Genomic DNA, 72,089 nt, shown 5'->3' with positions numbered 1-72,089 from the left:
TAATGGCAAATATAAAGTTCTACGTGGTACCACAATTACTATTAGATCTCTTTAAAGTGCATCAACTGTACGGTTAAATGGAGAACAGGGTGAGCTACGACATAGAAATGGCAGCTTCTTTCCTAGCGGTACTTGTCAACGGGGAAGCGTAAACATCCCGCAAGGAAGGGGCGTGCGGGGCTCCTCGGTGTCGATAGTTCAGGACGGCAAAGAGTTTGAAGAACCGTGGCCCAGAAAGGGTGTCGAGTCATTGGCGTCTCTGTGGTCTTCGGGTGGCAGGAAACCTACCGGTGGATGATCCTTGGTGCGTCAACAGCCTGGCCTTCTCCAGCGGGATAAGGCAGGGGGCGGTATGGACGAGCGTGTCCATGAATCAAAAGTTCTTAGGCAACGGGAGCACTGCGGCTCCGGTCAGCGACAGTGGTTGTCGACAGTGGCGGACAATAGTCCAGGCTCTTCTCTTTGGGATTCCACGGCAGTCCCCGTCTCCGGTCGGCAGCCTGTCGTAGGTCTGTCTACCAGGGAGCTTTAGCAAGGATCAGCTGGTGCGCGATGGTCCCTCATAGCTCAGGAAGAGGGCACCTTACCAGGTCCTCTCTGGGTCAGTCCTTGGAGAAACAGCAGTTTTCAGATTGATGAGGAAGGGCAACAGTAATTCTTCTCTTCCAGCAGGGCTTCAAGGTCAAGCTTCAGTTTCACCCCAGTTACTATTCGTAGTTTGGACTTCAGCTTCTGAACACAAATTCTAGCAGTGAGAGGCCCCCCAGATATACTAGTTGATCTCCCATTCATTCTGCTGGGTCACACACAGGCAACCAATCAGTCAGAAGGGCATTCATGCAGGCAGGGAGCCAATCGGGGGCATAGTGCATTCAGGCCATTCACTTCTCTCCAGACACTCACAACAAGTTGTGTGTATTGGGACAAGTACCCAGCCATTCAGAACTCCACACTGCATTCATACAAATTTCGGGCATGGCTGTCTCAGTCATTGGGTCAAACAGCAGAAACTAGACATCCACAGCAAGAAGTGCATATTCGTCACACACTCCATTCACCCAAGTCCCACCCACAGGCGTAACCACAACATACGGTTCTTGGGAAGGCTCCAGCCAGTCTGGTCCGCACTTCCCCACACTACCATGTATGGAACTAACACCCAACAGACAGTCAGGTGGAAGGGACAGAGTCAGGGCTTCCCGGGACTTCGGGAAGATCAAGGTAACAGGTGATGGAAGGCAAGAGGGCACGGGCGCCATCTTGTCTCCATCAGGAATCTACCGATTCCATTGACAGGGCCTGGGCATCCCAAAATGGAGGACGCTCAGGGCACCAGTCAATTCAGAGCTGCCACCAGCCAGTACCCTGCTCTCTGGGCCACACACAGGTGCCCAAAAACATATACTAGGGGCCCAGGGATGTACCCCCACCCATGGGTGACATAAGGGTATCCCATGGGTCTGTTCACCAAAACCAAAAGAGAGAGCTGCACCGCCAGGAGTCCCACATGAACTCCTGCGTGGAAAACACAACAGAACACATGATAAAAAGCAGTAAAGGACATGGATATGGAGGCCATCTCCCTCTGATGCATTTCCAGCATCACACAGACATATAGAGTATATAATGACCCAAGAATGCTGATAAAGAGACGAAATGCCATGGATAAGTGACATTTTGGGCCTAAGGTAAAACAGGTGATTTCAAAATGAAGAAACTTATGCCATATGCACGATGAAGACATTAAGCCAGTTTAAACGTGTGCATATGCACGAAACAGCAAGAAGCAAAGACATTGTGAAGCTTGCTTATGCTTAGTAGTAAAATAGATTTTTGCAAGTGCCAACTACTCATATCTACCTCAAAAGCACTTTATAGATGAGTGCAAATCCACTACCCACATGAGCAGAATTGAATCAAGGTTACTAAAGGTCTCAAGAGGAGAGGGCCTCAGCAGACAATTCAAGAATTAAAGACGGGGAAAAACCCTGCTGAAGGTAACCATGCAAAGAAGCCAGGGTCGTGTCAGGCTGAAATAGGCTAGCAATGCCTACAGTTAAAGAGAAAAATAACAAGAGTCTCCTGTTCAGCAAGGTCGAGATAAGCCACAGATGGTAAACGACTGACAGAAGTAAATCAAATACACGAAATTGCATGAAGAAGAGGCCTGTTTCACAGTGTCCTAGTTACATGGCAAGGCAGGAAGAAAGGGATGAGACTTTCACACCTACGCATGGATCCTTGTCGTACCCATACTCCTTAACTTTCTCAGACCAAGAAGCAGGCTCAAGGCCAAACTACAAAGCAGTAATTGACACACGACCACTTTGGTGATGAATGGTTGTAACATACATTGGAGGGAATCAGGGGTGCAGACTTACTCCCTGCACCTGGCTCATTATTCTGCATGCTGCTAAGCGCAAGTGGTAAAGTATGTGTGGGCTCAATGCCAACCCAATCATAGTGGAGCATGTAATCTAGGTTCCTATAGAGAGTAGAGCCAATGGGATGTCATACTTTTTGTGATGTTTACAGTGGTCAGTTTGAAGGAAGGGCTTAGTTGCACCATCTGATATTATTATCCAATCCCCTCTACCCGTTACCATATACGGATATAGTACCTATTTTAAAGTTACCTTCCTATAACCAATCAAGTTGCATGTTAGGTTTTTAAGAGTACATGTCAATGATGACAGGTGTTTGGTACAAATGTTGTTGTTTTTCTGAAATGAATTGGAGTTTAAGCGAGAAGGAAGATCGAACGGTTTCATTGAACTCCCTATTTTCTGTACTTGTCATTAAACGGACTTCCTTTGCCAAACTATTGAGTTGTCATTATTAGTTGATGCAAATCTGCATCCACATCTATCTTGAGGGTGCTGCTACTCAGGGCTGTTTGGAGACCCCCAGTTTTATGTGCTGGCTGGGGTCCATCCAGTTCACCTGGGCTGTGGTTACACTATGGAAACAAGACCTTGATAACATCTACACCAGGAGACAGGTCAACTAGCCAAGACACCTACAACTGGAATCAGATACCATTAGCAAAAGCCTCCAATCTCACATTGCATTTCTTCAGAAAAGACTGGCAAGTAGACGAAATGTACCCACAGACTAATGAGCCAATACACAATCTGTTAAACATGTTTAAACAGGAAGAAACACCACTGCAGATCTGGCCAGTCACAAACTGATAATCAAGTTCCCAACAACCTACACATTCTTGCTTAATCTGAAGACACACCAGCCAAGGACAGTGAATAACACCTACAAGAGACTCAGAGCCAGGTGACAGGATACAATGCTACTTGGTCATTGCTCGCTCCATATCTTGTCAAAGAACATATATCCATGAGATACATTGCAATGCAAGGACAGACATGTTATTCAATACAGACACACAGTGATCATACAACTGCAAGGTAGTAAAACACACACATTGATTTCCAATAATATCTAACTCATTCAGTTCAATCAGACAGGCAAGGTTCAATAGCCAAGGTTCACAAGGTGCAACTCAAATCATGTTTTTGGAAAACACAGGCTTCCCGGATTTAGAAAGACTATTGATCCACCAACTAATGTATCCTTTCTACTCATATATAGACCAGTATCCTGCAATTCAACATTTTCAGAAAACCTCTCAAACAAGGCAATCAACCTCTTGGAAAAACATTAGCACCAAACCATATAAAACCTCTCCAGAAAGCTCATCTATTCCATGGCCAGTTTCAACCTAAAACACATTGTAGAATGAGCTAAATATACAGCAAGTCACACACTGGGTACCATTTTCTGTCAAAAGGGATTATTAACCACATCATCCACTCATGATACCTTTCAGCATCCACACACCAATGCATATACTCACTACAAAAGATAGCCACAACCAAATGAAGTTGGAGAACACTAGAACTGGAAGAATTTTAAAAACTAATGAAGGACATCAAGCCAAACCCTAACAATTATTACCTTGTGCCCACGGGAAAAATATAATGATGATACAGAAATAGATGTTAGAGAACTTGTGCAAACGTATCTAGAAGGAAGGATAGCTCAGGGACAATATGTCTATTTTGGAAGCAAGGCAACGTGGTGCAACACAGGTTTGAATCCCGATCCCGTGCTTAGAAACCAATCGCTGGTATTATTGATTGATTGATTGATTGATTGATTTGTTTATTTATAGAGTGCCTTACACCAAGGCACTGTACAATGGAACAACTCATACAGTGAACAACAATAAACATTGGGAGCAAAATTACATAATGAATCATTCGACAACAAAATAGTACAAAAAGCAATTAACTGAGGGGGAGGGGAAGTGGAGAGGGAGTAGGATTGGTGAGGGGGAACAGAGAAGGATAGAACAAGTGAAGAATAGAAGTATGGGAGAATTAAATGGGAGTGGGGAGAAAGGAGTTAGAAGAGGGAAAGAGGGGGGAGGAAGAGAGAACAGGGGAGGTCTTCAAGGAGGAGAGTGGAGGAGAAGGGATTTAAGGGAAGTGCAAAATGAGGGAAGGGTCGTGGAAGAGTGGCTAGAGAGAGGGAGTGAGTTCCAGTGAAGAGGAGCAAGGAGTTGGAAGGATGGGAACCGGGAGGAAGCACAAGGGGAAGGAGGTACAGTGAGGAGGAAATGGTCAGCAGAACGAAGAGAGCGAGAGGGGGAGTAAAAGGTGAGAAGGGAGGAGAGATAGAGAGGGTAAGCATGCTATAAATTAACAATAAAATAGATAGAAATAAATAAATAAAAATGAAATAATTTAAAATTCCCCACTTTAACATAAAAAAGAGAACCACAAGATGATTAACCCCCAATATACAGAACCTGAGAAAAGGAACCAAATACAAGAATAAAATGGATGACACATTACACCCAAAAAGACAAGGCAGCATACCAAAAAAATAGTCATCACTTCAAATTGGAATACTAAAAGCCAAGAAACTGCACTACTCTGAACACATCACTATGACCTCTTATCCAGAGGAGCACTCTACACAATCATAAATGAAATTAAAACCCTTCTTCCTGCACATCCCTACGTGAAAACCTGTGTGAGGATATTACTTATCCCTTCAAATAAAAGTGGAAAATATGGCATGCTATAAGAGTTGCCTCAGGTAGTGGAACCAACAAAGCAACACCCTAAATGAACATATTTAAAACATTATCAGAAAAAAACTGGTGACAGAAAGCAACAAAGCTGGTAACCGAGCAGAACATCAGACCCTTGATATCTAAAGAAAGATCCTCACAAAAGAAAACAAAACACAGTAAGATCGTAAAATCTTGAAATCCTAACTAGAAATAGGAATACTACCAAAATCCTTAAATACTGCTTATGTCAAACCACTACTAAAACACAGCTGGAGACCCAAAAACCTATTGATTATCTATGATCTCAAAAAATACCATGCAGAGCTAAACTGCTAGAAAGGTATACATACAGAGAAGGCCTAGAGCAAATACAATGTAATAATCTACTAGCTCACTCACTAGTCGGTTTCATACCAACCGGGCACAGAATCCACACATTTCTTCATCTGGGATGACCTAAAACTATCTGCAGATGAAAACCCCACCTATGCCATCAGTCTCCTTGACATCTCGGTGACCTTTGACACCATCTGCAATGGAACACTAATGAAAAGAGTGGAAGAAACAGGCTACCAGAAGGGAGCATCACTCTACAATTATTGAGATCCTTCCCATCAGGGCATCAGGGCGTGGGGATAACCCAGAGTGATCTAAAATGTATGTTATTTTATATTTGTCGGAAAATCCAAGAAATAATGGTTATCATTGGAACAGGTGAGTTTTCAGTAGTTTCCTGAAACTCTGATGATTCACTTCCTGCCGTAATATTATTGGCAGTTTGTTCCAGCATTGTGCTGCCTTGACTGGAAATGATTTTACATGCCCATGCACACAATTAGCTCTAGGGATATTCAGATTGGCCTTGTCAACTGATGACCTAAGGCATCTTTGAGGCGTGCACAAGGAGAATTGTGTCTTTAAATACCTCGGGGCCTCTCCATACAAACATATATGGAATATGGTTATGGCCTTGAAATGTACTCTCTCCTCCACACTTGACCAGTGTAAGGCTCTTCACCCCGTTGTTACATACTCCCTTTTTTTGATACAAAAAAGCATGATGAAAAAGCGTCATTTTCCATGACTTCGCACTTTTTTATTTCCCTCTTCGTGGCTCCTACTAGTAAGGCATTGCCATAGTCAAGGCGCGACAATATGATGGCTCTGGCTATGGTTGCTGCATTCACTTTGTTAATGAATGGTTTTATGGCTCTCATGAGACACATATAATAAACATTGTTTTTCTGCAAGTAAACCTGAGCTTCACAACCCACAGATGCTTCCACAATCATCCATAGGGGTATCAAAAGCATCAAGTTTCTCTGCTTGCTCTTCAACATCTACATGGCCCCCCTTAAGAAAATACTAACAGCTTACAGACTCACATGTTACAACTTTGCTGATAATACTAAAGTCATTTTTGAAATGACCTGGGAAGAAAACAATAATGGGATCATCAGCAACTACTTCAAATAAGTGAGCCTTTAGATGATGGGCAACACTCTGAACCTCAACTGGGAGAACAATGAAATAAATACAGTCTCACCTAATGTATCCATGAGACTCCAATTCCATGACCACTGGAAATTGCAACTGCCCTGCACATCTAGGTGATCAGGGATCTCGCTATAAAAATGGAGAATGGCTTCATGCTAAAAGAAAAAAAAAGTCAATGTGATAGTCAAAAAAGATTTCTATCACCTGTGCTTATTCAGACACGTTATGCCCTTACTCAAATGCCCACACAGAACACGGGCAAGCATATGCCTAGTTCTATTGAGGATCGATTATGCCAACATTTACATGGTTATGCCAGAAAAACTCACAATGGAGTTACATTGCATTGAAAACACAGCATCTATACGACAACTCTGACCAGTCAAAAGAGAAAATATAAACCCAGTTACAATAACAGTGCATTGGCTACTGGTTAAGTAAGTGATCTACTGCAAAGCCCTCTGCATTGCCAAAACATCATTGAAAGGTCAAATAGCTGAATTAATCAAATCAAAAATCTCACAATTCCAACCAATCAGAGAAATACGTTTTAGTTATGAAATATGAATCAAAAGCAGGTGTCCTTCTAGACAAAGACAATTTGGCATTAGGCTCAGCCTTTTCCGCCATTATGGCCAACATTTGTAACACGCTCTATAGGGAAGTGCACACTATACGGGAATTTCGTAGGACGTGGCTATTCAATACATCATTGAAAGAGAGTCTAACCAGTCACTGGCACTCAAACTCATGCTATGGAACAAAGCCAAAGGCGATGCCAAACTGGCTCTTGAGCTCACTTGCTATAAGATGCAGGCAGAACCCCTACAGACCAGTGCCCTAAGAACCATCACCACTCCACCACACATCAACACTAAGAAAACCTTTATGACAGGGTAGGTTTTCTGAGGGAACACTACACCAGCGTCCACCACCAACCACCCCCTTCCAGGAAGACAAGGCATGGCACTCACCCACACAGGTAAGACCAACAGGCCTTACTCAAAACCTTTGACATGCAAATCAGACTCATTTTGGATCAGGTCATCTTAAGAAGAAATATTGTATTCCACAGTGCTGCAGGAGACAAACTCAAAACAAACAGGGAGAACCCTGTAACAGAAATGGGTGAGGCTGCTCCTTCAGTATTCAACAAGATTGTATTTTATATGTGGTCATATGGGAGTTCGGGGGTTGCTGGGGTGTACCCCACATACATTGAAGTGAATGTGGGGGACAATTGGACACATTCCAAAAAGCTCGAGTTGCGAAATGCAACTAAGTGGGCTTCACAATTTCGTAATTCGAGCTTTTCAGAATGTGGTTTTGTAACGTAGAACCCTGTCTGAATGTTTGCTTTAGAACTGTGACTTTGGTACCCAAAAAGAAGTGTTTCCACATTTAGAATCTTGCAGTGAGCATGTTGGAGGATCAGGTGCTAACATGATTGACATTTAATTCTTGAAAATGGGCAGTAAATAAAATGTACGTCTAAATGCATAATCAAGCTAGACTTTGATTGAATGGTATTACCCACCCCATATATGGAACATCTAGAACCACCAGTGTGGTGTTGGTCTGGGCTAAACTCCTAACTCACCTCAGCACAACATAGGCACAGTAACAAGCTTACAACTCAGTTTTATCCTTTAGGCACAGATTGCTCTTTTAAGCCGGCGAAGCCGATGATACGTTGAACAAACTCTCAATATCAAGTGATTGTTTCCCCTTGCTTGAGGTGCTACCACAAATAATGTCTTCCCCCTGCTTAAAGTGTTTTTATCATACTGAGTTTGTTTAACCCACCAGTAATGGGTAATCATGTCTCTCCACGTCTGGGTTTTTCCAAGTTGTCGAGTAGCTGCGACCAGATCCTTTACATTTTCCCCTCAATGGTTTCTGGTCTCCATACATGTTTACGATGCTGACTCTGAGTGTTCTCTTCTTCATCTTTGGCCATGGTCTCTGCCAATCTCTTTGATACAGCGCTCAACAATCTCTTTGTATTTCCTTCACATTCAATGGCTCTGGTCTTTGCCAGATATTGCCATCAGTAAACTCTTGGTTGTCTTTCATATTTCTCTGGGTCTGATCTCAGCCAGTATCTGAGATATAGCCTTCAGCAGGCTCTTGTCTTCCTCTCTTTCTCAGGCTCTGGTCTCTGACACTGATATATAGCTCTCATCAGGATCTGGGATTTCTCCATCCCAGGCCATGGCTTTTGATAGTGTTTGGCATAGTCCCGTCAGCAAGCTTTAGGCTTTTTCTCTCAAGGTTGTCTCTCGGGCTCTCATGTGCTGCTTTTTCTGACTTTCAGTTGGTAGCCCAGTCTGTGACATTCCCTTCAGAGCTCTGGGCCCACTTTTGTATGGTGGTTGATTATTTTTAATGTCCAAGCTAGCTTTGTATGTTTTCTTTCCCCCACTTACCTGAAACCTGATCCCTTATTCATCATTCGCAATGTATTGTCACTGTTTCACAGGTGATTGCCTTGATTCAATACACATGTATCCCTGGTTTTAATTTCCCATTTCCAGTTTGACAGATTGCTTAGTGGGGAATTCCGTGGTTTCAACCAAAGGGTTGAAAGCGTCCATGCTGTATTGAAAATATGCAGAAGCCGATTTGCCTGTATGCAGCTCCTCATTGGCAGCGGTGTCCTTCGGAAGTATGCAGGTGAGGTACAATGTAGTCCTGGTGTTTTTCTCCGTGGCATGGCAACTCCTGAGCTCGCTTACTCATAGACTAGAGACGGCCAAGGAATACCAACCCTTCTTCCCGAGCAGCAACACAAGAGGATGTTTGGTATCCTGCTTTTCATAGATGGCTCATTCCCACAGGAGATGGGCCATCCATGAGTCCTTATCTCGCAATAATACACACCACATGAGGGGGAGCTTTTAAGCTCTAGCAGGTAGTTAGATTTCTTTTAAAAATTGACAGGTCCAACAACACACAGAATCCCACGTTCTGCCCCATCCACTCTGCACAACCTACTCTGGCTGCCACTTGATAATAGGGTTAACTGGTATCCCATTGAGCAACCACTTGAGCAATCTCCACCTTTGCTTTCTCTTTCCCGCGGCTCTCCATGCTTCCTGATGGTTACCACCCACATAGTTTAATACTGAAAACATTTCCCTTAGTTCAATTTTGGCTGCTGCAGCTTGCTCTAAACTTTGATTATGCTAATATCTAAAGGGGCCCATTATAGTCTGTTTCCCTTGTCTATTTACTTTCTAACCTCTAAACACAATATTGTATGTCCTTTGTAGTACCTTGGCACCTCAGGGCTACAAGCCCCACTCTGCCGTGAGTGGATTTTTTCTCACTTCCCCTTTTGGGAAAGGTATCCATGCATGACTGCTTGTCCTGATATTTCCACTGTGGTGGTGATGTTCACATGTCTTTTCGCCTATGGCGGTGCACCAAATTGAATTACTTGGAGGCAGTGCATGTTGAATTTCCTTCATGGCAGTGTAATGACTAATTCAATATGTGCTAGTGTGATGATATTATTTTCCTCTGCAGTGGTGTTTTTTCTCGCTGGCCCCTGCTTTCTCTCGTCTCACCAATCATAGATGGTCCTTGTTGAGTGAGCTCCTCCTTGGTCCCTGCCCAGGTTCAACCTACCTGGGCGGGGAAACCAACGGGCACAGCACACTCTTCAGTTGCTCCCCGAGCACTATGGACAAGGTGGCCTGGGTAGGTAGGTGTGCACCCACCTCTACACTAATGGTCTGCTCACCTTCTGCATCACCCACAACATCTAGCCCTGGGGCGGGTGGAGGCCTCATAAGCCACCTTCTTCGTCAAGGCTGCTACACACACATGAGAACTGGGCCTTTTGGGATTTAAAGATCTTCACAGTCCACTATACCAGGCTGTGGCTGACTTACCCCTGCAGGCCACTGCCATCTTCAGCTCGGTCCACCCGGGACACATAGCCTGAATGCCTCTCACACCTGGGCTGCACTGGGCACAGTGGTCCCTTTTCTCCTACCAGATCATTATTTTGTGTCTGCACAGGGAGGACTTGCACATTGCCCTCTGCCTACAAATATTCAAAGGTTTTCCCACACCCCTGGTGCAGTCCACTCACATGTTACTTCTATAGTATAAAGCACAAATAAACAAAATAAACTTTAATAACAACACTTTTGTGCTATGTGCTTTTATTGCTGTTCGTCTCTGTGTATATCTTAATACATACATTTTTTTTGCCAATATAGAGTTAAAATGATCTGATTTATCACAACAAACCAATGAGTGTGGCTGTGAGGAGTGACGACCATCTCAACTCAGAGTCCTGTCTGTGGATAACCCAATGAAATCATTGTTTTAATCTCATTGTTAAACAATGTTATATAAAAAAATGACAGTGATATAAAAAAAATGTGTTCATGGGCTGAGTAATAAGAGGGAATCCCAGTTAAGGTGGTCATCACGTCACACACCCACTGAATTTCACGTGTTTTGTTGCAATACATTGGAGCATCTTAACTCTATATTAACTAGTGCTTTCTACGGAACTTCAACGATTTTGTCATTCTCTACCCCCTCTAGGGCCGTTGGCCAGTGGTAACAACAGAAAATCAGTTGATTCCCTGACCAAGTAACTCTGAAGCCACATCCAGTGCATTTAAAAAAAAAGACAGTGGCCCACTTGCCTTAGGCTTTTTACACGGCCAGTTGCCCCAATTATTAAAACGACTAAGGCCCATCCTCCATACATCCTAAATAACCAGATAACACCAGCCATGGCCTTGTATTTCTGTGTTAATTTCCGCAGTAGTTTCCCAAGGGAATGGAAAAAAGCTCAACAATGTAAAAATCTCCCCCATCCCCACTGCAACTTTCCGTGTAGCACCCTCCTCCTTTTCAGCACCCCTTTCTGTAAATCCTCACTGGTCCTCTCCTATTCCCCCTTTCAATCAGGGGTTTGTGTGATGCATTATTCTTTCCAAGCGTGTCCTGCAATATTTCCATAGAAATCACAATGAGTTTCCCGGAGGATCCCCCAAGTAAGACAAAAACAGTATTGCACTAACTGTCCTGCCTGTCCATCCCTAACTCTCCCACTTTAGATGTGGCCTTCCTTCCTGCCCCCCCTCTACTATGATGGAAATCAACCCCATTCCCTCCCCACAAATATCATTTTGAGCACTTTGTATTTGTCAATTTCCTTTGGGACTACTGTAGGAATCACTCACATTGAGGAAACATAAAAATGACAGCTTTTCATTTCATGAATGCATCACTGATGCAATGCATCATGAGAGATAGATACACATTATTTAGGACTGGGGATCACCCCCTTTTGTGTGGAATTATGTAAAAAACGACTTGACGGTTTTAAACCAAACTACAAAAGGCATCTCTACAGTGGCTTGTGTCGAGTTGTTTCTTATTTGGTGCAAATCTATCCAGAGGTCATCTCGCTACATGTCTTTATTGGAAGCACCTTTCTCCCTACTGGAAACTGAATGGACATAGGCAGAAATCAGCTTTTTAGTTTTCTTAATAACTTTTGAACTGTAGAATGAATATTCAACAAAATTACCATTTTAGATAGGCTCATGGGTGACTTTTCTTTTTCAACGAAAATCTGGCTTAAGAGTCAAAAGATGTTAGCAATTAAATGTTGGGAAAAGTCAATGCAAATTTGTTTTTTCTTAACTATTGAGCCTATTGAGCTTTGGCAGCCCCCCTTGCCCTTCTACAATATACGTTGGCCTATGAGTCCAGGAGTTACATCAAAGTATGTTGGAATTATTGAGTTTCCATGTGATTGTATTGAGTACTTCAGGCTCGGTAATGGAAAAGGCCTGTCTTTGGGTGCAGCCATGATATATATACATATATATATAATTATATCAGTGATGTCATCAATGACATTTGTGATGTCATCTTTGATGTCCTGGGTGTTAGTGTTAGCAGTGCACGGTGGCGCGAATTATGGTTGCTTATCTTACCATAACTGCCGAATTTCAGGGGTTTTTCGGTTTTACTTTGAACCATAACGCTCCTTTAACAACATTTTTTTACTGAATTTGATAGGTTTTTAGTAGCACAACTTAACCATAACGTCCCTTTTAACAAAGTTTTTTCACTCAATTTCATATGTTTTTAGTAGCGCAACTTAACCATAACGTCCCTTTAACAAAGTTTTTTTACTGAATTTCATATGTTTTTAGTAGTACAACTTAACCATAATATCCCTGACTTTATATACATGTAACATAGAACATACTGAACCCCTAGCTGGTGATTTCGATGTCCGTGGACTACCGCCATGTCCGCGGACATATCGACAGTCTGACCGTGGTGAATGTAAATTTAAATGCCCCATTTCCCCTTTGAGGTTGGCTCTGAAAAGAGCCGTTTTTTTTTTTTGCAGATGCTTGACAGACACCTGTTATTTCGTATTTTTTATTTTTTATTTTTCTTACTTTACTCCTAAAATCTTCACATAACCTTCTCCAAAGCAACCCTTACATTCCAAAACAGAATGGCATTTCCCATAAAAGATAAGGAAATGCCATCTTCTTTAAAATAAACAGCATTACTGGAATCAATATTCTCATTATTACAGAAGAACATACCAGCTCTAAGCACGAAGGCACACATGCCTCGGTTGATTACACACCTAGCATTGTTTTGCTGAGGAAAAAAAAAACGGAACTATTGTCCCATATTGCCCTAGGTACTAATCCAGAAAAAAATACTTTGGCATTTGGAAGGATGTTCATTACTGCTTGAATCAAGTTTTCCAAATCTGCCAACAAAGTAGGGGCACTGACATAGCCCAAATGGAAAGCACCATAGTGCAAAACTACCAAATGGGGACTGTTGATCCTGCCCATATCTTCACATATTTGTACAATTCCCTGTACATTGCAATCAGGCACAGTGCTCCACACCACCTCCACTCCTTTAACATCAAAATTCTTTGCAACATGCCTGCATTGAGCATACTGTTGTAAACCATGCACAAACATATCTCCAAGCACCAACACCCTGACTTTCTCCACTTCTGCCATCTTCACTACACACAGTCTCTTTGAACACAAATCCACAACCTCAACATATGATTGGCTGATCCCTACAGTCTTCTTTCCATGCTGGATTTGCTGGAAAACCCCGGATGTACCACGCCCTTTCCGCAGACCGCATAAATCTTAGACAGCCCTTCTACCATTTCCACTTCATTCTCTGTGCCATTCCCTCATTGGATACAGCTAAGCAGGCACACAATACGCAGAACATCCTCAGAACACCCCCATTTTGTTTATTTTCGAACATTTCAGGACACCGCGTGTGTTCTTAGAACACATTCAACTTGCCAGCAAACAATACGGACAACGTCCTCAGAACACCCCCATTTTCTTTATGTACGAACATTTCAGGACACCGCGAGTGTTCTTAGAACACTTTCAGCTTGACAACGAACAATACAGACAACGTCTTCAGGACACCCCCTGCGAACATTCCAGGACCCCACGAGTCTTCTTAGAACACTTTCAACTTGACACCGAATCCATTCTGTTTATTTACGAACGTTTCAGAACAGCCGTGTTGTCAGCAGAAAAATCGAACACAACAAAAGTGTCTAGCACATAAAAAACAGAACACTCCCCCACCCTCCCCAAACACTCTTACACACCAACACACTCCACTAAATACAATTTTTAATCCAAGTTTCACTGCGCTGTCCGCGGTCGTCCACGAATGCAAGATGGCGGGCGCCACAGAAAATCTGACGTGCTTCACGCACCACGCAGTCCAATCAGCGAACACGTTGCATTTCCGCGGACATCACGCAAGCCGCTCTGCCAATCAGGGCACTGTCCGCGGAGCGAACTGCGATGTCCGTCTGCGGAGCGAACGGAGATGTCACTAATTTTTTTACCTTACATTTTGGTCATTTTTAAAAAAAACTACTGGACGGATTTACACCAAATTTGCAAAAGCACGCTTTCGGGACTAAGCCCCCGCTCCTGCCGCAAATTTGGTGTAAATACGTCCAGCGGTTTGGGCTGTAGGCATGCGCAAAGTTTTTTCCCATTATGTCTATGGGAAAAAACAAAAGTTTTGGGAACCCCCCTATAACTTTGCCCCCCCTGGACCAAACCTCTCCAAACTTTGCAAAAAAAAAATCAGAGTGGGCCATATACTTTTTTTGCAAAGTTTGATGAGGATTCATCCAGAGGGAGCGAAGTTATAAGCCACCCAAAAAATGCTCTTCCTATGGAAACACCAACTTAACCATAACTACATGGACGCTACCGCGTCCATGTAATATATGGGGCAGTATAATGGTGCATATTGAGTACTTCTGGCCCGGTAATGGAAGAGGGCATGTCTTTGGGTGCAGCCATAATATATATAGGGCAGTATAGTGGTGCAAATTGTGCACTTCAGGCTCGGTAATGGAAGAGGGAATGTCTTTGGGTGCAGCCATAATGTATATAGGGCAGGATAGTGGTGCAATGCCATTACACTCCCGTTGCTTTCATAACATAGTTGGATACAAACGAGTACAAGGTAACTATTGAGTAATGTGAACAGTGATGAAGATGTGATATGTCTAGAGTGGTGATTATCAAGTAGAGGGGGTGTGCCTTCACTGCTTTTTTAGAATCTTGGAACGTCAGCTTTCCGTCTCAGCTTAGGGGACTACACAGAGTCTTCTAGGTCACCTAAGGAAGTGGTGTGCGCAAAAGAAGAGCCGCCAGAGTATGAAAGAGCAGAGCTGCCTGGAGTTAGCCAAATGCATAGATCATGAACTACACACGAAAGGCAGAGCATCTGCATCCCTTATGTATTATCTTGGCTGGGAGAATAGTTATGACATATGAAGGCTAGTACATAATAATCTTGGATTGGCTGTGGTAGGGCAAGTCACCTTGGTGTCTGATTAAGAATAGAATTTAAGTTGAACCTTCCTAATAATGTTTCACCTCCCCTCACACTAAAACAAATGCATATTTAATGCTTGTTTGTGATCCAATTCTAAATGTGTGTTATTACTTTTTACTCAAATATAATCTGTTAGCATTAAATATTCATATGATATAATTGTTCCAAGCCAAATTTCCATAACTTATCACTCTCCCAACACGCCTTGCAGCAATGTATTGCTTCCCCATGATGCACTGCAATCTCCATGTTCCCAAGTTGAATATTATATTTGACTAGTATTTTCACTGCGGTTCTTGGCAAACTAAAGCCTATGTTACAACAGCGGTCAGAGAAACCCGGATCAATTTTGCCAAGAACACCAGTGAACAAACACTGGGTAAATATATTACAACTCCTCCTACTTTTAATATTGCGATACCTCAATGCCATGTCTTTCTATTTTCTAAGCATTATTTCTTCATCTATCAGGTCTCGATTCACTATGTCCCATTTTCCTGTTTTACGTCATATGGGCGCCAGGGCAAGACTGCCCACTAAAGAAGCCATCCACAGAACAGCGAACCCTGTCAATGTCCGCTTTAGGGAAACACTACAGTGGCGTCACATATGTGTATGCAGCAGCCTGAAAGGGACACGCACGGGTGTTCTCAAAATATACTTCTCATCAGTTTAGAGTTCAAGCAGCATTGGGAGGAGGGTGGAGACATGGTGTGAGGTGTAAGGCACACAATTTTAAATAAACTAAAGTAAGGTGATAAAGTCTGTGTCACAAAATGTTATCATCGGAAAAACCTCAAGTAGTTCCAAAACAAATGCTGGACCACTCGCTAGACACAGTTTGTAAACATATAAAATATGTTCATTTTTATTGTAAATTCTCACACACAATATAATAATGTCATTCAACACTAAAAGTAATGAATACAATCACTATATAATACAAAACATGTATAGAAAAAATCATGCAGTATGAAACCAGAGTATCTCAATACACTGGATAACGCCGACGTGGATATATAGATCACAGTCTCTCATTCTGTCTAAGAACCCAACTTGTACAAGTTTCTGTCCTGTCAAAGATAATTGCTTCTGGACATTCATCAGGGGCACACATTTCACGTGTCTGTGGCGTGTATAAGTTGGCAGCAAATTTCAACCTTCTGTTTCCCTGGTCTCATTTAGAGATCTATGGGGATAAAGACACAGGGCCTCATTACACGGAAGGCGGTAATGGTTAACGGCCACCGTTAATGGTAACAGTGACCGTTAACCATTACCGCCTTACTACGAGGTCCCTTAGCGGGTTGGTGCTTTAATGCCTGCTTTTTACAGGCGTTAAAAAGCAACCCGCTAAGGGACCTCGGAGCTAATTACGGCACCGCAAAATTGCGGTGCCGTAATTAGCGCCTTCCACATTCCCATAGAGTCCTATGGGGCAGAAATGGGAATGGGGAAGGGCAATGGTGGAAGGGGGATTTACCGCCCCACCAACCTTGGAATGGGGCGGTAAATCCCCTTTCCGCCAAGGCGGTGCCGGTATTTTACCGCTAGTAGCGCCATGGCTCACCGCCTTCCGTGTAATGAGGCCCACAATCTTATCTTTCCTCAACCTCAAAAATAACCTTCCCCTCAGGTTTGAAATATAAAACTCAATAATATAACGACATGGGCTGTTGGAATTGACTTCTAAAGATCATCTGCAAAAATGTATGTTACTTTCACTGGCTTCCTTAGTCTGGATACACCAGGAAATCATCCTCTTTCTATCGTAAAAGACAAAACAACCTTGGTAGTTGTGGATTCATAAACTACCTGTCACTACTATAATCAGAGCCTGCACCCCAATCGTTCCTCTCCTGGAGTGCAGGATCAACCTCTCACAGGGTTTCACCCTTGGTAGTATTAATGGACAATTGTTATCCTCAGTGCATGCAAGGGGGAATCTGTATAGGGTGCAAAACAGAGGGGACCACTATGTTTGTCATTGTGCTGCAGATAATTAATGCTCTACTCAATATCAAACTTACTTGGATGTTAATAGCAAGATGTTGGCCTTCCAATACCATAATCTTGTTCATGGGCAATTTTCTATTCCTTAATACTACCTTCAGTGGCCGGTTTCTAACAATTAGGGATGTCCCATTTATGACAAGGAGTTTCTTTCTGTATGCCCCTTGAATAACTTTGAGTCGGATGGCTAAAGTTTTTGGGTACTATATCTTTTACCTGTGAGTGTATCGCCTACACGATCGGCACAGTGATGACATTGTTGCATTTTCAACATGGTGTCATCACATGTACATTCAAACACTGGCCATTTAGGATGTCTGTGAGATTAATGAGCGGACTGGCAGGGGTTTTGAGACTATTTAGAAGTCTGGTAAGGTAGGTTGGGGTTCCATGAGACCGTGGGTGTTTAATTACTTTGCAGCTTTACCATTTGAGGTGTATAGCAACTTAGTACACTGCAACCTGGCCATTGGTAGTCGGGATGGTACCCAGGGTTTGGCATAATTAATTAGCCCTTTTGAGAACTGATATGTCACTCTTGTCTACCTCATATGATGTGAAGTCAGGGGGCTAGTCCTAAGTATAGTCTACAGATATAGCACCCTTTGGGCTAATTGGGCATTCCATGTGTGATTTACTGGGTGTATTTGGCATAATTTGTTAATTTCTGTACACTTTCAGAACTGGATATACCTAATAACCTCTCATCCAACTTTCCACCTCCATATGATATGAAGGCAGGGGGCTATTTCTAAGAATAGCGTACTTGTATATCACCCTTGGTGCTAACCATAGTGTTATGGACATTTCACATTTGGTGTCTTGTGAGAACCTTCCAGCCTAATGAGTAGAGGCTATCCTGGAGGAATGAGATACTATTGAGGAATAGAAAATTCCCTATGACCAGATGTTGGTATTGGAAGATCAGCATCTTACAATTAACATCCAAGTAAGTTTGATATTGAGTAGTGCATTCATAATCTGCAGTATGATGATGAACGTAGTGGTCTAGTTGTCCCCTCTGTTGTGTGTGTTGCACCCTTTACAGATACCTCCTGGCATGCACTAAGGATAAGAAAGTCCATCCATACCAACAAGGGTGCCACTGTGTGAGAGGTTGATCCTGCACTCCATGAGAGTTAAGAGTGGAGTGTATGTTCCGATTATTATAGCAGTGACAGGTAGTTTAAGAATCTGCAACAACCAAAGTTGTTTTGTCTTTTATGATAGTAAGATGAAGATTTCCTGGTGTATGCAGAGTAAGGAAAGCCAGTGAAAGCAACATGTATGTTTGCAGATGGTTTTCAGAAGTGTATTCCGACAGACCATTCAGGTACACTATTGAGTTTTATACTTCAAACCTGAGGGGGGGGCTATTTTTTAGGTTGAGTTAAGACCTATTAGTGAACAAGAAAATGTGTCTTTATCCCAATAGATATTTACAGGAAGACCAGGGCAATAGAAGGTTGAAATTTTCCACCAGCTTATACACGACACACAAATGAAAATGTGTGCCCCTGATGAATGTCCAGCAGCAATTAGCTTTGATAGGACAGAAATGTGTACAAATTGGGCTCTTAGACCGCCTGAGAGAGAGTGATCTATGTATCCACGTTGGTGTTATCCAATGTATTGAGATACGCTGGATTCTTATTGCATGATTGTTCTATGCATGTGTTGTATTATATAGTGATATTTACTTTTCGTGTTTTATGACATTATTATATTGGGTGTGAGAATTTACAATAACATTGAATATATTTTTATATGTCCAGTATTTGTTTTGGAACTGCTTGAGGTTTTTCTGATGATAACATTTTGTGACACAGACTTTATTACTTTCCTTTGGTTTATTTAATGTTGAGTACCCACGTGGTAGGAAGGCAGTGATTCCCCAACAATGGGGTTAGCGGATGTGAGATTAGTGAGTATAAGGGCGGAATACTGGGGGTATGTGTGGCGCACCCACTAAAACAGAAAATGTTCAGGTGCAGGAAAAATAGAGAAGCAGCACAGAGACAGGCGAACTAGCAGAGAAAAATGAGCAGCATATAAGTAATGGATTGAGGTTTTAAGCAGCATCATGGCATAGAATCAACCTTTTTGGGGCTGTTTTCAAGTTAAGTCATTTTGTATGTTTTTTTCCAACTATAGAGCTTTGTTGCTGACAAAGCAATCCTGTTTTATCTACCATATTATGCCCTTACCAGCACCCTTTTTAAGTGTTACGGATGTTCTGAGCTAGTCTTTTACCACCATCTATTATTCTTGCTTTCCACTACTACCATGTTCACTTTTAACCACCCAGTCCTTCATTAGGGAATCGGTAATGATATTGTGCCTACTGGTCTCTGCCTTTATGGGTCCAGGCACAACCATTTCCAGATTTGACAATGTTTGCCCATTCCTTCTCTTTAACACAGCCCGTTTCTTATTTAAGTCCTGCACTACACTCACTTTATCTGTTTTCACTTAACCAACTTCTTGGCAAAGTTTCCCAGGCCTAAGCTGTGACACGAAATGTACCCAGTTTTCTTTAACCATGCCTTATCTATCAGATTTAATATCGTAAATGTGTGTGCATTTAACATGATTGTCACAGTGACAACTATAAGAGACTAATAATGTTACCCCTTACATGTCTAATCCCATACTACATTCAACATTACATTTGTGTTCCTCACTAGGCTTTATTTTATTGAGTCTGTTTGTTCAGTTACTTTTACTATTTTCACAGAGGTTATGTTCCTGTATGAACCATTTTGGCATGACAACTCCTCCTTTGAATGCCTGGTCTGCAGGCTCTCTTTATCTCCTGGCCGCTCTCTCACTGTGGCCACTATCTATAGGCTGCCTGGCCAGGTAACCCTCTTCCTCTCTGAGTGGGCTGACCTCTCCTCCTCGCTCCTTGCCTCTACCTCTAAACTTCTCCTCTTCAGAGACTTGAACATCCACCTGGATGCTACCAGCCCTTCTTCAGGACTCTTTTGAAACCTCTGTGATTCTCTCTCTCTAGCTATCTCTATTCTTCCCTCTGGCCTGACTCACTCAGCAGGGAACTCCCTGGATGTTCTGATCTCCTCAGACACCCACTGCTCTAACCCTCTCACCACTCATCTCTCTTCGAGTGATCACTTTCTCCTTCCTCCCCACCTCTCTCTCTCTTCCCTGCAGGTCAAGCCAACTCCAGCACTGTCACCTACCTTCTCGGTTATCCGACCCATGAAGCTTGTGTCAGTTGAGGCTTTTGCCGCCAATATTTTCTCTCCTCCTCCTGCACCTTTGGCTGACTCAAACCCTGACACAGCCCTCTCTAACCTTCCCATCTCTATTCCTAACCCTCTGTATGTCCTTGCCCCTTTCATGAGGGTCCGCTTGAATCCCTAATTCAAGTGCAACTCTTGGCATGATTTCAAACTCGCCACCCTTAAACGCAAGTGTAGGGCAGCGGAGAGGAAGTGGGGGGCATCGGGCGTACCCCCTGACAAACTTGTCTGCTGCCTGGTCCAAAGGCAGTACAGACTCTTTGTCCTCTCTAAGAAGAGAGCCTACATCCAAGCTTTCATGTCTGTGACATCTAACAACTCAGCCGACCTTATCATAATCTGCAAAGAGCTGGCCAATCCTGCTGCTATCTCTACCTATCCTGATCCCTCCCAGGCCCTCTGCATGGCCTTGTATTCTCATTTCACCACTAAAACCCAGAAAATTCTGTCCACCATCTCTTCCTCTACCTCGTCTTCCTCCTCCGCTACCACGCCTGGCCCATATGAGGCCATCTCTGCTCCTACATTCTCCTTCTTTATCCTGTTAACCATTGATGATGTTTCTAAGCAAGTCCAGTCTATGAATGTCTCATCAAAGCAGGTTCTACTCTGCTCATCCAGTACCATCAAGAACCACATTGACACCCTTGCTCCAACCTTGGCATTTGACACAGTCAACCATGCCATTCTGTTCAATCACCTGCGTGACAACCTTGGTATGGATCAGGCCCTGGCCTGGTTGATCTCCTTTCTCACCGACCGACCCTATCAGGTCCAACTGGGGTCTTTACTCTCTTCTACCTCTCTCTCTACTTGTGGTGTACCCCATACATCTTTCCCTGACTCTTTAACCACTACCTAGCATTCTTGCCCACCACATCGCTACTTTCTGCTCCAATTTTCAATGTAATGAGGATGACACTCAGTTCCCTTTCAGGCTCCCCTCAGCCACCTCTGCTTTTTATCTCATTCCAGACTGTCTGTTTGCAATTCAGAAATGGTGTGCCACCAATGAACTCTCCCTTAGTGCCAGTAAGGCTGAGATCCTCCTCATTGGGGCACCCCATCCCTCCTTTCCTCTCTCTCTCTGGCTGCCCACTCTGGGCCCTCTTCCAGCTTCTTCCTGTGGGGCTATGGACCTTGGTGTCATCTTCGACTCCACCCACTCCTTCTCTCCTCATATCTCTGACATCTCTAAGAAGTCAAATTGTCAGCTGCACCAGTGCATTGGTATTCTTCCTTTTCTCACTTTCCCCCAGAAGCTCACTGTCTAAAGAACTCTGGTACTTTCTAGGCTGGACCATTGCAACAGCATCTTACTAAATTTGTCTGCCTCTACTCTTTGACATTTACAATGTATCCAGAACAGGACTCGAGACTTGTCCTTCGCGTCAAGCACAGGAATCGTATCTCTCCTGCTCTGAAATCTCTTCACTGGCTCCCTGTGGCTGCAAGGATCAAGTTCAAGACCCTCTGCATCGTCCACAAGGATTTCTGGGTCTGGGACCACTCTACCTCCAACGTTCTCTTCCAAAACATCTTCCTTCTCAAGCTCTCCACTCATCCACCTCCAACTCAATGAGGGTCACACGCTTCTCCAAGCAGAAAGTTTGGGGTAGATCTATCTCCTTGGGTGTTGAATTCCTCTGGAACAGCCTCCCCCAAACTTGAGCAGAATCACCTTTGGTTCCGGAAGCAACTCAAAATCTTCCTGTCACTTCCACTTTCTCGCTTCCTCTCCCCTGCTGATGAACTCGACTGATCTACGCACAGGTCACACTCTGAACTCAGGCCCAGGTTCCTGCATTTCCAGTTGCCCTCACACTGCCTTCAGGCTCCCCAGCACCTAAGGGTCTGTATCTGAAACCCTACAGTCCCTTCTCTCCATACTTATGAGCCACCCGCTGGCTGCACTTGTGAGTTAACTGCACTCCCCCCTCGCACTTCGCCCCTTCCCCACACTTGTGTGATTTGAATGACACAAGGCCTCGCAAAATCGTTATTCTGTCTTTGCTTTGTCACCCCCTCCCTATCTTGTCACGCCTAGAATCACTTGTGTACAGGTGCGTTATAAATGCCACATCATATCATATCCTATTATATCATATCATATTCATGGGATGGCTGATCAGATCATTAGTCAAGAGCTTCCATGGTGGCCAGTGTCGAGTGTTGTGGAGCAATAATCATTAATGAACTTATGGATGTGTACTTGCCAATACAAATGTTTTCAGCAATATGGAATGGACATGCATATAATGGATTTTAGGCATGTTACGTGAATTTTCAGATGTTCTTTCCAGTGCCCTAAGGATAGATACAAGTAAAGTGTTTTTCAGGGAACCAACTTGAATGTAATGTTTACATAATGTATGTTTTTAGTGTAACTCAATTGTTTTCATGCAGAAGGTTTTTATAATAACCAAAGCACGTAATATAAAAAACTAAATTATTTAAAAATAACTCGTTGCCATTACTCTTAGGCCCATAGGGACACACATTCTGCTTTTCTAACACAAAGTGATAGACTGTGAAGTACCTAGCATGCACACCCATTAGATTTGATTGATCATGTCTGATACATCTTAATCTGATGGTATGTGTGAGTCGTGGCATGTATGTCCCAGCAGGAATTGTCCTCTGACTTCACATTGGAAAAATAATGTGACTTCACATTGGAAAAATAATGATTCCATCATTTCTTTATTTAAGACTGCCTGCAGAGACATTAACAAACCATTGCAAAACATCTCTTCTTCACAGTCAGAATACTGGTACAATATTCACTACTAAGACACTTTCAAACAGTATTGTCAGGCAATTAATGACCCATTCTCGGTGTCCCCAAGTGAGATGTATGACCTCTTCCATTTTTATGTGACTGTGACAGTGAGAGAAAACCATCTACACGGGTGTGCAGTTCCAAGCTGTCTTTTTTATTTTTGCTTTCTCTCCCAGAAAGTGAGCCATGCAACCCAGCCCACCATGCTACAACAATGTGTAGTTGTTGTGAAAACTTGTTTTCACTCTCTGAGCCTTGTTTACAGACATAACAGCCACCAAAGTCTGATTTGGAAACATTCCAGCTACAGAAGTAACATGTGCATTCCAAAACAGTCTGCTGCAACCCACATTATTCCAAAAGCCATGGACTTTCTTTAACATTGGTCACACATGATTCAAATTATACATAACTGTGTATCTCAAATGCCTGGTGGTAACACTTTGATAACAAATAAACATAAAACTAAATATGGTTTGAAATAGTGGCCTGTGAGGAGGTACAGTTATAAAAGCAATATCTCATATCATGTATTTTTTTATATATACTAGTTTCCTGTTCCTCTTGCAACTGGTAAAACAATTGGGTATTGTTATCTGGGACTGAAGGGTTTGACCCACAACCAAATGTTAGGCCCAGCACTGGAGGCCCTTTTTGTTCTCTCATGTGCAGGCTTGACACCTTCCTAGAGGATTTGGAGATATACTCAGGGTAGAGGTGGAATCTAGTGTTTCAAAGGCACTCTGCCAATACAATCGGCAGGCCACACCGTGGGATATTCACTGGAGTATTTGCTATTCTAAGCAGACAGGAGAAGCCAAGGGATTGTGTCTCTCCTTCTCTGAAATCTCTTTGCTGGCTCCCTGCAGCTGCAAGGTTCAAGTTCAAGGCCCTCTGCATCATCCACAATGCTTTCTGGGGCCAAGGATCCTACTATGGGATGCCACCTACAACTCTTGCTAAACTAAAAACAGGCCAGATATAAGTCATCAGGCTCATTTTTGGCTTTAAACATGAAGGTCATTTGAATCCAGCAAGGGCTTCCATTGTCATCTGTTAAAAGAAAGGGTCCAGTGTAAAATGTGTTGTATAGTCCACCACTAGCTTATGTGAGGGTACCAATCAAATGTCCTCTAACCTTACTACACAACATGGAGCCTGTGATTTGTATCTCTGAACCTGTTATTTACACAATATATCAGATAGTATTGCTTTGGAGGTTGATCCCTTCAAATAGAGGGGATCAACCTCTGGAACATTTCCCACTGCACATTTATGGTGAATTTGATTTCCAAAAATTCGAGAGAGCCCTGGAGAAATCTCATGTCCTCTACTTCCAGACAGCACTAGCTCCTGATGTTGTGTTTAGACTTCCCAATGCTTTGCTCAAAACATACAAGTCTGATGCCAAAGACTGGCTAACTGTAATTCTCACTAGTAACTGAAGGGATCTAAAGATGCTGAGCATGTTTTGTTCATTGTCTTCCTGGTTCCAACAGGTATTCACTGGATCCTTACTTTAGTCCATTCTAACCCAATGATTTCACATAAAAGCAAACTGGGTCAGAGAGGCCTATTTGGACGAGATGTTTCACCCAGATATGTTTTTCATCTCTTCTAATTTCAAATGTGTACACTTCCCTGGGCCATTGAACTGAGTCATTGGCACCAAAGCGACCTTGTCATCTCCTGGTGTCCTTGTGGCTAATCTCAGTAGACACTGATTCATTGTTTGTTTTGTGTGCCCCAATCTATGATGATTTACAGAAGCAATGTATGTTATTCCTCCTGAAGGAAGCAGTCATGTCCCATCTCTTGGATGCAGTGACTTGGGCCAACCGATGTCATGTTCCTTCGACGTGTTTTGCATGGTCATCTACCTAAGGGATGCTTACAAAAGGTGAGGCTGTTACCAGGGTCTGCAAGGGAACATTTACCTGGTCATTGTATGCTCCACCTTTCCGCTGCCATTACTTACTTACGATAAAGGATCATGTTGATAGAGTTACCAATCTGTGCACCAATAAAGGGTATTGCTAATTGTGAAATGTTTAGAATAGTGGCTCAATGCCACAGAAAGTCCACTGTAAAGAAATGTACTGCAAATGTATGACAACATTGGCTTGTCCTGGCAATAGGCACTTCAAGTGCTATTCAAATATTGCAAGGTTGTGCATCTGAGTTTGCAAATGCAGAACTTCACCAGTCACAACAGACTTTATTGCAAGAGTAAAGGTATGTTAGGATGAATGCTAAAACCCTGGAGGGAGGAATTAACCTCCAGAGATACGGAACTAGCAGTATATAACCAAGATATCGTAGGGATACGTCTATTTTACAATACTTTGCAACCATCTAAGAGACAAGGGCTGGATAAATGGACTGGGTTTGTTGTGGTCTTACCTTGTGCAATGTATTATTACAGCTCAGAACTAAATGAGAATTGGATTGAGCATTCATGCAACTTACAGGATATGATTGATGCACTAACATTGTGTAAGTGTTTTTATACCTTACCTCTCACTTCTGGGAGAGGGGTCTTAACCTTACATAGCTGCTAACTCTAATGCTAACTATAACTCCAACATTTCTAGTTCACATTTCAGAGCATCCTTAGAATGAATTACTGGTGAGTGGTTTGAACTGGATAATAGATAATAGATCGGTGGGTGGGGTCACTAATTTGAATTGAGTTTAAACACTAGCTAATTCCAGCTGGAGAAAGTAAACACCAACATAGCATCAATAGCTTGAAGGCTGAATGGGACACCTGCATGGTTGTGATAAGAATGCACATAGCTGTACTCGTACAATTATTAATTTGGGTTTCAAAATGATTTGCGACTTTAGTATTTTGTGTGCTACACTGAATCCACGCTTTGTATTTTGTGTAATTGACAACAATGAAATCACTTTACAAGGTATCTATAGTACAACCATTAACATGTACCTGAAGTTGATGTTGTTTGTGAATGTAGTTATGTTTTTTATTTGTTCTTTTCTTTCTGCCAATCACCCTTACCTGATATTTGCATGTATACACCAAATGTTGCAACACATTTCATTTATGATAGGTTTGATACTAATACCAGCCTTGAGAAAGACCAGGGGTCGAAACACATGTTGGCTGGACTGGGTTTATGCCAATTAAATATCACCTTTTGGTTGCCAATCAACTACATTGTGTCAAATGTATGAATCTATTTTGTAAGGTATTATCACACTAATGTATTCATAAGACATTCCGTAAGTGCAGAATGCTGGTTTAATTACATAATCCTGTATTTGTTATTGGGTCCAGGGTAAGACCCAACTTTACCAGCTCTGCAGTTTACCTCATATGTTCAACATGTTTAGCTCAAGCACAACTCATAAGCAGTTTACCCTACAATTATTTTCTTGCTTACACACACAGGACCCATATCCCCCCACGCACATTCATGCATAGGCAAGACATTTCTGCATGGAAGGCCACCAGCACCAAAAAGCTCAGGTCGCATCCCAACAGTGCTGGCTCAGTCTTTCATCGCGCTTATGAATACGGGTCCAGGCTTTAAACTCAGCAGCAGCACCTGTTGTTTAAGAACTCAGCAGACAGTCCAGCTGCCCGTATGTGCTATCTAATGTATTTGGATAAAGCTACAGAAAAGGTCCTTGTGCGACGTGCTTAGATGAAAACAAGTTCAGCTTGTCTTCATTCAACAACCCCAGAACCAATCATGATCAATCGACTGCCATTAATCACCCTATCAAAGGCCAGGCACGAGGGGTCAATCGTGGAAGCAGAGCATCATCAGTCACGCGGCGCCCAGGACATCTCCTCAGCCCATGACAAATGCGGGGCTGTCAAGAGGGCAGGGCATCGTATTGCAGATGTCCCTGACGCTCGTCAGGTTCGAACTCACTGAGCGTCCATCCTGGGAGGGCACGTAAAGGCGCAGCCCGAGAGCGTCGGGCTCTTTCTTCCCTTGCGCAGTGCCCGCAATGCCAATGAAGACTAGGCGGCTTTTCTAATGCAGTGCAGAGTGTCCGAACGAGAGATCCTTGCTACCAACACCTTTTACTACAGAACATCTGTATTGAAAAACACAGTGAATGTAGTAACTCACTGCAATTATGAATTACACTTTGGATCTGTACAATGAAGAGAAAAGACTTGTTATCGTGTATTCTATCTTTTGCCCCCTTAACTCCTGTCACATTACATAAGTCCACTTTATTTCTCGCCGTTACTGAATGCTTCCCATGGGAATGTTTCATTAATGCTATTGTAATATTTTCTGCTGTAATGTGCTCTGTGCACGAGGACTCCGTTTGCTCTACTGAACTCTGTGCTTTGCATTCAGATCTTTTCTGCTGTTTTATTCTCAGTGCCTTTGCGAAATAGTACATCCCCTGTACTGTGCTCTAGTCGTGTGCACTAAGGCTCCATTTGCCGTATTGAACTATGTGCTTTGCACACATGGGCCTTCTACTGTACTATGTACTCTGTATCTGTACTACACTCCCTTAACTGACATTTGTGCTTGTGCACAAGGGACATTGTTTTAGAGTTTAGTCTGTCCCTGTGCACCATGGCTGCATTTGCTGTATTGAACTCTCTGCTTTGCACACGGGGACCTTCTACTGTACTATGTACTCTGTGTCTGTCTCTGTCTGTCTGTACTATACTCCCTTGCTTTACTGACATCTGTGCTTGAGCACAAGGGACATTGGGCCTCATTACAACCAAGCGGTCTGGGAACTACGGTACCGGTAAGCATGCCGGTACTGCAGTTCCCGGACCGCCATTACGGGCTGTGCTCGCGAGTGCCTGACAGCCCGCCAGGTTTTTCCTGGTGGGCTGAACGGCACCTGCGAGCACAGCCCGTCGGATGCACCAGCACAACTCTGCATGTGCCCTTGCATCCGGCACCCCCATCCCCATTCAGGCCTATGGGGCAGAATGGGGATGACGAGGCCCTTGATTCTGGCATCGAAAATGGGCAAATACCGGATCCGCCTAACTCGGCATGACCCGGTTCTTGCGCATTCACGGGTGCCGGAAAAAATGCAACTCCAGCGGCAGCCATGCCGTTTTTAACAGCACGGCTACCGCCAGAGTTTAATGAGGCCCATTGTTTTAGAGTTTAGTCTATGCCTGTGCACCATGGCTAGATTTGCTGTATTGAACTCTCTGCTTTGCAGACATGGACTTTCTACTGTACTAAATGCTCTGCCCCTGTACTGTACTCCTGTCCTTCACTGGAATTCTGCTATCTTGCAGTCGGTGCCTGTGCAGTAGTGCTCCAATGCTCTACTGAACTCTGTGCATTGCTTTCACAGGTTTTCTGCTGTTGCATGTGCTGCTCCTTAGAGAAAGAGTGCATTGCACTGTAGTGGACTAGACCTGCTATTGCTGTACTGAACTCTGTGCACAGAGGCCATTCTGTTTGTTAGGGAGAATTGTCATTTCTGTGCACAAATCCTCCCACATTAGAGACCCCCCAGCTCTTTTGCTGGATTTAGGACTTGTTAATTTGAACCCTGGACTCTATCATGTGTTTTACCTGATTTGGATTTTTGTGTTTTCACTATTTTTGGAGTCTGACAAACTACATAGGTATCTGCTTTTTGTATGACGCAAAGCACCTTCAGTGCAGTGTCACAGAGAAATCCTTCTACATTTCTCTTAAGGTGTAAATACCTTTTCTTGAGTGAATTACAGTTCCCAAGAATATTAAAGTGAAATTGACTTTACTTACCTTTTCACTTTGTGGGTCCAGCACACACCATGGCGTACAGGGGGGTTACTTAATAGCCCCTTATCGTACTTTCTCATGTACCAATATATGTTACCTTCACTACTTGGCTGGTGGCAGTGGTTTAATTTTTCCTACCATTGTGCTTTTCAGCGCAGTTTGAACCCTCAGCTGCGGCACAGTACCCATTGAAGGTTGTATAGCTTGCAAATGAAAACCAATGTTAAAAAGTGCCATAGCAAGGGTTACAAAAGATTGCTGGTGGACTCAGCAAACAATTGAACCGACTTAAAACTGGAGAGCCATCCTGGGGAGGATTAGATCTTCCTGTCCCTTAGTGGGGGGTATGGGGGGTGGGAACGAGTGTTAGAGAGAATGTTCATTTCTGTGCAAAAATGGTCCCACCTTAGAGACCCCCCAGCTATTTTGCTGGATTTAGGACTTTTTAATTTTAACCATGGAGTGAGTGAGACCTTTTCATACTCTCTCATGTGTTTTACACGATTTAGAGTTTTGTGTTTTCACTGTTTGTGGAGTCTGACAAACTCCGTAGGCATCTGCTTTTTGTATGATGACACACAGCATGTTCAGTGCAGTGTCACAGAGAAATCCTTTTAGATATCTCTTAAGGTTTAAATACATTGTCTTGAGTGAACTACAGTTCCCAAGAATAGTAAAGTGAAATTGACTTTACTTACCTTTTCTGTAGTAGGTCCAGCACTCACCATCTTAGGTGGCCCCTTATCCTACTTTCTCATGTAACATCTTATGTTACTCCCACTACTTTAAATGGCTGGTGGCAGTGGTTTAAATGTTCCTACCATTGTGCTTTACACCACAGGCTGAACCCTCAGCCTCAGTAAAGCACCCATTGGTGACATTTTGTCAAAATGCCCCTGTCTTCTTTTTTTGCCATTTTCTGTTTGTGAGGTAATTCTTGGCTTTTACTCTGTGCGTTGAGACAGATTTGAGCCCTTTGTTTGTCTTACTTTTGGCAGGCTTCAGCCCTGAAGCCCATCTCTGGCTCCAGTGTGTCTAGGAGGATAGGATGTGAGGGAGGATCCCAAAACCCCCCTTTCCTTTCGTTTGTCTCAAGGAATGCCTGAATGCAACTAGTCCTGATTGGCTTGCAGGACAGCCACCCTGTTGTGTGATTGACAGCCTAGGCTGTGCATGAATGGGAGAAACTTGCTTAAAAGGTGAGGGCTTTGGGACTACAGAGTTGACCACTGGGAGAAACAGCTAACAAAGAAACCATGAACCAAGCTTGCAGCAACCTCCTGGACATTTGAAATGGCCGGTGAAGCCCTGCTGCTGTGCTGAACTCCTTTTTCACCTCGACAAAGAAGCCCTGGATGGAGCAACTTCTCCCCCTGGGTTAGTGGGACCAACTAACCCTGAGACAAACTCCACTGGACCACTGTCCCTGACTTGCTGTGCCTCTCCAGTGCTTCAGAAGCCCAATGCCAGGGGTTGAGTGTACATAGTTGAGTGCAGAATCTGTCACGATATGAAATTCAGCTAGAAACTCCAGGAGCCTCCTAAGGACACTCCAGAAGCAGTACCTCCATATCCAGAGTCCTCTCACCAGAGTGCACGACCACAGAAGTGAAGGAAGACAACCGGTATCCGTGATCCACATCAGTGCTGTTTGCTAAGCGCTGAAACAGAGGACTGCTGCTGAACCGAAAAGTGCCTTTAGCTGCCAACGACACCCGAGCACTGCCGCAGGAGCCCTCCAGACGTCCTCCCTCTTGTCAACACGACTGAGGCTCAGGAACCAGGGTCTGCACCGCTTTAGCAAGACAGAATCTAGCTGGACCACTCTTTTTCTAACCAGCGGTACTGTTTAGGATTGTGGTACTTACCTCATTGCCTTTAGCCATCCTCTCCTCACTTGGGAATTGTATTGGCTTACCTATTTTGAGTTGATTTCAACTCCCTTCTCACAGGCTTAACAGCTTGTGACCCTACAAGAGATTTTTCTGAAATTCTCTAACTTTGTGCAAGACTTTGATCCAAGAAGTGCATCAGACCCATAGACTGTGTCCCAAATTAATTTGGCTGCCCCGGCTCCCTGAATGCACTCTTCTAGTGCATTGACTTTGATGCTGATTGTCCCTATGATGGTAGCTTGTTTTATACTGATACTGCTGGGAAAGGCTTATGTAGACTTCATTGGAGGATTCAGTTGTCCTCACAGTTAAAACTTTTCTAACCTTTTTTATTTTTCTAACCTTTCCTTTCTGCAACCTCAGAATCTGTAAAGTTTACTAGTGTGATTTATAAATGCCATTACTGTTCTTGTGATTGAATTCACCTGAGGGTGTAGGAATTGTGTAATAAGCATATCCAAAGATTATCCACAAACGTATTTTGATTCTGAAAAGTAATTTTAAATAATGCTTATTTAAAAATTGATGTTAATTCAATAAATAAATATTCATAACTAAACGCTTGAGAGTAAGTGTAGCGGAGCAGTTGCATGCCTCTGAAGGAAATCCTACCCCCTACCGCCCATATGTTGGAAGCCTGAGATTGTGACATGTTTGACACCAGCAGTTGTGCCAATACGCCAGCATATATTCGAAAGAAGTGAGGCATTGTTTTGGCCAACTAGAGCTGGTTTGATGAGTTGCTCCAGTAGTTCCCAAACTGATAGTTTCCAATTGATCGTATGGTAAATCTGGCTGAATTCGGTCAGTACCATTCAGTAGTGATGGCCTTTGGTGATAGCCTTTGGTGGTAGCAGGGGTGTCCCCCGCTTCTGGAGGTTTTGAGAAAGGGACGGGAAAAAATAATAAGAAGAACGGACCCTGCAGCATTGGATCCGAACGTGTAGGAAGGACAGATCCTATGCTGCAAGGTCAGAAGATGAGCAAATGCCAAAAAGGTAAGTAAGGGGCAGGTGGGGGAATTTGACAACGGTCAATTCGGCCATGAACAATTGTGCCACGGCCAAATCGAATACATCCGTTCCTTCGCTAGTAGCTATGACAGATTTTACTGTAAAAATTCTCTTTAAAATGCAGTTTCCAATTATTGTACCAATAAAAATTCTCCTTCGGTGATACTGAATAGTCTGTCATAAAAGGAATATATTTACGACTGTGTGACACTTTTCTATTGGTTCCCAATGTAATTGTATGCCTCAGTCTGGTCCTGCCTTGCAATCTGTGCAATAGAGTTAATTTTTCTGTAGTTCGCATTTTACATTTGAACACAGCAATACTGTACCATCCTTGCTGAACGTTGAAGGATATGGTTATTTTGTTTGCAGTGAGGGACCTGGTGACAGCATGGAGTGGTGAAATATAATATTACTCAGACCTCAACGACTGCTGAATGATTTGCCGAGCTCGGCTCACCTCAGAACTCTTACTGCGTTCTGCCAGCACGTGCTATAATATTTGCATGAACCATTGTGCAATTAAATTTAGTTTCTTGTGTTTTATTTTATTGTTAACTGGCATAAGTACCTGTTCTCCCAACAGGTTCTGTAGATGGACATGATAACATTCTCATCAGTTGTTGAAAATGAATGAACCTGTAGGTCGCTGCTCCGCTTCACCATGCCATGGTGCAGTTCGTTGTGGTGCATTGTGGTGCAAATATCTCAGAAACTATGCATCCTAGGGCCTTAAAACTTCATTTTTGAAGGACATTGAGTTTTGTTCCTCGAGTTTTGTTTCCCTTCCTGGTGAACATGGTTTATGGCTTTGTTGGCAGGCACCATTTCACAAAAATCCTCTGGAAAAGTAATTTCACCTGATGCGACAAAATCTTTTGTTTCCCTTCCCGGTGAACATGGTTTACGGTTTCGTCAGTAGGCCACAAAACCACAGACAAACTTAAAATGTTGCTGAAATTCAGGGAAAGGGGTAGGGTTTCCAAATGTCATGTAGCCAGTAATGTCCGAAGGGTAACAGGTAAGTATGCAAATATTGGTGCAGAATAGTGAAATGATGTGGAATTGTTTAAGGAACAGCACTTCCTCTAGCCACAAACCACACAAACAAATTTGAACTTTTGGTGAAATCCGGGGAACGGGGTGGGGTGTCCAAATGACATGTAGCTAGTATTGTCCGGAGGCCCCTAACAAGTAACTATGTAAAATGTGTTGCAGATTGGTGAAACAGTGTGGAACACCCACCAACACATTTTGACTTGTGCTGAAGTCCGGGAAACAGGGAGAGGTGTCCAAATGTCATGTAGCCAATATTGTCTGCATGGTCCTAAAAGGAAACTAAGAACAATTTAGTGCAGATTGGTGAAACAGTGTGGAATTGTATAAGGAACAACACTTCGACAAGCCACAAACTCACAAATCCTGTCACAAATGAACAGACACATTTTGACTTTTATAAGTATAGAACACAATGCGTGACACTAAGCACATGGTAATGTTAGGTGCCTGCTTTTCCATTTTTCACATCATGCCCCTCTAGTCCTAGCACAGGAGCAGCAGAACTCCCATAAAAGGTAGGCATTTATTGAGCAATAATGTCACATTCCAAGGGCATTATCAAGTGGTAACACCCCACAGCCCAAGTTTGCTTGGGCCTTTAACGAGTGCCAATGGACATTAAAACATGCTATCGGCATGACGAGGCAGACATTATATGACTCTGCTCCTCAAGCAAAAAACAACTATTTTCTGATCTCATTCAACTTTATCTCCCCACCCTGACGAAGCCTGTGAACTCACCTATTCTGAGGCAGAGGTTGCTACTGGGCGCATTGGCTGGGATTTTAGCACAGCTTATTGCACGTTGTGCATCGAAAGAGATCCTCTCCTTCTCCTTGCTAACCTCAATCTGTATTAGCGCCACTGATAATCTTGGACCACTGAAGCTGTGTGCATCTAGAAATCATCCATCTCAGCATTGGTATAGTGATAAACTAAAATCTGTGGGACTGAAGGGAAGGAAAGCAGACAGTCAATTGTCCGGTGGACAAGGAGCTTCTGCGTCAACATACGGCTATCTATCATGCAGCGATCTGAAAGGATAAACATACTTATTTCATAACTAGTGTGGAATCTGCTATCAATCAGCGTAGGGCTCTAATCAATTTAGTTAGCTCTTTGTCCACAAATTCTTCTGTGCAAGTGGTATCACCCCTTCACATAGTCCTTGTAATTCACAATCAGAATTCTTAATTCAAAATCACTGATGTTGAAGACATGATTGCCTCCTGCAGTTTGAAGTTGTATCATTTGACACCTATAGAAGTGGCTGTCTCTTCTCATGGTCCACTTTTCCAGTTGTTCTAATGGAAGACATCATTACAGCTACTAAACAACTTAAATCGGCATTGCTTCCGATTCAACTCCTCTCTAGATTCTAAAGGAGATAATGTGAGATATTGCCGCCTAGGTAACCTGTGCTATTAATGACTTAGTTCCCTGTTGCTCTTCCTGCATGATTGTTGTTCTCTGGGCTTTTAGCGTGAAGATGCCTCCTGTGTACGTGTGCTCAATAGATACTGACATCAAAGTCATATTAGCTCTCAATGTCTTCTTCAGCTTTTGTATCGTCTGCCCTACCATCTTTTATCTGACCCTGCTAGTGTTACCTCTCGCTCTCCTTTTGATCTTCCCATCTTTGTCTCATTTAAGCTTCTACGGCTCCTTTCCTCTTTACCCTCCTCTTCTACTCTCCCCACCTTTGCCTTATCTGTCTGACCACCCCCTATACAACTGTGACTTTTCTGTTTCTCTCCAGTCTCCACACTTCTCTTTCCTCATGTTTGACTGCAATCCAGCAGTGGATGAAAACTTGCTTCTTTCATCTAACCTTTCAAAGATGGACATTTTTGTCTTTCCTTCTCCTTTGTCTGCTCTGTCACATTCTCTGTTAACCTTTTCAGATACCACCCGTAATCTGGGTGTTAACTTTCACTCTGCTCTTTTCTCACCATATTAAAATTATTGCTCACACCTGTCAGTTTCAATTACACAACATCCACAAGATTTGTCATCATGTGTCCTTTTCAGCTACTAAAATCCTTATTTATTCATTCATTTTCTCTCATCTTTTTTTACTGTTGGTCTTTGCTTCGTGGTCTTCCTGCTAACTAGCCTTCCCCACTTTGCTCCTTCTATTCATACTCCTCTTTCTCCTCCTCCACACTCATCTTTTCCCACAGCTATCCTTCCCCTTCTTGTCTCTCTCTTGAATCTTGTTTTCTTTTAATTTCGTATGCATTGCCTTCAAATCTCCTACAATCTTTCTCCAGACTACCGCTTAGTTGTCACATCTTTCTATTCTCCCTCATTCTTTTCACTCTCACTTCCTTTTTCTTCTTGCTGTGCCCAAGCCTCCCTGTGCCCCTCCCTGTTTTCAATATGTTGCCCTCCTTGCTCTGAGGTTTTGGAATTCCTTGCCTCTTTTAATTAGTTCTCCCACCCTGCCTGTTTTCTGTTTTAGACTTAAAACTTGTTTCGTCTTTCTTGACCTTCTTAATGCCATTTCATGATTTAGTGTCAATTTGCATTTTTACTCATGATTTGGCACTGCATGTTTTCTCTTGTTCAGTGCTTAGACGTAAGCGCATTATGAATAAATAAATAAATAAATAAATAAATAAATACACAATGTATCAAAATTCCACATAAAAAGGTTGGACAATATTGGGACAAGGGACTTGTACCTGCTGGTCAGTGTGTTGAACACAAATGACCCAGGGGACGAGACGAGAGAGACGACAGAGGAACTGGCTGCCACTTCACCAGAGGAATTAGTCGGGAACAGCAGCCCGACACACAAGGTTAGTTTAATTGTTTGTATTTTTTAAACAATGGCCATTGGCCATAGTTAATGTGTGCGAACATGGTGGCCAACGCTGGGTCCCGAGTTCTACAGTACACTGCAGAACTCGGGACCCGATGTTGGCCACCCCTAGTGGCACAGACCCCCGTCTCTGGAATTGCCAAAAGTCCTGCTTTTGCTCTGGGCTGTGTGAGAGGGGGTCCCACGAACAGTCTGGAGACAAATGAGGAATTTTGCAATCCTGGAGAAGGGCTCTGGCTGTCCGGCATCTTGCAGAGTAGAGTGCACTGTGCAGGATGCGTGACGTGCCAGAGATCACACTTTCATGTGAAGTTTAAACACTGGCCTGGGCAGTGCACTGCCCATAAATGCACAGTGTGCGTTTAAGTGCAGCATTAGAACACTGACCTAGGCACTGCACTGTGTATAAACGCACACTGCGCATTTAAGTGCAGTGCACTGCACCGGCAAAGTGAGGAGCTGCTTAGAGGCAGCTGGCCCGACCTGTGCAGGCTGTTCTGCACAGACGCGGGGCAAAAACGTTTTTTGACCCGTGTCTGTGCAGAGCAGCCCCTGCACTGGTTTGGCTGTTGGGATGCCTGTGTTGTTCGTTGACCTCATCCCTGCAACAGAAACAGGATGGATGGAGGGAGGTGGTCAACTACCAAGACAGCTATAAAGGCAGCCCAGCAAATGGAGACTGTCTGGGAATACCAGGTGCTGTAGGCATGTTTGTGTTCCATAATTACTAATTGTGCCACCTCTCTATTGCTTTTCAAATATGCTTATGATTCATAAGCACATTTGAAAAGCAATCGAGAAGTGGCAGTTACTAATTATGGAGCACATATGATGTCAACATAAATGTATCCCTTTTTAATGCGGAACTGTTGGACAACAACATGAGGGCTTGTCCTACTTATTTACACAGTATTAACATACAGGTAGTGTGTTCATGGGTTTTACATTTGCCCTCACAGCCAATGCAATAGAGAAGATGATGATTCCATCAAGAGGCTTAAGGGAAAGGCATGTTTGTGTTGCTTGTCGATGTTCTCCCCACCTCCCTGCAACAGAAACAGGATGGATGGAGTCAAGTTATCCTGCCAGACAAAGGAGTCCTGAATTGGCCCACAGGTCTTATATATCTTGTCTGATCAAGTGATGACCGTGGTATTAGGTTGGCAGTGGCTTTATGACTTAGCTAATTAAATGCAAATGCATAAGAGTCTTCATCCTCGCACCCATAGAGCCTGTGGCCACAGCACACTGAATATTCCTGATCTTGTGTTATCTTAAAGCTAAGCAGTGTAGGTCCTGATTATTACCTGAATGGGGGAATGCCTGGGAATGCCACGTGCTGTAGGCATTTCTTTAGTAATTGTGCCACATCTCAATTGCTTTTCAAATACGATTCATAAATAGTCTGTTGTATTATTTAAGACAGGTGTAATTATTGCAGGAAAATTGTTTAAGGGATGGCAGTCGCAAACTTTACCCAGTACTGCCTTAATGATGGAAGCATATTTGTACCCTTGTAGGAGATGGGCACATTCATGATTTACTGCTGCACAATGGCCCTGTGAAGTCTCAGCAACCTGGCAGCTCTGCTAGTAGAATATTGTGCGGGTTCTCCTCTGATAACTGCTTGTATCTTAAGTCTTTTTCTACAACTTTTATTGAAAATTGTGCTGGAAAAAGCACAATTTCCACTGCTCATTTAAAAATAATATTCCGAGAGAGCCCTCCAGATCCCCCTTTTCTAAGTCAGGCTCACTGCTGCTTCTCTGGAAAATAAATGTACACCCCACCACTTCAAAAGTTCACCAGCTGCCACTGTCCCCTTCCTTGGGAACCACACAGAAACTAGTTCTATCATGAGGTGGGCAGCCCTGAAACTGGCCCACTGGCCACTTGCTTCCCATTCTGAAAGTGTCCCCCATTCCCCAGTAATGTATTGCCCCTACCTGTTTGAGACACTGTAAATTAACTTCCCTTTGTGCCCACCTGCCATACACCCTATAACTTTCATCTTCCCTGACCTGGGAATCACCCAGACACTAGTTTTCCCGGTAATGTTCCTGGGTGTTGGCGTGCTCTAGAGGGGTGTAGCAACCACCCTATAAGTGGACAGAGGTCCTGGGCTTGTTTCTTTCTTTGGTGGCTGGCTGTGGTCTGCTGTCCGTAGGGGGGGTGAGGTAGGGCAGAGCTCAGCCCCTTCAACAGGTACAATGTCTTCACTTCTCCATCCTTCCGCTCTTTCGTCACCCAACCTGCTCTAATTTTCCACCAGTAGAGCTTCTGGCATCCCTGCCCTGCCCCCCTGCCTTTCACTCTCTCTCTGTCTCTCTGGCCTTCTCCCCCATACCCCTCTCTCTCTGTATCTGTGCTTCCCCCATGTCTCTCTGTATCTCTGTGCCCACCACTCACTCTCTACCTGTGGCTCTGTGCCTGCCCCTCTCTCTCCCGGTGTCTCTGTGCCTGACTCTCTCTCTGTCTCACTCTCTCTGTCACTCTCTGTGACTCTCTCTATGCCACTCTCTCTCTCTTTAATAAAGGTAACAAAAGGGGCAACCCTGGAACGGGCAGGACAATGGGCTGAGCGAACATATGAACAGGGGGTGGGGGGTGTCCTACCCACTAGTATTTCAATCTTTGCAATTATTTAATGCAGAAACATTTGTACCTTTGCATTAATCCAATGGGACAAGACCATCTCTGTTTCATAGGTATGCGGCCTAGAAATAAACATAGAAAACTGTTATATATGTGCAGCTCTTCATTATTAGGCTGTTACATTTTATTCTAGAGGTTTGTACATGTTCTAGATAAGTAAATCATCTGGCAGTGAGCCAGTTCAAACACAAAACATTAATGCCATTGTGAAAGCTCACAGTGTATTATGAGCACAAAATGGACCATAAAGCTGTTTGTCACTTTCAGCAGGGATGATCAAAATAGAAAATGGACCCGACTGGTCCCTGGATGCAATGTTTGTGGTCTTAAGCACTGCATGCAACAATAATCAACAAACAAGCACTTCATAAATTAAACATCATGAACATAATTACATATTATGTAATAGTGCTTTGTGTCAACCGTGTTGGATTGTATATTTGTTTGCTTCTTTGTCTCAATTCATCTATGCCCGGCAGAAGGATAACCTATGAGTAGGTTGAACCCTTGCATGTACTCTTTGTCATCTAGGAAAAATGCAGGTTCATTTCGTACTACCAGTCCTAAGGGGACCATGTTGACTCTGAGGTATTCTCGGAGGAAGTGCCTGTATACTTCCGTTCTAAAACACTTCTTCTTAAGATTCAGGAGATCATCCTCCGTGGCTGTGGAAGCTAGATGTTGTTGTGCTCCTTCCATGTATAGAACATGGTTGGACCTTGTATGATGTCATTGATTTGGTCATCAGAATAACTGAAGATATGCTCCATGGTGGTGCTAATGGGGGCAAGGAAAAGGGGGGGGGGGTGGTAAGCCAGGGTTCAGGGAAGGTGCTGGAAACAAGAAGGCAGGCATGGCACTGGTGTCCAAGTGAATAGGTAGCAAGGCAAACTTGCATATGACTACAATGTAGTGGTCCCTATTATAGCAGGCACTATATCTATAATAAAGGTAACAAAAGGGACATCCCTGGAACGGGGAGGACAATGGGCTGAGCGAACATATGAAGAGGGGGGTGTCTCTCTCTCACTTTGCCACTCTCTCTCTGCCAGACTCTTTGAGTGCTGCTCTCTCTGACTATCTCTCTGTGCCACTCTCCCTGAACCACTCTCTCATTGTACCACTCTCTCTGTGCTGCTCTCTCCCTTTCTTAGTACCACTCTCTCTGTCTTTCTCTGTGTCTCTCACTGTGCCACTCTCTGTAACACTCTCTCTGTGCCACTCTCTCTGGGCCACTTTCTGTGTGTGCCGCTCTCTGTGCCATTCTTTCTCTCTCTCTGTGCTGCTCTCTCTCTAAGCTTATCACTCTCTGTGTCACTCGATCTCTCAGTCTTACTCTCTCTTGCAATCTTTCTCTCTCTCTTCCTCTTGGTGTGACTAGCCAGTATGCATGCCATCAATGCCCTGCCTTGTGCCCACGGTCCAGTGAAAACAATCTTCCATGTCCTATGTACCTAATTTACTCTGCTAGCAATGAACCTACTTCTCTGATTGTAATCATTTGATTCCTGATGTTTGCAAATAATATGTTGCCTTCTTTTGTGTTCCAACTTTTCTGTGTAGCCTGCCTATTATTGTCAGAGGGGGGGCCCAGTGCGCATATACAATGCACCCTCGCCAGGGTCTGTTAACTCCCTCGGCCCAAACTGTGGCTATGCCTGGGGTCTCCCTCATGACCTCCCCCATATTGGCCTGACTCCCACTTTCACAGTTTTCTGGTGCCGTGAACCAGATCGAAAACGGGTTTAGCTCCCTGATCACATGAAGAGAACCTTAACGTATGCACTTTCTCTGACCAAACTCCCCCTGTTCTGGGGCCTGCATAACTCTCCTCAGTCCCATTTTCTGCCTTCTGCAACAGTCATTGCTATCTACGTGGATTATAACTTCCCCCTTTCCAGAATCTACGGACCAGATAACACCAGTCCCAAGGACGATGTGCACCTGCCCCACTAGCTGCCTGCTGCCTGTCTGCTGAAACAAGCAATAAGATAAGAATTGGATCACCAATCACACACACTGACATTGACAGCTTGTAGCTGTGAGGAGGGCTCCTAGTCTCTGAGGGGGATGGTAACACTGAGGGTAGGTCAGTGTACCCCTAAAGAGAAACCAGGTCCCGCTCCCACAGTTGGTGCATTGCCACTGTCAGAGGAGGACCTGCATACCCACACAACATCATACAATTGTACAGGCAAATTGTAGGGTGTACATTTCTGGAAATCTACCCAACTAGTCATAGCATCCATATCTCAACCCCAAATGTTACCATGTGTTCAGTTTTAACCCTCAGAGTTCCTCGGGAGGATGGGGGCACCTACCCAGTAACAAACTCACCTTCTAGGTCCATACTGGAGGGTGAACAAGGGTAGATGTGGCTCATTGCTCACCTTAGTGACCAGTCCACATAGAGCCTTATTTTAGAGCATGCTATCTGCCGCTTAATTCAGTTTACTAGCCTGCCTGAATCCGAGTACGAGTACTGAGTGGTTAGGTGGCATCTTAAAAGTAAGTAATTCTGTAGATACCTTTGAGTAGCGTGCCCTGGCACCCTTCATTTTGCTTTTCTGTGCGGCTGGAACCCTCACCCCACCAAAACGCTTCATTCAGTTTACTGGTACAAGAGCCACCTAGTCTGCACCAAACACATCTCCTACGCACTCACTAGGAGTGAACAAGACTAGTAGAGGGCCTGGCCCACCCACTTACCCATTATGATTGTGTCCATATCTTTGTTGTGACAGCCATGAATTTCTTTAGGACCATGAGAGTGGACCGCTAGAGATCATCTTTGCCTGAAACACTTTTGTGCAGAGTGCCCAACCTGCCTGCCTGCCTGAATCTGAGTAGTTTTCCAGATACACTTGGGAATTGTACCCAACACTCCTTTTGGAATTGGAACAGTAGCTGGGCATCACTGTGCCCCCTGTCCTGCAACAGTTTATCACCCAACCCCTTATGGACCTGGGAATGTGCATCTGTGAGTGCATGTGAGCGATTATGAGTGTGCTAGAGTAACTGTGGTTGATGGACTTGGATGCTAGGGACTCAGTGGTGCTGACCTATTTCCTGTAGCAATTTAGTATATGTCCTTAGAAAACATCCTTTTGCCTGTCAGAATGGAAAATTCTGCAAGCAAAGGAGTGAACCTTTCCCTGATTCCCCTGTGGACTTCACGGCTACTGTGCATGGCACGGATATTATCAGATGGATGCCAGTATGGCGTAAACAGACCAACCACCAGAACCTACTGGTCTGCCTCCTAGAAGGCTCCTTTGATGAGACTCACCTAGCCGTGGTGTGTGGGGTTCATAAAAGTAAGAAAGGGAACTCAGCAGTTAGACAGTGGGAGGCCTACAAGTTGTGGTCCCAGCAAACTGTGTCTGTGGCCAAAAAGAAGTGTCTGAAACAACAACTGACTCTAGAGAAACATTTATAACATCATGATATATATAAGCAGATGAGAAATGAACCCAGTTATAGTTGTGACTTCTATCTGTTCCCAGTGTTACCACCAGTAACCCCTTCTGCCCCAGAGGATGTCCTAGAATATTCTGTGCTTGCCCTTCCAGCCAGCTAGTTTGCTCATTTCACAGTCTCTGCTCCTTGTGTGTATTCTCCTTCTGCGTCATCCCCTGTCCAGATTATACATGCTCCCTATGGGGGCTAGTATGGGGCTTCTAGAGGTCAGCAAGGATTTAGAAGGGGAGGAAGAGGGAAAGGAGGAATTATTCATCACTCTGAACCCACAGTACTGTGGCTATCCAAACCCTCAAAACATGCCTCAACCTGTCCAGGCCAGTACCCACCCCCATCCAGATATTCATCCGAGTCCGGTCACCTCATGCATCTGTACCATTGCACCTATTGTACAGAATGGGGCAACTGGAAGTAAACTCGTCCTCAGCAGATTCAGCACAAGCAGAACAAGGCTACAACCTTTTCTGCTCTGGGTCAATCTGAGCTACCTGTACCATACCTGCATAGTACCTTTCAGCTCCCTGCTCAGCCTAGACCCCCCAGATCAGAATGCTGGTTCTAGCCAGCACCTCAGTTTAGGTAACTCTATGCCGATACCAATCACAATGCCTCTCACCCCTTGCCAGTAGTAAGAAAAGGCACAGTGCTTCTTCTAGCATCGCCTTGCAACCCTGGCCTCAGCACTAACAACAGAGTCCAATCCAGTTCCCTCAAGTTTGACGGGAACTGGAACCAGACAAAGTACCCCGGCACACCACTTCCTTGCCCTAGCCATCCCCTTCCCATGAAGTGGCCCCTCACCTCTACGGAGCAGCCCATGTAGGTAACAGGTGTGCCGGGATGCTGGTGGACACAGGAACAACCTTCAGCACACCTGGGCTGGGGTAGTTCCTGGATGCCCCAGTATGTGGCCGGACTGTCACAGCTGTAGGAATAGAGGGCATCCAATATAAGGTGCCTGCATCATTATAGTGCACTACGTCCTCTGGTCTTCTACAACATGTGACCCTGCCCTACCATTTTGTTTGCACAATGTTTTTCTGTCTCCCTGGTTCATTATCCCCAATTTACCAGTACAAGATCCTGTAGCAAAACATACACCATTGCTTCTCAAACTGCAGGCTACCCTAGGGACAACATGTAATATAAAGCTTTGGGAAAACAGAAAGAAGAATGGTGAGCTACACACTGGAAAACATGTGCACACTGACAGCCATATGATGGCCAGGTGCATTGTTGCTTGCCCTCATGTACAGGAGAGGTGTGCCCAGCCACTTGCTTGTCTCTCTCCATTTGAGATCCTGATGGCAAGATCAATGTCCCTGACAGCTGCAGCTGCTCCATCTGTGAACAGGTTGCCTTTGGCACTGACTGATGATCATGTTCTGGCATATTTCAAACACCTTACTTCAGTCATGAGACAGATTTACCGCCAGGTCAGCAAGGCACAACCAATGCCAGGCCAGCAAAGATTGCATTTAGTGCAGGAGGGAGAGCTAGGAAACTGCACCCAGATCATGGATAATTGTATTTAACCAACATCTGCCCCAACCCCACTTGGAAACGCTGCCAGCATGGGAACAATATATCTTCTCTCATCACAGGGACATGACCATTGATATTTGAACATCAATATATACTTTTGTTAACTTTAACATTTTTGGAAGTGTGATTGTTTTATTTGTTTTTATTCTAGTCTCTTGAACTGTAATTTTGTTGGACAGCATTTTGCAAATTTTTTGATCTTTTTGAATGATATTATTTTTTTCAAATTTCAAGTTTTTTAATAAAAATTTTGACATTTCATTATTTTTTTATAAATTTTGATTTGTGTATTTTAATACTTTTACATTTTAATATTTTATATTATATATTTTGTTTAATTTTGGATTTTGTTTTAAGCTTTATCTCTTTTAAAACCGGTATTGTTTTAAGTTTTATTTTTTATTGCTGGCATTCATGAGTTGCACATTTGAAATATTGTATGTTTGGCGATCGACCTGCATTTGAGGTGTAACAATTCCACTTTTGAATGTCCTCTAGTATCTCAGTGTGACCATAATGCAGCTACAGAGCACCAGCCTTGACTTTCAACTTTCATCATTGCACTATGTCATCGTCCTGCCTTTTTGTGCCCGCTTTTATCTAGTGAATGTTTAATCTGCTCCCTGAAGGCCTTGAAGGACAGATAGACTCTGAGCTCATCTGCACATGCTCTGCTTCAACCGGGTGTTCTTGCTTCTGGTGGGTCCACAAAGCTAATCTTTAAATGTCTAATATCAGTCAGTTAATTTTTGTGCTGCTCCCGCTGTTCCCATTTCCTGCATTAACGGACCACCAAGAGAACTCTTTCCTCCAGATCTGCCATTTGGCGGCCCACAAACTCCATGACAACCAACTGCGGGCTCTGTACCCATATGCCCCCCATCAGGATGCACAGTTCCTGCTCCAGGCCGTACCTGCCCGTGCCACTGCATCCATTCCTACGCCATTCCGGGAAGCCCAATGCACACCTGGAAAAAGTGTCTCTAATTGTGTGGCAAAAGGTCACCTTCCCTGTGTGATTTGAGTGGAAAAACAAAAAAGGGACAGAAGGTGTGTGTCAATTCACGGTGCTCCGGTCGCATGAGCACCCGTGGTTATGAAGAAAATAGCTAGGTCTAACATAGACTGCCATGAAGACCCAGCAAACTGTACTTCTTCTCCCGTTAAGAACGCCCCAACTAACTTGTCAACAATACAGCCCCCCATACCTTACATTGCCTGCCAGGTATGGAAGCTACTCATACCTAAGTGTCAGCCAATAGACACCTGATTTGCACCTGAAGACCTATCTTTGGTCTGCGGCAGCAAGGCCTACCAGCAGCTGCCTAAAATTAGGAATGGTAGCTGTGCCCTGGGCCACATGGTGCCCGCCACCAGAATCACAAAAGAAAGACCTCCCAGCAAAATCAAAAATGCCTGTGAACTACAACAAGCCCATGAACACTTACACTCCTCTGATGGATGCACAGCTGTATGGCACCACATTAATAACCCAGATGGGTGTTATGAGAGTAGGATGGGCTTTATATCGGTTCCAGACAATTCTGAAAATGGTGCTGTCTCACTGGGAACACTGGCCACTGAGCAGAGAGAGTTGAGAATTTGTCTCAAAGCCAACAACCTAGCATTGGCTTCCCATGGCAGAGTGTGTGTACGTATTGGGTCAGAGTAGAGTATATTTATTCCATATTCTTCTGATGAAATATTTGACTGTGCCCCTCACCTCACCTCTCATGGGGCCAGCCCCAAGGATACATCCAAATACCTTCTGAATGGGATACAAGACTGGTTCAGCTCCTTTGGGGGAAAACTGCTTCCATATTTCATGTTGGCTGGTCGGGGGTTTGGGGTGCATGCTTCCACAAACGTTCATCTGCAAACTACTCTGATTCCTCATATCAAACTCTTGTCATAACCCTGAACCCTACTTCACCATAGCTCATATCCCCCTCACATCCTAGAATCTGGACTCCTTGAACAATTAACTTTACAGTCATGGAAAGAGGTGTGATACTGGTCCCCAGCCCAGTTTTTTGTTTACTGTGTGTTTCCTGTATTTTTTTATAATTGTTAATGTATTACATGATGTTTCATTTCTCGCTGTATTCAATGTATTGCATGACTTTGTTTTCCCAAATTAGTTTTTCTCTGTGTCCCCTGCACTGTGGGGGGTGGGGGTTCAAGCTGTTGCTCAGGTGCAGCCTGGGACTGGACCCTTTCAATTCTTCCTCCCAACTGGCCCACACCCTGTATTTTCTCTCTCCCTGAACCCTCCAAATCCAGTTCCACTGGTTGTGTCCATCATGGGTGGGTTTGGTGGATTGGGACCAAGCTGGGCCCTTTCATCTCTTCCATCTGCTTTGAACAATATGATTTTCAGCTCCCCTTCCTTGTGGGCCACACAGAAAGTTGTTCTCCCCTGGGGGAGCATATTGGAGGGGCCTCTGGAAGGCCACTTGTACCATACCCTGTAATTATCCTCCCCTCTTTCAGGACACCAAACTGGCCCACTGACCACTTGCAGCTCTTTTTGGGAACCTCCTCCATTCCCCAGTCATCTATTGTCCCTGCCTGCCTGACACCCAGTAATTAACCTCCCCTTTGTGCCAATCTCGCCTGTGCTGGGAATAACACATATAATAGTTCCCCTGGGCTTGCTCTCTTTTTTTGGTTACTGGTGGTGGTGTGCTGACAAGGGGGCAGGGCAGAGGTACTTCAACAGGTACTCTGTCATACCTTCTCCATCCTTCCCCTCTCTTTCTGCCCCAATCTTCTCAATGTTTCCACCAGTAGGGCTCCTGGCATCTTTGCCCTGCTCCCCCGCCTCTCTCTCTTTCTGTGTCTCTGTGCCAACATCCCCCTGCTTCTCTCATTTGTCTCTGTGCCCTTCCCTCTCTCTGCCTGTTTCTCTGTGCCTTACTCTTTCTCTCTGCACCGAGGAAGCACCCGTGAATCACCACGTCTATTTGGTGTTAAACCACACCCATCCACGCCAAACGTATTTATTTGGGCACCCGCGAGCACCAGCATGCGCACACTAGCACGCACGCACCGAGGAAGCACCCGTGAAGCACCGCTTTGCCCGCTCCCCCTGGATCGTTTTTGAGGATTCTGCTGCTTACTGCCTGTCTATCGGACTATTTACGGTACTTTGGACATACAAAGCATATTCTCTGTTCTATTACACTCATACAGAGTCTAAACACCTTTATTTTTCTTTTATTTAGTCTATTTGGCATTAAACCACCCCCATCCATGGCAAACGTATTTATTTGGGCACCCGCGCACACCAGCGTGCATGCACCGAGGAAGCACCCGTGAAGCACCACACCTGAAGCCCCGAACGCCGCGGCAAAGCGGTGCTACTTTTTTGATTTTGTGAAAAGTTGTACGCGGTAGCGGCCGTGTTCTCTAAAACTGCTGTGAGCTTGGATGGTGCTCAAAGCAAAGGGCTTGTATTGGCTCACCACGGCCATGCCCCTTAATATACATCAGCACATTATGTCAGAGTCGCAACCACTCTATGACGAGCTGCCTAAAGCCGTTAAGGCTGCTAACATCTGCTCAACTCCGATTGCTTGCACGCCCCGTCCCAAAGCAAAAACTACCAACAAGAAGCATGTGGCAACGACGAACAACTTTGATATACGCAAGTATGGCTTTGGGACTTCTGGGAATACGGCAACAAACCTTACTCCTCTCCCAAAGGAACTGCAACTGTCTATTGATGATGGTGTACCCGTACTCAATTCCTGTAGGGTGTGTGTGCTCAGGCATCCTCTGCTTCTGACTTAAAAAAACAGAGTGAACTAAATCTTAACAATGCTAATCTTGCAAACTCCCTCACAGATAACATGGTATTACGTAATGCTCCATCTGGTGCCCCATGCACATCAAATTCTGATTGTTCAAACAATGACGAATATGCAGTAATAGAACTCGATCCTATTAATTCTTGTTTCTCGGCCAGAGAAGAGGGATCTAATCTTTCACAGTCGCCTGATATCTTCCAGTATTGTAGTTGCAGCATCTCAGCTCTAGTTGATTCTTACATTGCCCCCACCCCACGCAAGGCAATTTCAGAAACTCAATCCTCACTAAAAACATTACGTACTCCTAAAACCTCCCAACTTACTTTACAGGTGATGAATGTTGCATTAATGGCCCTTGCCAAGCTCTTTGATACATTAGATAGTAGATTAAACGGGCATACGACCAATCTTGATATCATAAAAAACGACCAAAAAACTATGTCAACATCCATGGATCAAAATCAGGACTGTCTCAATGAAAAACCTAATAATTTATTTACCATACAAAAAGAAATAGCTCAGACTCTGGCCCAGAATCAAAATGCAAATATGGGAAACAATATCCTCTGTGTTTGTGACCAACTACAAAAAAAAACACTGCTGGTCAAACCGAGAAAACTATCCCTGAAACTAAAGTTATAGTTATATCCTCACCATCAAAGCAAGTAGCACAGCCAGTGTCTTCAGTGTCGTATGTTAAAGGAATCATAACGGATAACATTGTTGCGATGGATTCCATCCCGTCTGCACATAACATTCAACACTCTAATCATATGGCCAAACTCAAGAGCAATGCTCAAGATCCCAAAAATACCCACCCTGTATTTGACCAAAGAAATACAAATAAGGTGCCACTATTGAATTCAAAGGGAAAGGCATCACAGGAAACAAAAAAATCGAAAAAATGTCAAGTCCCGAAATCAGTGGCTACTTCCTCAACTAGAGAGCATCCATTGCCGCGAGGAGCGCAGACGCCTCTACACAGGCATCGCTCCCAGAGACCATAGGCTGTATTAATTAGCCTGAGTGACCCGATTCATACGAGTCCTCCCATGTTACTTGCAGACATGCTTCCAAGAGTCCAGCAACCATAACAGGACTCAAAGCACAGCTTTCCCCTGCTGCACCAGAGCAGACGGTGTCCTAAGGCAGCGCATGGTTACACCTTTATACAGATAAATCGAACAGAGGGATAGATTCCACAATCAAGCCACCACCCGCTGAATACACAGTGGAGACTCGAGCGCCTGATTTATGCAGTTCCGCCCCAGCCGCATCTTAAGCAGCTGCCCCCACTTACGGACTACAGCCAGAGCGTTTATTCTTTGCCTGGATGATGCCATATTTTGACCACTGATGCACACGTCCTGAAGACAGTTCGGTATCCATCTTGCAGCGCTGTCTCATGTCTACCAGCCCTGCGCTCCGCCAACCAATTACTGAACCAGAAACACACATCTAAGTGTCGACACTGTTTGGTATATTGTGACCTTGAACAATATACATAAGAGATTGTCATCAACTTGTGACACTGTTTGATACATTGTGACCTTGAACAATATGTATAAGAGACTGTTATCAACTTAGTAGTGTTCACTGTACAATGGCGATACACTGAATGTTCTGTAACCACCTTTTACTAACCCACCACCGTGCAGAGTATACATGCACTTTTATATGTACTTGTGTTGTGCCACGGCACATAAGAATTCCTTCAGACAAAACTTCTTCTCTTTTCTTTGAAAATAAATGCTGATCATTGTTTCATGCACATTGTGGTGATTTTTGTCTATGGTTAACTACCGACACAGTATTTTTTCTGCAAGGTCCTACCGACCACCCATCACGCTACTGGCTAGGGAAGCCTGTTGACTCTACCCCCTTATAATTGTGTACTTCCTCAACTAGACAATTTATTAACAATTTAACTCGTGCCAATAGCAGATCACTTTCTGCATCAAGTTCTAAAATGAAAAAATATGTGACATTGGCGAAAATGAAAAAAATAAACAATTTGAACCCTGTGATTCTGCTAAACTAATTCCTGGTCATCCACCTCTTGATGACTTAATCAAATTAGCAGTAGAGAGCCAGTCCTTGGCTTTAACTAAAACCAAGACTATGTCACCATCAGCTCAGAAGTGCCCTCCAACTAAAAATCAATAAGAAAAAGACTTGTCTACTAACGAGATTGCTGCCTATAGAGCAGCATTAAGGAGGGAAATTGACTTATATTTGGAGCAGCGAAAATTAGAACCACCTTGCCTACCCATTACAGCTAATGGTCCGGCTAACTGTGCTGCAGCTCCTATCATTGTACCCCTCCCAGTGACTTCTGTCAATGAAATCAGGGACCTCACCCAAAAACGAGTTTCTTTTGCTGAATCAGAGCACCACTCACTAGAGTGCTCAACGCATTTGAAATCTACTTGTGGAAATTAGAGATTCCATTGCACGCTTATGGGAAATGAACTCTAGACAAGGTCATTCAACTTTTTCTAACAACAATCAAAATAATATTCAAAAAAATCCTCAGACCTCGAATGTACACACGACTATGCCTTCTCACACAATGACTACAAGACGCTCTTTAACATCATCACAAAAGCTCCATTCTAGATTGGAAACAAAACACTCATTGTTGCTTACATGCCGACCAGATATTTTTCCATCTTATAATATGAACAGACAGAGTATATTGAAACTTTTTTCTGATACCACCGCTCTTAGAGATATTGTGTCCGACGACTTGGATCAAATTGAATTTCCTAATAAAAGCAATCTTGGCATAGCCCTAATATGGACAACATCTTTGATAATACGCAATATCATTTGAGCGGCCAAGGATGCGTTATACAATTTAGGCTTCTTGATCTTTGTTAATGATGACACAAAAAGTCCACTGAAATCTTGCCTTAGAACTCCTCAGAATCTTCAGCCTAACATTCCAAAATATAAAGTCTCAGAATATCATAACGGCCCCAAGGAATACAGTCATATTACAAGAGAGTAACTATATCCGGCCTAATGCCAAATAAGCTTCTCAGTAATTAGCTGGAACACTCGAGGATTTAGTCACTTAATCAATAATCCTCAGAGTATTCTGGGGTTGTACAAGCTGTTTTTGTAAAATTGTTGTCAATGGAAAACATTATTCTAATGTAAATTTTGTACACATGTTTCCTTAGAACTGTTTGATTTGCCCTGATGAAGAGTGTTGTACCACTTGAAACGCGTTGGGCCTTCCACAATTTCAATATCAAGAATAAACATGAATTTCGGTTCTTGTGACCTACTCTGACTGAATGTTGATATCTTCAATAATTGAGTTCCCTAAGCTTTTTTTATGCTAAATGTTTCTTTATAAAGATATTATTAGAAATACTGTTTGAAATACAAATTAATTGTTGGTCTGGTCATCCAGATATTGGAAAGTGTGCAGGGGACGTGAGTTCCTTAATTGGGAACTTTTTTTGTTTCTACCCACTTAGAACCTGCCATTCGAGCAACTAAAGGGAGACCTATGTCGGGATTGCTAACCACCACAAACATATTAGCTAATATTCAATTGAGCTCCCCATCTGTTTCCACTCTCTTCATCCAATGTACATGTCTCACCATTAGCTCATTCAAGATTGCTTTTGTCATTTGTACTGAAATCCCATGGGTATTTCAACTTTGTCATTTCTTAGAAAATGGCTACTGTAATGGAGAATATCATCTTATCCTCTGGTACTATACATATTATTGTTGCAGGTGATTTGAATTTACATTTATTTAAGGAAAAACAACACGAAAAAGAAGAACGAGTAGAAATGTGGAATACTTTTGCCAAAACATGGAACTTGGTAATGTTGAATGGTACTAGCACTGCTGACCCCCCCCACATGCGACTTGGTTTAGAGGGACTCAGAGTGTGACTATTGATTATATTTATGTAACACAAAACCTTTTTAATCATGTTTCTGATTTTGCAGTAATAACATCTGATTTCAGTGATCACCACCCACTAACATTTAAACTGACTATGACTACTGCCCCATGCGACAGAGACAATTCCTTTCAGGCTTGATTGAAACGAAGACTTGCTTAAACCGTCTGACATGGACTGATAAATCACTTCTGCAGTATCGAGATTATTTAAAACTATGTCACAAGTCATGCATTGAAACACCTCATTTAACCAACATGGCACTTTATGACCAAATGCAGTTATATGTTACCACTCAGAAAACAAGATCGCATATAACTCAAGAATGTGACCACATGATTAGAAACAGAAAATCACTGTTTAGAAAGCAGAAAAGACAAGCTTTAACATCACCTCTAGCATTAAGATCGTCAGCGCTTTGTGCTATTAAAACCTCCTATAGAAATTGGATGCACAAATATAAAGAACTAAAACTTCAAAAAGCTGGCAAACTCATGCTAAAGGAGATTCAAAGCAAAAATAAACCCCAGATTTGGCAATTGCTTAATTCGACCACTAATGTCTTACAATTCGCCTCACAAATACATGGTGTGATAGAAAACAATTGGACAACCCATTTCTCAGCAATCTATGCAGCTCCAACATCCCGTTCTTTTAACAACCCTTGTGTGCTGTCTTCTAGATTCGAAATAAAATATGATGAAGATGATATTCCTTTTTTTATTAATAAGGCTAGCATGTCTTCGTGCCCCTGGCCCTGATGGGCTATCCAATGCAGTCCTAAAAAAGAATGTTGTTCTTTGGGCTTCCATTCTCTACATCATGTTTCAACTAATCCAACATAATCAAGAGTTACCGAAATCCTGGACTCATTCAATCATAGTTCCAATCCATAAAAAAGGAGATCAACATAATCCTATGAGCTATCGGCCCATCACACTATTAGATGTGCCTGGAAAAATGTATTGCAGACTAGTCCTCCGCGATTTGAATGTTTGGTCACTAATGACCCATAGAAGAGACCCATTTCAAACTGGATTTGTCTCTGGACTAGGTACTGCAATCAATTTAACATTACTCAATGCTTCAAAGTTATCTTACACCATGCAGATGTAACCATTATATGTGGCCTTTGTTGACTTCCGCATGGCGTTTGATTCTATTGATAGAGAGCTTCTCCTTATCAAACTATTGAAATATGGCTGCCCTCAATCGTTAGTCAAAATTGTGAGTCTCTTACATACAAACACATCTGTTCAAATCAAGCTAAACATGGAAGGCCTCCTTTCTAACATCATTAAGACCGCAAGGGGGCTGAAGCAAGGATGCATACTTGCTTCGACACTGTTCAATATTTTCTTACTGGACATAGGAGACTCCTTTGCTATAGCATCTTCCGATTCACCAAAGTTAGAAAATCAAACGATAGCCCGGTTACTCTATGCGGATGATTATGTGTTGCTATCCCAAACACCATCTGGACTGCAAACTCTTCTTGATTTACTTGCTCAAAACGCATCTATTAACAACTTAACAGTAAACCATGACAAAACGCAAATTATCACACTTGGGAAACCTAAATCGACATTTTCAAATAAGTAACAATGGTCAATAGCAAATCAAAAGCTACAGGAGGTGTCTGAATACAAATACTTAGGGGTGAATTTAAACAACTCCATCTCTGAAAAATCCCTTGAACTAACATTGACATCCAAACTCACTATGCTAACATCTCAGGCTAGAATCTTACTTTCTAAATTTGGTAAGTTCACATGCACACCTATCATGACCTTCTATCAGCAAAAGGTCCTTCCAGTCATTACTTATGGAATGGAAACTGTGCTGCCAAGAACTCAAGAATTTCGGAATCATATAGAAGCAAGATTCTGGAAAACTGTACTTAATCTGCCAAAGAGCACGCCAACCATGTTACTCAGATTTGAACTTGGTCTCTTATAAATTCATGTCCAGGTTACCTGGAAAATGTGTGCCTTACTTCAGAAATATCTACTGGGATTCATTAATCGAAATAGCCTTGCCATTCTAGCTAATCACTTTCGGACCACCAAACAAACATTTCCCTTAAATTGGAGAACACGTACCTTGAATGTGTTAGCCAATGCAAACATTTCAATTGATCTTCTTCTTACGAATCTGAACAGAGCTAAGGTTAAACTTTATCAGGCTGGCTATTGACACATGAAAAATGTCTAACATTAAGAGATTTCGACAGAAATGTCTTTGGTCACAAACTATTACAAACAATGGCAGACTATCTCGTAAAATGCCCATCGCCCGTATTAAGATCGAACATTTTAAGATTTCGTCTTTTTCTGTGGCCTGTCAATGAGATCTTGGTCAGACGAGGCCTAGTAAAAAAAGAACTAGCCTATTGTCAGTTCTGTAAGGACGAGTCACAGACTGAAACTCTGCATCACATTATTACAAAATGTAAAGCCTTTACATCGCAGCGTCTGACACTTGTTAAGTGCATGACTCCAAAGTGCATTCAGAGAACCAATAATGAGCTATGGTCTGACCTTTTTGGCTCTGGTAGAATCTCAGTTAGAATTGCAACTTTGCACATCCTTGATGCTGCATTTCCCTACAGAAAGAATTTCCCCACAATTGCAAAATGAGAATGAATCTGTGAGTCTTTTTCTTTTTCTCTCCTGTGCTATTATTATGAAAAAGTACTGCTGAACTTAATGAATTAATGTTTCGCTAATTGTTCTCAATTTTTACCCTCTATTCTATGTAAGATCGGTATGCTAAAATCATGTTATTTCCACATCTCGTTTTTCTTGTAGTTTTATCATGTTTTTATTTTTTTTCTCTTCTATTTATTATGTTTTAAGATAATCTATATCATGTTATTAATGACAAATTGTATGTATAGGTAAAGATTAATTTAAAACTAAATCAAATGAAAACATTTTAAAAAAAATACAATTTCTCTCTCTCTCTGTGCCACTATCTGTCTGTGACACTCCGTGTCTGTGCCACACTCTGTTTCTGCTGCTATTTGTCTCTGTGCCACTCTCTCTCTGTCACTCTCCTCGTGACACTCTCCATGTACCACTCTCTCTCTCTCTCTCTGCCACTTTCTCTCTGTACCACTCTCTGTGATGTTCTCTCTCTCTCCATGCCACTGTCTCCATGCCTCTCACTGCGCCTCTCACTGTGCCTCTCTGTGTGCCACTCGATGTGCCAATCTCTGTAAGCCTCCCTCGCTCTCTTTCTGCCACTCTCTCTCTCTTTCCCACTCTCTCTCATTCTCTTACTTTCTCTCTTCTGCTCTCTCTTCCTCTGGGTGTGCCTAACCAGTATGCCTGCCATCAGTGCCCCACCTTGTGCCTGCAGCCCCCCATGCAGACAATCATCCATGTCGTGTGTGCCTAACTTACTCTGCTGGCAATGAGCCTATTTCTCAGCATTTTCCGGATATCTGCAAATACATTGGTGCCTTCATTTGTTTTCCCACTTTTCTGTGTAGGCTGCCTGTTATTGACAGAGGGGGGAACCAGCCTGCATTCATAACACACCCTCCTCCCACTTCCACAAAATAAATGAAGGTATCTATGAATCTCTGGCTGTCCCCTGCTCCCTCCACTCTCTTCATTGCAACAATAACTGAAGTCATGGGTGCACATACCCCTGCATAACTCAGAATATACATCACAAGGAAGGTGCATTTATGAGTTAGGAAGCCCCAAGGATGATGGTTATCCCCAGTGTGGTTACCATAAGAAAGGCATATATGCTTGAGCTTAAATGCATCACAGGGATAAGATCCCATGAGCAAAGTACACATGTGCATATGTCAGATGCAGGGAACAGATTACCAGCCTCTCAGAATGTTCAAATGCTCATGCATGAATACAAGGAACAAAAAAGAAGAACAAAGGGAGGGTCAAAGAGCATAGCATGGATAGTGGATATAGATTAGAAGTTAACAAGAAGGTGCATGTGTCCAAACACAGACTTAGGTTAGATGACGTTCAATATTTTCAAGTGTTGTTGACATGAGTTTGCCAAAAAACATATGACCTTCTGGTGTACAATATAGGAATAGGCGGTGTGACAATGTTGAGATATTTAGGTAACAGCGTCAATGACAAGTTAGACACTATGTGATGAAATGAGTTCTCTTGGATCACACAGTTTGGCAACATGGAGAATGTGGGATCGCAACACGGTCTGCAGTTTTTGCATTTGACAAGATTTTTTCCCATTACGGGGTGCACTCCTAGTGTGCCCCTGACTTCCAAACAACAGCATATACACAGTGCTTTCCATAGACAGGACACCACACCATGTTGGAAGCAAACAGGCTGCATTTCATTACATTTTGACAGCACTAATGATGGGGACCCAATAGTTCTTTCAATATCTTGTACATCGCTTACCATGACCTTGAATCCTAATCGCTCAGCCGACCCACCATATGCCTGTTTGGCCTACTGGCTGTCTAAGCTGACCCTGGGTTACTTGTAGGAAGTCCAGCCAGACAGTCCAAAGGCCCAAGCTTGGGCTACAATCCACCCAATAGGCAACACGAGGAACCACCCTCGCTGTCCTCGCCTGCTTGGCTTATCAGATGCGAGTTGACCCCTCAACCCACAACCCGAGTAGGAAATGTATGGTTCTTGTTAATGCAATATTTTGGTCATGTTCCAAAGATTTATACGCTCCATTGAGTAGGTCCCCGTACATAGTGCCATAGGGCTGATTGGGCTAATGTTATGAACACACACTTCTAAACACCCCCTAGTATATCGTGAATGAAAACATCCACCCCTTCCTGGGAGAGATGAATCCCATCACTATGAAAAAATTCTGGAGAATAAAGCCTTAACAAGCCATGCCTAAAACTGCACTTCCGGGGGTGCGCATCTGCTTTTCCAGTTCCATATTTAACTTCCTTACCGATAAGTTCATGGTCACAGGGCTAAAACCCCACCCCCAATCCCGCCTGGGGATCTTTTCTGACCATACTATGAATATACGCTTGAAATGGTGGTCTCGGAATGCCAACTCATTGACTGTAAATTCACTTTCATGCCGCATGCCCCACCTGGTCAGGTCATTCCCTCCTGTTTGGAGTACCAACACCTCTGGATTTGGCATCTGTCCCTGCTCCAATGTTTCCAACAAAAATTCCCAGAGCTGTCTAAGGCATAAACCCCCCGCTACCAACCAGTAACACAGAATTCCCTCATGCACTTGTCTGCCACTCCACACCGGCTCTCTCAGCCACTCTCAATACAAATGAATGGCTGTATATCTAAGCACCCCCCCCCCCAGTGTGAAAAGTTTGTGGAGTTAGAGCAGGGCACACTTAATGCAGAATCATTCAGCTGCTCATATCGGTCACACATATCGCCATCTCCCGATATGCTGTAGAGCTTGGAGGGTGAAAAACCCACCCCTGTCGCTTCAGTGGCTGCAGCTGTGCAAAAGAAATGGAAGGCGAAACACTCGGCAGCCAAACCCACCACCTGGCATGCCTTCTGCATGACGCTTGTAAACTGGAAATGCGGCCAGGGATCACGCATGGACCAACAAGTTATGATGGCCACCCACCAGTCTCACTGCCATAGAACATTCCAGGAAGTGCCTAGGACACCATTCCTGATTGGAGGCAGCGAACAGTGTGACTCAGGCCCCCCTCCTAAACTGGTCCTTCTTAGATCGAGGCAGATACAATCTCACTTGATCAGGCAAGAGACGCGTGTGGACCCTCTTCATTCCCCCCAACTGGTCTGCCCTGGCAGTGGCCACCAGCTTGCGCACCCTAAATGCCCCACAAAATGCCAAACTATATGCTGCTGCGAACAGCAATCCCTCATATGAAGACTCAAAAAACTGCTGGGAGGAGCCCTAACATACTCTGTAGCATTGCCAAGTATATCCGAAAATCCGGGGCTGCCCTAGTCCACCCTTGGAATGTCTTTTTTATCGCAAACTGGGACACGAAATCCACGCCTCCCTGTAACTTTGAGAAAAAGCTGATGGCTGTTACCTGTTTCCTTGTGAAAGTCAGCGACCGGCCCTGGTCCCTCAACACCTGTGAGATGTTATGTTACACCAATTACTGATCTCACTCAACTTGTTGTCTCTGCAAAACCCAACATAGGCCTCCACTGCCACTTCATTTGCCTTCTTAGTCTTCAGCTGAACTGCAGAGGCTATCAGTGTGCTGAGCCTTGTGCTCCAATTCTCCACAGGGAATTCCACCATTTGCTTGTCTGCCATAGGGCACCACCTCTGAAACTCCCCCATCTTAAAACGAGACAAACTGCATTATTGAGAACCCCTGGAGCATTGCCTGCCCTACACACAATCCCATATTGCAAAGTGTACAATATCAACATCTTCAGCACACGGAGGACCATCTCACATTTTGCTGTCTGTCTGTTAATCACCTCAACCTCAGACATGACGTCTCACCAGAAAACAATGCTTTTCCCTACCAGCTCTCTCTACCCACACACAGACCGCTACTAGTATCGGGAACAATTTCATAAACATGACATTCATAGTTAAACCAGACTCAGATCATTCTGCCGGCCACCACAACATGCACCACCATGAACCAAACACTTCCCCGAACCCCACAGAGCTGGCCGCATCCATAAATAAAGTCTGCTCGCTGTTTGTGGCCACCGGCCACAGGATTTTGCCATTGAAATCCTCCAAAAAGATCAACCACAACCGTATGTCCTCCTTCACCCTATTAGTCAACCTGGTGTGGCAATGCTGTTCCTGTAAACCAGACATAGCCCTGGCGATGCTGCGAGAGAAAGTTCTGCCAATTGGAATCACCCTTAATGTAAAATTAAGCTGGCCCACCAATACCCGTAACTCCTTAAGGGTCACCTTCTTCGCTCTCATGCATTTCTCTAAAGAACCCTGGAACTCTGCCTCTTTGTCCTTGTGAAGCCTAGATTCTGCATCTACTCAATCCAATTCTATACCCAGAAACGTCAATCACGTGGATGGGCCCGCTGTCTTTTTCACTGCCAATGGTACCCCTAACAAAGCAGCCATCACAATGAGGGTCAATAGATTACTACAACAGTATTTACCTTGGTTAGCCATAGATGCTACTTCAGAGCCTCACAATCCTTCAGAACGTGGCAGCTAGGCTTGCCCTTAATGCTCCCAGACTGTCCCATTCCCATGAACTTCTTCATCACCTTCATTGGCTGCCCGTTAAAAGTTGGGTGAACTTTAAGATTTTATGCATGGTTCACCGTGCCATTCACTTTGCTGGAGCTGAATTCCTTCAAGCTAAACTCTCTCTTTACCAACCTAAGAGATCTCTATGCTCATCCAACCAGTTTCTGCTGTCTGTCTCCCGCTTCAGACGTGCTCGTGCGAGGTGCAGATCTTTCTCTGTGCTGGCTCCGTCTTTGTGGAATGCCCTTCCTTTTCATGTGAGGAACATTCACGTCTTATCCATCTTTCGCAAACAGCTCAAAACACTGTTGTGTTAAATGTGGGATGCTGCCTTTTCCTCTCAGGTTTTTTTCAGCGTCTTCATGTCACCAGGTCTTTGTTGTGCTTTATAAATACTTATACAATACAATACAATACAATGAAAGCCTCTAGGTCCATCCCACAAGATGCCTTCCCAGGTCCTCCCCAAAAAAAGAAATAATCTAAATAATGGATCCCTCCTTCCGGAGGTGCGCCCTCCACAAAGGACCATTCAAGGAAACTGCTTAACTTCTCTGAATTCGCACATGAGACTGAGCACCCCATCGGCATACATTTATTGAAATACAGCCCGCTGCCCTCAAAATGAAATCCTAGAAGCTGAAAATCCGCCGGGTGTACCGGCAGTAATCTAAAAGCTGACTCAATGTCAGCCTTGGCCATCAAAGCCCCTTTTCCCAAGGTCACAAGCTGGCTGATTTCTAAGTCGAGTGATGCATAACGCATAAGCCTTGTTCAATTCCATCATTCACTGATTCGTCCTTTGGGTATGACAAGTTGTGAATTAGCCTAAACTCTGCCTCCTCACTTTTGGGCACTAAACCTAGCAGAAAGTAGATAAAATCTGCGAGTGGGGGTGTTTTTAAATGGCCCTGCCACTCTACCGAGACTCAGTTCTTTCAAAATCTTCTTCCTGGCTGTCACTGGATCTAGACTCAATGGTCCTCATTACGAGTATGGAGGTAGCCATGCCGCTTTTAGCTACCCCCATACTGGGTACCAGGTCCGGGTCTCGCAATAGGGGATTTAGCGGGCCGTTCCGACCTTGGAGGGCCCGGAAAATCCCTTTCGTGGGACCCAGACCGGGTACATCCCCATTCCCATTTGAGCCCCATAGGGGCATAGGATTCCCATAGGATTCTAACAACGGGCCTGTTAATGACGGGCCCGTTGTTAGCAATCTGGTCTGCTAGTGGGTCCCGCTAAGGACGCCTGGTCTGACCAGGTGTTCCAGAGAGGGACCCGCTACAGACCTCGTAATAGGGCGGGCTGGAATTAATGGTGCCTGTCCCTTACTGGCACTGTTCATTCCATGGCCACCAGGGTCGTAATGAGGCACAATGACTCCTGTTTTGTTTGGGACTGGTGGTGGAAGAAGGGATCCTGAAACCCTCCTGAAAATCGTGATACAAAAAACGTATCTGCTGCCTTGGGTAAATACTAAACCATAATGCTAACGCCTGAAATATGACAAGGGATCGGGCCACAGCAGACTATGCAGAATTTGCTACCCCCCGCCCCTTCCCACCTAGCCCGATCCTACTTCTTTTGCTCCCTGTCTTTTTGTTTTTTGAAGCACTTGTTTTCGGAGTGGGAGGATCCTCAAAGAAAGAGCAAATGTGCCTAAATCGAACACAACTGTAATGCATCAGTAAGATGGCTAGGTGGGCAGGCCAACTTCGGCGAACGTCCGTGAGCACGCGGGCCAGCAAAGGCAGGTAACACGAGGAGGATTCCTGGGCCTGACCCCTTTTATCTCGATGCCCCCCGGATGCAGGTAGGTTTCCCTGCACGCTATTTGGCCACGTCCCCTCATCCCCCCAGAAGTCCCCAGCAACATGAGGCCCCCACCATGGCCCACGAGGCAGCCGCTAATGGTGCCTCTGCTGCATGGCCAATGGCCGGCGCCTCCATTCTGTAAAAAAGCAATACGTGCAAATCCATTTACAAATGCCATACCACAGTAGCAGTTGTTTTTGGTTCACAAAAGGTGGGGCTAAAGCACTGCCTATGAGCCAAACATAACAATTGCCCAGCTAAGAGGAAAGCAAAGAACATATTCAAGAACAAAACATCATTGTGTTTTGTATGTAGAAGGAGAAAGACCGAAACAGTGAATGTTTAAAAACAAGACGAAAAGGAGGACGATATAAAAGACAGATTGAGCCATTTACTACTAGCGTTTGGCAAATAATTAAAATAATGAAAAGGGAAGATATGTTCTTTATTGTGACATGTAACAACTCGAGTAATCAAAGAGAACCCAAAATTGTTCAGAAAGTTGTGAATTATGCTCTCACCTGGGGCCTTCAGGCTGTATATTCAGTGGGGAAAGATATCACGGTGAAACGGTTTAGAGGTTATGCAAATGAGTGTAAAAAGGCAAGCTTAGGCCAATTAGGTAAAAGGGGTAGAGGGGATGCTTGGGTGCATGATGCTCTCCTAAGCTGGATGTACCTTGACGCAGAGTATAAATCCTCAGAGATGCAGGTGCCCCCATAGTAATCGTAAGAAAACAAATGGAACTGTAAAAGTGATTCTGGAATTTCTACCCAAAAGATATGTCTCTTGGAGATTAGGATGAAGCATGCATACAAGCTGCGTTACTTCACTCTTTGACTGCAGGCTAAAGGAAGAGAATCCACATGAACAGTGCATATCTCAAAAGGTGAAGATAACCTCAGATAAAAGCAACACAGAGAATTATGAATCACATTAAATATGCTTTTTATGCAAAAATGACTCCCAGTGTTGGAGGAGCGACCATCATCAGGACCTGTTAAGATGTAGGTCAAATCTATGGGTGTTGCAACAGAATAAAAAAATGTAAGGATTGCGATGTCTGTAATGAACAAAGTGCAGATTGTATGAAATGTGAAGAATGGGTTGTGAGAAGTAGGAAATAAGCTATGCAACTAGGCAGTCCTACACTTACAGAATACTCAATGCGTTGTTTAACCTATAGTAGTCATTTAGTGAACAGGAGACCTACTGGTGTGTGGATTTAAACACATTAAACACGACTATATAGTTAAATTAATGCTTCAAGCTTGTGAGGCTCCAAACAAATATTGCTGTATTAGACAAAGCAAGATATTTTTTCCTATTTTGACTAAGGTGCCATGCTGCCATTTTGAATTCTAGTCAAAGTCACATCCCTTGGAGACATCAATAAATTTAGATGGAGGAGCTCTGATATTCAAGTCATGCATCATCGTATTCACGCAATCTCACCACAACATCAGTTGTAAACATTATGCATATGCCCTTTTCGTTTAACAGGACTTTACACTAACAATTTGTTTTCGATATTTCATGATACCTAATTGCTTTCTAAAAATGTGTCTATTGCTTAACAACAAAAGAGTTGTTGACATATGTTTCCGCCAGAATATATGGGCCCTTTGTTATGGCTCTTTGATGTTCCAGCCTTCTTCAGGACAATAGTGGATGCTGTACTATGTTCCACTGCTTAGACCCTTGTGTTCCTGTGGCTATTCCAAAAGGTTCAGGTCTGGATTTCAGATACTGTGATTTGTCATGCTCAGGTAACTGCCTCACTTAAAAATGAACCCGCATACCACTGAAGCTTGATTATGCCTCATGTGTGGACCGCTTCCCTGTCTTCTGTACTGTGGTTAAAGCTTGCTGTCTGTGTCAGGATTTTGTCTCTATGTTATGCTCTGGCACCCAGTGTCTGAGCCATGGACACTTGACGTGGGTTTCCCTTTCTTCTCACTTGTGACCATGTTCTCCACTGCATCTCCTTCTCCAGTACTTCTCTTGCAATTCTGTTTGAGTGCATAGGTTTTATTGCACAATAAAACATATCACAGTATCCGAGGTCCGGAGCTCAATCTTTTTAGATAGCCACATTGTTAAAAAGCAATTAGGTGTAATGCAATATGGGAAACACATTGTTAGTGTAAAGCCATGTTAAATAAAAAGACATATGTATGTATAGTGTTTACAACTGAAGTTGTGGTGAGATTGAGTGAATAAGATGATGCATGATTAGTGTGGTGTGGATGTACTCGTGATAAACTTGAACAAAAGTCACAGTGACATATAAATGTATTTCGAAGATGTCAGCAATAAAACTATTTATTCATTAAAAATGAAGTTGTTGGATTAGAAGTCAATCTGATCTGTCCTGTCTGCCACGTGAGGGCCATGATCTTTGTGTGTCAAATTACGGTTACCTCCTGGGTGATTAAGACCGTACCAGGCACCCTTATACAGTAGAGGCTGTGAAATTCAAGACATCAATAATTATTTATTTTGTGGGCTACCAGAACTATATGTATTCCATGCATGAAATGTTTTTTTTTCTGGGGATGCTGAATAAGAACCGAGAACATAGCACAGCAGTAAATACAGTAGTGGGCATTGTCAGAAAGCATGACACCATTTTACCCACCCTTTTGCCCTCTGTGGGAGGACATAAGCCCTCATACCTCTTCTCGTTGCTACCCCATTTTATTCCTTACTCCCTACAGCAAAGTACGGTATGGGTGGGGTTGATAAACTGTATTTGTCTGTGTAAAAGAGTTGATAATTTTAGGATATTTACTTCTGAAAAAACAGGGCAATTTGCTATAAGCACACTACTCAAACAAGCACTGGCAAAGGCAACCGTGTTGGCTTTTGTGTAAGCATGGTAAAGGCTTTTGCCAGGCGCTGCACAAAGGTACTTACTATCTGGTCACAAGATGACAACAGCTGTAAAATGATGTGATTACCTGGGCATATAAAAGTAGTGCCAAGCAAATGCCTACTAAAACTACACAAGCCACAACTGTTGCTTTGCCAATGCTTGTTTGTAGCAGGACTGCAGAGCATGTAACACAAGTCAAGACACATGTACTAATTATGAATCAAGTGGTTGATAGCGCTCCTGGTAAAGACATTTTTATTTTCCCACTGGTAGCACATTTGCAGCAGTAATTAATCCATGAATTCCCAGAAGACTCCTAACATTGGCCGGCCCTATATAACACAAAATATGTATATTACTGCTCGAAAGAGCTAGCTCAAAGAGTTCTTAGGAGGTTGAGTTTTGGCTGGGTATGAGTAGATAGTGGGGGTTAATGGCCATAGGGATTGCCATTACCAAGGCCAGTCAGAGGGTTGGTGAAAAGCCTTACAACACCACAAGCTGAGTGTCCCTCCTCACATAAAATCCCCACACTCAGCCGTATTCCAAACCAATAGTTTTGATTTATAGATGACACATAAGCACCAGCTAATAGCCAACACTGAAAAGGAGAGTAATTTCTTCATGGTGAAATTGTGTTGTCATTGATGCTAGTGCTTACAGACTATGAATGGTACTAATACAAAGAGGACAGGAAGGCGAACAGATCAAAGTTTCCTCAATAGTTTTCTCAGCATGCACACTCATCCCCAATGGGAACATCTACTAGAGTGATAAACCCTGCCATGGTGGGCTTGACAGGGCCGGTAATGGCCAGCCAGTCAGATCCAGGTAAGCCTGAAAAGTGCTCGGGCCTTGCGAGGGATCCGGGGCTTATCGTCAGGGCTATTGCTATTAGCACACAAGGCGATACTAGTTTTTAAAGCATTTTTTTTTGTCAGGATATAGAGTCCGAGTTTACTGCATGTGCCCTTTCTCCCCTGTTGTGTATGGTGGTAGCTGAGATGATGTGGGACCGAAGGAGGTGAGGAGGAAAGTCAGGTTGAGTGCAGAGGGTGGGAGAGTGTTTGAGAAAACAGAGGGGGTTCAGAAGGGCAAGGGGAATGGAGGGAAAAGGGGAAAGGAATGGAGGGCATGAAAGAAAAAATGGTACAGCCTGAGGGTAGGCATTTACATGGCCGAGAGAATGCAGATCGTCACTGTGTGATTCTGCAAGAATGTTCCGAGGCTCTTTTTGGGTGCTAATCAGTGATAGAGAAAGTGGCTTTGGAACGTGCATAGTCAGTCATCAGATATGTGTGCTAGATTTGGTGTCAGATTGCCAATGGTAAAATACGTGGGGCTTCATTACACGTTTCCAGGATTACCGGCAGGATACCGGCAAACTGTAATACAGTTCCGCCACTTAGTGTGCTGGAATTACCAGCAGATTACAAATGGCGGAAATGCTGGTAAATCCCCATTTCATGGAGTCCAATACTGGGATGGTAATACCAGCAGTTTTTTTTGCCGGTAGGGTGGCGGATATACCTCCAGCACAGAACTTGAAAATGGAAAATTTAAAATGAAGCAGACAGTAAACAGACAAATTGAAAAATGAATACAAGCATAAATAGTAGTTTCTGCATTCTTAGCCGACCACCACATGATGAACATCTTCAATAATAACATAAAATACTCCAACAGCAAATTATTTCAAAAAGATGGGGTTCACCTAACAAACTGTGGAAATATTTTGTTCTGTAAGGAACTCATGGTGGCAACAGTAAAGACAGACACAAGTGGTCACAGTTCAAGGGTGTTTAATAAACTGTATAATGAGTGAGATAAACACCTAATCTAAACCTAAATCTAAGATGGGAGCAAGCTACGACCATCAAATAATAATAACAGCATCCAAGTTGAGTCCAGTCAAATCAAAAGGTCCTATACTAAAAAACCCATTGGCAATGCTTACTGCTATGCTACAAAAGTAGTGTGGGAAAATGTTCACAATAAAAGAAAGAAGTGTTCACAAAATAAGAAGTCAGGATGGTATCGCTGGGGTCTTCCTTCCCCATGTTTTCAGCACGAGGCAAGGTGGGACTTCTGAGCATGGCACACTACTGAGCATCTTCAGCATGAGGTCACAATTCCAGTAAACAATATCAGGACCTTCTGGGCCAAGTCTCTTTTATGCAAAAAGTCTCTTGGCTTAGAGTGCCTGATGGACCATAAACAACGTACAAACAAAAGTTCCTTTGGTAATCTTTTACCTTGGAAATTCCTCTTCACACCTCGGATCCTCCCTCAGCCGGGCTCTGATCATTATTTCAACAATTGCCTCCATCAGTCGGGTTCCCCACAGCCTTTGCTTAAAAATATCACCATCTCTCAATGTCTCATCAGTCTCAATGTCTTTTTAACCAATTATTCACTGTCGACATCCCTCGGTCGGGTTCACTCTTGTCAACATAATGTTCATTGGTGTAGTATGATTCACCCCGGATTTTCCATGACGAACCACCATTGAACCAATGTCAACTACATTCATTTGCCTTTGAACCAATGGAACCAGGCGTTCTGTCTTTGGCACTTCTCAAACCTCTTTGGTTTGCCGCTGTTACCATTATGATTCTGCACTTTCCTTTGGTTTCTATGAGATTCATCGGATGCAAATAGACTGGCCTACAGACTTGCCTAAGAGACTGTCCGAACAGCTGAACACCCATGCTAAGCGATGTTGCAGCGCAGCACACAGTACAGCTGAGCTGTGGAATGCTGTGATGTCTCAGACTGCCGGGCATAAATAGCCCCTCCTGAGAAGTACATAGTGATGAAGCTGCTGGCTGAAATCCTAAGGCTTCCAGAGCCTGCCTCGCAGAAACAGTCTGCAGTTGTGAAATATACTTTCTTCCCCCTGTTAGGCAAAATGACCTATTTGTTATCATATGCGCATTATACATGCTGTTTTATTGGTGGAGAATAGATTTAGCTACTCCATTGTACATAAGGATGAGCCAGGCCTGCGAGGGGCAGACTAAAATGCTGCCCTCCTATGCACTGGTGTGTGTGTTGCATGACAGACCTTTTCCCTCTACTTCTGGTCTCCTGTGCATCATTTGAGTTTGCTCTGCCGAGTGTCTGCTGTGCCTGAGGTGGAGTGGGGGAGCTGGATGAGCACTGCTATCGTGGGGAGCAGGTAAAGCCTGTAACAGATGGTGCCGATTCCCGGGAGCTCTCCCTTCCTGATGTGCATGACTGGGATTTACAACAATACAACCTGTTGCATGCTTGACTAGGGGACTGGAGTCTTCAGGGACTCTAGGAATAATACACAGATAGTTCTTCAGAGTGCTGCAGTGATACAGCACGGGGTTGCAAGGGCAACTGCAGGACTGCAATCAGTTCAGAGCATTCTTAGGCACCTGTGATAGAGCCAGAGTACCTGTCGTGGAGAGACGGTGTAGGGTTGATGCTGTAAAGTGCACAGGGTAGGAGTTTGAGGTTAGAAGCCTGAGTTAACCTGCAGTAGGACAGATGCCAGTTACAGATTACTATTACAGATTACAGTTTCAGTTACAACATGGCAGATGCCGGTCCACTGACCAGGCAAGAGGAGGTGGCAGGTCTGTCATATAAATTGGGGTTGCAGGAAGTGTTTTAGAGGTTGAGGAGCATGGTGGACAATTAGGATGTGGTACCCAAGTCGGTACAAAGGAATAAGGAGGTGGGGGTCAGCCAGAAACAGCAGTCACAATGGGTATCACAGGGAAGGGACAGGGAGATAGTACTTAACTACATGTACAAGCATCGTGATTGGCTCCTCTCCCCTACTTGGGAGCCAACCACAAGCCGGCAGGCTTGGAGCCGGCCCACCACGAAGGCACCCACAAAGGCACTGTGCCTGTCTTCAGCCTGTCTACACCGTCGAGCCTAGAGCCAGGACCCCTGGCCGTCCACCTACAGGGTAAGCTTACTGCCCCCCTCCTCCACAATCCACTCCCAACCTTCGAGCTAGAGCCCTGATCTAGCACCTCCCAACATTGCTACGTCCAAGGTCCCACATGCACCGTTGTGCTCTTGAACTGCAACAAAAATATTCCAATGCACAATCCATAGTCACCCAGAGACCACTGTGATATTGTGTAGTGCCTTATGGTCACCCAGAGACCACTGTAGTGCCTTATGGTCGCCCAGAGACCACTGTGATATTGTGTAGTGCCTTATGGTCACCCAGAGACCACTGTGATACTGTGTAGTGCCCTATGGTCACCCAGAGACCACTGTGATACTGTGTAGTGCCCTATGGTCGCCCAGAGACCACTGTGACATTGTGTAGTGCCTTATGGTCACCTCGAGACTACTGTGATATTGCGTAGTGCCCTATGGTCGCCCAGAGACCACTGCGACATTGTGTAGTGCCTTATGGTCGCCCAGAGACCATTGTATTACTGTGTAGTGCCTTATGGTCACCCAGAGACTACTGTGATACTGTATAGTGCCTTATGGTCACCCAGAGACCACTGTGACATTGTGTAGTGCCTTATGGTCGCCCAGAGACCATTGTATTACTGTGTAGTGCCTTATGGTCACCCAGAGAATACTGTGATATTGTGTAGTGCCTTATGGTCGCCCAGAGACCATTGTATTGTAAACCACTTACCCTCCAAACTAAGTACTAGTTACGCACAATGTCCAGCCTACTAAGCTTCTACTGCATCATGGCTATTGCTACACTTCCTGCTACTAGCAAGCTGGGCAGCTACACAGAGACCCCACTATATTCACATGCACCTCTATCACATATATCACCAGATATTATTACTAACACTCATGCATACACTGACTCTAAACACCAAGCTCTGTCAGAACCTCTATCTTACACTTCCAAGCCTAGCTCCACCCACGATAGAAATAGCAAACTACGCGCTAGACTTAACAAACTCCATTAGACACCCAGACGACTCCTCCTTCCCACAAAATCTGTAATGAAACATCAAATTGGCAATACAGGCTACGCTTCCAACCACACCCGAGCTTCAACGCTCACCCAAATATCTATGCCCAAGACAAAATCCAGCGCTAAAAACACTCCTAATCCTACACATACCAAAGAGGAAACTAAGGATCATTCCTATAAAGGAGCACTTCTCAATGCCAGGTCACTAGTTGCACATGCCTTTGAGATAGCTGATCTAATCACTGAGAATAACCTGGACTTCATTGCTATAACTGAAACTTGGCTACACCAGGCAGCAGGCCCTTCACTCATGTTAGCCATACCTGACGGCTACACTATATGTAGACAAGACCGAGAGGGCACCCGCGGAGGCGGAATTGCCATTATCTCTAAATCAAGCCTCTCACTAAGACTAGCCCCTGCACTAACGCTACAATCCTGTGAAGCCCTCACTGCCAAACTCCTTATAAATAATAATCAATCCCTAACCATTCACCTAATCTATAGACCTCCAGGCCCGCTTGGGACCTTCGAAGAGGATCTACACAAGTTACTAACCCTCAATGCTAAAACCACCTCTCAATTGCTAGTATTAGGGGATTTTAACTTAGGATTTAATGACAAAACAGATGTGCATGCCGCGACCATCGCCCAAGCTATTAACTCCCTCGGCTTCTCCCAAAAAGTTAACAACCCTACCCATACGAAAGGTAGAATATTAGACTGGGTCGCTGACTCTAACTGTACTACAGTCATCTCCTCTATCTCGGCTTTATCATGGTCTGACCACTCATTAGTGTCCTTTGACCTCCTAACCTCCCAACCATCCTCTACAGTCGTCCCCATGGCACTCTCATGCCCCACAAGAAACAAAAAGAATATGACAATAGATAATGTCATACCCGCTATTCTTCCAACCTTAAACGCCTTGCCTGACAATTTAGACCCCGGCACTTTAGTTCACGAGTATAACAAAATTATGACTGATACTTTGGACAAAATTGCCCCACTTAAAATGCGCACAAGTAAACCCAAAGCCCATCTAAATAAATGGTTCACGCCAGAACTCAAGGCTTTACGCCTCATCAAGAGAAAATATGAATCCAACTGGAAATTATGTGCAACTGCTGAGAACAAGGTTAACCTAATATCTATCTCCCGTCAATACAAAAACGCAGTCTGTCTGGCCAAGAAAAACTCATACAACGATCGTATCGCTAACTCCAAATCAAGTATGAAGGAACTCTTCTCCATCCTAAAGGAACTTGAGTCACCTATTGCCATACCAGACACTTGCACTAAAGATCAGACCTGGTGTTCTGACATCCAATATGCTCTAACTAATAAAATTACTACCCTCCAAAACAAAATTCAACTGAAAAAAGACTCGCTTAAACTCCCTACACTGTCACCACCTAAGGCGATCCACATGCCTCAACATACCAAATTTTCCTTCACTAAAACTTCCACACTTGAGATTGAAAAAATCATCCTCACCCTCAAACCATCCAACTGCAAAGGTGACATCTGCCCAGCACAGCTAATAAAAGACGCTGCCAGAGACCTATCACCATTTATCTCCAAACTTGTCAATGCATCCTTCTCCACAGGCATCATCCCAGCTAACCTAAAACAATCCTGGGTGCTCCCGTTGCTTAAAAAGCAAACTTTAGATCCTCTCATCCCCACCAATTACCGCCCAATCACCACAGTTCCGTTTCTGCTAAAGATCCTGGACAAAGTGGCCTATATACAGATTCAAAACTACCTTGAACAGCACAAACTACTAGGATCTAGACAATCTGGCTTCCGCCCACTACACGGAACGGAAACAGCCCTGATTGACTTAAAGGCCCAAATAGACGAACTGAGAGATCAGGGTAAGACAGCCCTCCTCCTCCTACTAGATCTCTCAGCTGCGTTTGATCTTGTGGACCACAAAGTCCTCTGCAAACACCTGGACGTTGCCGCTCACTTCTCCACCCAAGCTATCAGTTGGATAGAATCCTTTCTGAGTGAGAGAACTATGAGAGTCTTTTCCCCTTCGGCAGCAGCTGACCCTATACCCATTACTTGTGGAGTCCCTCAGGGATCCTGCGTCTCTCCGACCCTTTACAATATATTCACCAAACCTCTGTTCGATGATCTGGACAATCTCGGTATCACCTACACTAACTATGCAGATGATACACAGATTCTCTTCCCACTTTCTGGGGATCACAGCGAGGATGAGGAGTTGGTGAATAGAGTGTATCTCATCATTCAGGCATGGATGGCCACTCACGGTCTTTGCCTGAATGATGATAAGACAGAGTTGATCATTCTGGGCACACAAGCCAATATTAACAAATTGGGCCCGGATTACTCAGCCTTCAGCATAGACGGAAATGCCATTAAAGTCTCGAGGGAAGTAAAAACACTTGGTTTTTATCTCGACTCTACCCTGTCCTTCACTAAACAGGTAAACTCCCTAGCCGCCACTACTGCTTACACCTGTAAATTGATCAGAGCAGGCAAGCCCTTCCTGTCTAATACCAGCTGCCTAATCCTGGCTAGAGCCTTAATTCTTTCCCGACTCGACTACTGTAATGCCCTATACAGTAGCGCCAATAAAGCTACTACCCTAAGACTTCAAACTCTACAAAATAATGCTCTCAGAGCTGCATTAGGAATAAAAAAGAGGGAGCATATCTCCTCGACTAGGCGGCAACATAAATGGCTCTCTACTGAGAATAAAATCCAGCTAAAAATGATTTCATTAACCCATAAGGCCTTAAATAATGCTGCTCCCAGCTACTTGATGGACAAAATAAAAAGAAAAACTTCTAATAGACCCATGAGACTCGCCAACTCCAATTGTTTGGCAGTACCTAGATTCAGACTTGCCAAAATTGGTGGCGTCTGCTTCCCTGTGAAAGCTGCTAACCTGTGGAACGCCCTGCCACCTAACCTAAGAGCTGACCAACCCTTCCCCCATTTCAGAATGAACCTTATCAAACACATTATCGCCAACAACGACTTAACACCCGAACACTCACAAGTGTAGTCCTACCTAATGCACCCTGACGTGACATCAACCATTATGGTTATTACTGCTAATCCTGTATATTGTTAACTGTACATTCATGTAAATACGGCAACTCTTTATCTGTACATTCTTGTAATTTGTGAAATATGGTGTAATATTGTAAATTCATTTATATAACATTGTAACATTGTAAGCTTCGCATATACTTGTTGCTGCGCCCGGTAACCTAAGGGTCTGGTGCGCAATATAAATAAAATAAATAAACAAACAAACAAACAAACAAAGATATCACAATGGGGTGAATATAGGGAGCGATCAGAGACCCTCAGATATTGCAGTAATGCTTACACAAACCTTCATGAGCACCACAGTATGGTGGCTGTTGCCAGATAAGATACCGAGGGTGGTGAAAGGAAAGGTGGATGTGGAGGAAAGGTTAAGTTCCACCCAGGGGTGGGCATACATTCTGAATGCAGCTGACGACGCATGGCTGCAGTGAGAAAAGCAATGCTGGTGAAGGAGTGCAAGGAGTGGGAGGAGGAAGAACACACAGAGGGGAACAATTGTGAGGTGCTAGCATCGGTGCCTGTGGGGCTTGGGGTGGATGGCGCAGGATGATGTGGGGGTGGCTCTATGTACTTTTGAAAAAGGGGAGGAGGAGGAAGAGGGAGGAGTCACTGGCTGGCTAGATACTGGGGGAGG

The sequence above is a fragment of the Ambystoma mexicanum genome, chromosome 10, assembly GCF_040938575.1.
Source record: "Ambystoma mexicanum isolate Mex_15411 chromosome 10, UKY_AmexF1_1, whole genome shotgun sequence".
Classification (NCBI taxonomy): domain Eukaryota; kingdom Metazoa; phylum Chordata; class Amphibia; order Caudata; family Ambystomatidae; genus Ambystoma; species Ambystoma mexicanum.
Note: the sequence above shows the minus strand (reverse complement) of the source record.